General features: G+C 39.6%; 2 protein-coding genes across 7 annotated transcripts; one reads left to right on the top strand and one right to left on the bottom strand.

Annotated features, from left to right (window-relative positions):
* Positions 1-43,461: 43,461 nt before the first annotated feature.
* THAP5 (THAP domain containing 5) lies at positions 43,462-51,499 on the bottom strand. 5 transcript variants are annotated; one of them, XM_055590388.1, is made up of 4 exons: positions 51,212-51,456; positions 47,725-47,926; positions 46,519-47,226; positions 43,462-45,700 (listed from the first exon to the last, which is right to left on the bottom strand). In XM_055590388.1, exons 1-4 carry the CDS (start codon positions 51,289-51,291, stop codon positions 45,692-45,694), a joined length of 999 nt encoding a protein of 332 aa, XP_055446363.1. In that variant the 5' UTR covers positions 51,292-51,456; the 3' UTR covers positions 43,462-45,691. The 5 variants fall into 5 exon arrangements, with proteins under 5 accessions (XP_055446363.1, XP_055446364.1, XP_055446362.1 ...); XM_055590389.1 differs by having other exon boundaries at positions 43,462-43,663; positions 51,212-51,455; XM_055590387.1 differs by having other exon boundaries at positions 43,462-47,226; positions 51,352-51,499.
* Positions 51,500-51,613: 114 nt separating this feature from the next.
* On the top strand, positions 51,614-56,306 carry DNAJB9 (DnaJ heat shock protein family (Hsp40) member B9). 2 transcript variants are annotated; one of them, XM_055590391.1, is made up of 3 exons: positions 51,614-51,808; positions 53,649-53,875; positions 54,802-56,306. In XM_055590391.1, the coding sequence occupies exons 2-3, from the start codon at positions 53,659-53,661 to the stop codon at positions 55,254-55,256; spliced, it is 672 nt and encodes a 223-aa protein (XP_055446366.1). In that variant the 5' UTR covers positions 51,614-51,808; positions 53,649-53,658; the 3' UTR covers positions 55,257-56,306. The 2 variants fall into 2 exon arrangements, with proteins under 2 accessions (XP_055446366.1, XP_055446365.1); XM_055590390.1 differs by having other exon boundaries at positions 51,615-51,772.
* Positions 56,307-72,089: the final 15,783 nt, after the last annotated feature.

Below are 72,089 nucleotides of genomic sequence, written 5' to 3'. Positions count from 1 at the left end.
CCCATGAAACGCAGCAGGCCGGGCCTTCCTGTCCATCACCAACTCCCGGAGTTCACTCAGACTCATGTCCATCAAGTCAGTGATGCCATCCAGCCATCTCATCCTCTGTCGTCCCCTTCTCCTCCTGTCCCCAATCCCTCCCAGCATCAGGGTCTTTTCCAATGTGTCAACTCTTCACATCAGGTGGCCAAAGTATTGGAGTTTCAGCTTCAACATCAGTCCTTCCAATGAACACCCAGGACTGATCTCTTTAGGATGGACTGGTTGGACCTCCTTACAGTCCAAGGGACTCTCAAGAGTCTTCACCAACACCACAATTCAAAAGCATCCATTCTTTGGCGCTCAGCTTTCTTCACAGTCCAACTCTCACATCCATTCATGACCACTGGAAAAACCATAGCCTTGACTAGACGGACCTTTGTCGGCAAAGTAATATCTCTGCTTTTGAATATGCTGTCTAGGTTGGTCATAACTTTCCTTCCAAGGAGTAAGCGTCTTTTAATTTCATGTCTGCAATCACCATCTGCAGTGATTTTGGAGCCCAGAAAAATAAAGTCTGACACTGTTTCCACTGTTTCCCCATCTATTTGCCATGAAGTGATGGGATCTTCATTTTCTGAATGTTGAGCTTTAAGCCAACTTTTTCACTCTCCTCTTTCACTTTTATCAAGAGGCTTTTTAGTTCCTCTTCACTTTCTGCCATAAGGGTGGAGTCATCTGCATATCTGAGGTTATTGCTATTTCTCCCAGGTAAAACCTCTTCAGTCAGCAGCTCTTGAGTGTGAGGTCAATGAGGTGAACATTTGTGAAACTGCCATTTCTTAGATTTGGTAGATTTTACCCACTTAACCTCTAACGAAATAAAGCATAGACCAAGGACTCTCATACCTACTGGGGCTGACGGGAACAAGGAAACTCTGTTTGGAATGAAAAGTGAAAGTGAAAGTTGCTCAGTCGTGTCCCACTCTTCGAGACCCTATGGATTATATGGACTATTCTCCAGGCCAGAATACTGGAATGGGTAGCCTTTTCCTTCTCCAGGTGATCTTCCCAAACCAGGGACTAAACCCAAGTCTCCTGCATTGCAAGCAGGTTCTTTACTAGCTGAGCCACAAGGGAAGCTCAAGAATACTGGGGTGGTTTGCCTATTCCTTCTCCAGCATATCTTCCTGACCCAGGAATCAAACTGGGATCTCCTACATTGCTGTCAGATACTTTTCCAGTTGAGCTATGAGGGAAGCCCCCTGCTTGGAATAGTATCGACTAAAGCACTTTGAAAACAGTTAGCAAGGAAAACCTTACGTTAAAGGGGCATGGCAATGATGGATTCACTTGAATAAAGCTGCAAGATCTCAGAAGGCCAAAGAGCATCTATAGATACCAGAAACCAGGCCTTGGCCAGGGAACCTGAGAAGGATTTTGGTCTTGGTCATGGCTGATCATTGTTCCATTTCTGTGATAGAACCAGAATGCCAGGCATTACCAAAATAAAACTCAGAAAAATGAGCAAGTTCTATTTCCTGAAGGGATATACATGTCAAATGGAACTTCCAGAGATAGTTGGGCCCCAATGTCAAACTGTATCTGATGGAGGCTTCAACATGAGACACATTGGAAAAGAAATAGCAATCAAAAAGTATGCCCTCTGTAATAAGGATGTAAAAACAGACACATAGATCAGTGGAAGAGAATAAAGAGCCCCCATTAAACCAGTGCATATATAGTCAATTACTTTATGACAAGGTGCCAAGAATATATGATGGAGAAAGAATAGTCTCCTCAATAAGTGTTATTGGGAAAACTGAAAAAACCACATGCAAAAGAATGAAATGGGACGCCTATATTGTACCATATTCAAAAATAAACTCAAAATGAATTAAAGACAGATTCAAGATCTGAAACTGTAAAACTTCTAGAAGGAAACATAAGGAACAAGATGCTTGACAGAGGTCTTGGCAAAGATTTTTTTGGATTTGTCACCAAAGGCAAAGGCAATAAAAGCAAAAATAAACAAATGGGACTTCATCGAAACCAGAAAGCTTCTGTTCTGAGAAAAAAACCAGCAATAAGATGAAAACTTTCAGGATAAAGAAAATATTTGCATATATTTTTATATATATATAATAAGGGGTTAATATACAAAATCTACAAAGTACTCACACAGCTCAATAGCAAAAACTCAAACAATTCAATTAAAAAATGCACAGAAGAAATGAATGGACATTTTTCCAAAGGAGACATACAAATGACCAACAGGTATATGAAAAATTCTCAACATCACTAATTATCAGGGAAATGCAACCAAAACCATAATTAAATATTGCCTCACATTGTTAGAATGGCTTTCATAAAAAAAGAATAATAAATGTTAATGATGTCGAGAAAAAAAGAACTCTTGTGCATTGTTGAAGGGAATGTAAATTGATATATCTACTATGGAAAATAGAATGCAGTTTCTTCAAAAATAAAAATGGAACTATTGGATGCAGCAATCTAATTACTGATTTTTAATATCTAAAGAAACTGAAAACAAGATCTTAAAGAGGCATTTGTACTCCCATGCTCATTGCAGCATTATTCAGTGACAGCCAAGATATAAAACAACCTGTGTCCATCAACATATGAATGGATAAAGATGTATCATATATATATATATATATATATGTATATGTGTGTACATTTACACGGAGAAGGCGATGGCACCCCACTCCAGTACTCTTGCTTGGAAAATTCCACGGATGGAGGAGCCTGGTAGGCTGCAGTCCATGGGGTCGCTAAGAGTCGGATACGACTGAGCGACTTCACTTTCACTTTTCACTTTCATGCATTGGAGAAGGAAATGGCAACCCACTCCAGTGTTCTTGCCTAGAGAATCCCAGGGATGGAGGAGCCTGGTGGGCTGCCATCTATGGGGTCGCACAGAGTCGGACATGACTGAAGCGACTTAGCAGCAACAGCAGCAGCACATTTACAGGGACTAGGATGGTGGGGAAAATAGAAATGTTGGTCAGAGGGTACATATTTGCAGTTATGTGAGTATGAATAAGTTTAGAGATCCAAGGTACAGGTATGATGACTATACTTAATACTGGATTAAACAGTGGAAATATGCTGAGTATACATTTCAGTTGTACTTGTCACACACAAACATAACTATGCTATTAATACTAGCTTGATTACCGTAATCATTTCACTATGTATATGTATATCAAATTGTATGTTATATACCTTAAATATATTTAACTTTATTTTTAAAATATTTTAATTATAGTATTAGCTTTTAACTTCTGTCATTTTGAAAATACTTTCAATACAAAATTTTTCAAAAGGAAAAGACAAACATGTTCTTTATTTTAACACTAGATGGCAGCCAAAAGTAACAACTTGTATCTGCTTTTCAAAGCTTTGTTACTTGAGTTTGAAGCTTAATTTATTTTTAAAAAGGGGGTGGGGTGGAGAAAAAAAAGAAAATGAAATAATAACAGTTTTATATGGCTTTTGAAACTGTGCTTCATTCTCAGGGTTTTTTTTTTTTTATTAAAAGGGATATTTCAGAGTAACTCATGGGGGAAGTCGACTGAGAAGATATTATTAAAATATAACTCTTTAGCTATAAGAGCAAAAATTATACTGAAAGCAAATATTTTGGCTTAGATGACAGAGATTTTCGTGCTTTATTTCAATAACAGTTGTTGTTCAGTTGCCCAGTCGTGTCCGACTCTGCGACACCATGGACTTCAGCACACCAGGCCTCCGGGTCCCTCACTATCTCCCAGAGTTTGCCCAAGTTCATGCTCATTGCATTGGTGATGCTGTCCAGCCCTCTCATCCTCTGATGCCCTCTTCTCCTTCTGCCCTCAATCTTTCCCAGAATCAGGGACTTTTCCAATGAGTTGTCTGTTTGTATCAGATAACCAAAATACTGGAGCTTCAGCTTCAGCATTGGAGAAGGCAATGGCACCCGACTCCAGTACTCTTGCTTGGAAAATCCCATGGATGGAGGAGCCTGGTGGGCTGCAGTCCATGGGGTCGCTAAGAGCCGGACACGACTGAGCGACTTCACTCTCACTTTTCACTTTCATGCATTGGAGAAGGAAATGGCAACCCACTCCAGTGTTCTTGCCTAGAGAATCCCAGGGATGGAGGAGCCTGGTGGGCTGCCATCTATGGGGTCACACAGAGTTGGACACGACTGAAGTGACTTAGCAGCAGCTTCAGCATCAGTCCTTCCAGTGAATAATCAGGGTTGATCTCCTTTAAGACTGACTGGTTTGCAAGTTGTACAGTTAGTTAGGAAAGATTTTGTGGAGGCATTTTGAGATCTTCAAAGAAATGAAGAGGTTGAATTATGCTAATAAAAGCTAATGCTTAATGAACAAAACAAAACAAAAAAAAGATTGACTGGTTTGATCTCCTTGCTGTCCAAGGGACTTTCAGGACTCTCCTCCATCATCACAGTTCAAAGGCATCAATTCTTTGGTGTTCTGCCTTCTTTATGGTCCAGCTCTCACAACCATACAGTAGCTGCAACTAATTTTTGAACACAAATTATGTTGATTCTTGCAAATACTTTGTAGAATACACAGTTGTTTTTTTAGAGGATTGAGATTTAGGTGACCTATTATTATTTTTTAATCACTGCAATTTGCATAGTATTTGAATGTCTTTAACACAAGATTTCAGGAAAATTCCTTACATCTTAAATCCTGAAAAGGCTGGAGCATATGAGGAAAAGTATCTTACTGACCTTCCCTTTCAATGACAGCCTTTGATTAGCTCAGGGAAACTTTTATTCTTCTGACTTGTAAATAGTGTGATGGAGTATTTCTCCAAATTCTATGCTATATGATTTATAATGGCTGAAACTTATATCAACCAAAAATAAAAAATCTAGGAAAGAGAGAGCATATTAATTTTATCCTCTCTGGCCCAAGGTTGAATGTGTGGTGTCCATTGGGTGCCAAGGAAAGAGAAGTGCTCATGAGGATTACTGATGTGAAAACTTATTTTGTGTTGTTTTAATAATTTCAAGCATTCTCAAAAGATAAAAATAGAACACAAATAGCTTCTTTTTCTGAACTATTTCAGGATAAGCTGCTGACCTGATGCCCCAATCTTCCTAATATTTTAGTGTGAATTTCCCACAAGTAAGACTTTTGTCTCCTATAAGTCATTATACAACCTTAATACAAAATCAGGAAATTAATGTTGATTCATTCATCACAATCTAATCCACAGATCACATTTAATTATCATATTTCCTCAGTCTCTTTCACTCTGGAGCAGTTCTTTAGTCTTTCCTTGCCTTCCATGAACTTGGCACAAACAAGAATTTTTTTGTAGTTTGCCCCTCAGTTTGCGTTTGTCTCATTATTTAGTTCAGTTCAGTCTCTCAGTTGTGTCCGACTCTTGTGACCCCATGGACTGCAGCATGCCAAGCTTTCCTGTTCATCACCAACTCCCGCCCAGAATTTACTCAAACTCATATCCATCAAGTCGGTGATGCCATTCAATCATCTCATCCCTGTTGTCCCCTTCTCCTCCTGCCTTCAATCTTCCCAGATTCAGGGTCTTTTCCAATGAGTCAGTTCTTCACATCAGGTGGCCAAAGTAATGGAGTTTCAGCTTCAACATTAGTCCCTCCAATGAATATTCAGGACTGATTTCCTTTAGGATGGACTGGTTGGATCTCCTTGCAGTCCAAGGGACTCTTAAGAGTCTTCTCTAACACCAGAGTTCAAAAGCATCATTTTTTTGGTGCTCAGCTTTCTTTATAGTCCAACTCTCACATCCATACATGACTACTGGAAAAACTATAGGTTTGACTAGACAGACCTTTGTTGGCAAAGTAATGTCTCTGTTTTTTAATAAGCTGTCTACATTGGTCACAACTTTTCTTCCAAGGAGCAAGCGTCTTTTAATTTCATGGCTGCAGTCACCATCTGCAGTGATTTTAGAGCCCCGCCCAAATAAAGTCTGCCACTGTTTGCAGTTTCCCCATCTATTTGCCATGAAGTGATGGGACTGGATGCCATGATCTTAGTTGGCTGAATGTTGATCTTTAAGCCAACTTTTTCACTCTCCTCTTTCACTTTCCTCAGGAAGCTCTTTAGTTCTTCACTTTCTGCCATAAGGGTGGTGTCATCTGCATATCTGAGGTTATTGATATTTCTCCCAGAAATCTTGATTCCAGCTTGTGCTTTATCCAGCCCAGCGTTTCTCATGATGTATTCTTCATATAAGTTAAATAAGCAGGGTGACAATATACAGCCTTGATGTACTCCTTTTCCTATTTGGAACCACTCTGTTGTTCCATGTCCAATTCTGACTATTGCTTCTTGACCTGCATACAGGTTTCTCAGGAGGCAGGTCAGGTGATCTGGTATTCAAATCTCTTGAAGAATGTTCCACAGTTTATTTTGATCCACACAGTCAAAGGCTTTGGCATAGTTGATAAAGCAGAAATAGATGTTTTCCTGGAACTCTCTTGCTTTTTCGATGATCCAGTGGAATTTGGCAATTTGTTTTCTCATTCCTCTGCCTTTTCTAAATCCAGCTTGAATATCTGGAAGTTCACAGTTTACATACTGTTGAATCCTGACTTGGAGAATTTTGAGCATTACTTTGCTAGCATGTGAGATGAGTGCAATTGTGTGGTAGTTTGAGCATTCTTTGGCATTGCCTTTCTTTAGGATTGGAATGAAAACTGATCTTTTCCAGTCCTGTGGCCACTGCTGAGTTTTCCAAATTTGCTGGCATATTGAGTGCAGCACCTTCACAGCAGCATCTTTTAGGATTTGAAGATGATGACTAGATTAGATTCAGATTACCTATCTTTGGTAGTAATATCACAGAAGTGATGCTGTTTTCTCATTATATCTCATGAGGTGGTCCTTAATATTAATTTGTCCCATTTCTGATAATATTCACTTTGATCACTTAATGAAGGCGGTGTCAGATTTCCTAATTGTGAAGTTCTTTTTTCTTTGTTATAAGTATTTTGTGGGAAAGTATTTTGAACCTATGGGTCATCCTATTCCTCATCAAACACTGGCCAACTATCATGAAAATATGTTCACTATCACTGTTGCACAGAAGTCAATTCTGACTCTATGTTGAAACTGTTTCTTTGACTTGGTTTTCATTGCTTTTGTTATTATGTAGTGAAAGTCACTCAGTCGTATCTGACTCATGCGACCCCATGGACTGTAGCCTGCAAGGTTCTTCTGTCCATGGAATTCTCTAGGCAAGAATACTGGAGTGGGTTGCCATTTCCTTCTCCAAAGCTGATCAGCTTAAATCAGGTTTAAATCCTTTATGAGTTTACCGATGGCATTTTGTTGATGCTGATCACCACAATTCTTTCTCTGAACTACCATACTACAATGCTCTATAATTTTTTTTTTAAAGGAGGCAGGTGTTTAAAAATGGACTCATTTGTTGGTTTCTTAAGACAATTCTACATAATGTTACTTATGGGCTAATGATGGAATTCAGCTTGCCACCCCCCCACCACCCCCCACCCCAGGCCACTCTTCAAAGCAAGCTGCTTTATAGAACTTTCCCAACTGTGTGAGAATTTTGGAGTTAACTAGCAACAAGCCTGAAAATTTGGTTATGTACGTAAGTACAAAGCTGGTCCATCAAACCCCTGTTCTGGCCTTCAACCCAGTGCATTTCAACTAAGGCGTCATCTACCTCCTTCTTAACGTTTATCAGACACTTGAAAAAGTAATGTCCAGCCACTCCTTGGAGATGGTTCCCTTTTCCAGACACTGGGCTGCTGAAGGGCTCAGGAACTTTGTGGTCCTGGGCTCCATTACTAGAGCCTTTACAACCTTCCAGAACCTCCATGTCCCCCTTTTCCTCACTCCTTTCATCCTCTGTGGGTTCTGGGTTTTCCTCCGGGAAAGCGAGTCCTGGCTGGGGCCATGGCCCCACAGTGGCAGACTCGCCTTCCAGTGGAGCAGGGACCCCCAGGGCACTCTCCTGGGGGCCTTGGGCAACATCCTGGCTACTGCCAGACTCTTTGGGGGGAGACTTATTCTCTTCCAAGGCTTTGATCACATTCTTTGGAGCTAGGGGCACTTCTCTCAGTTGTCTCACTCAGTCTCCTTTCTCCCTCCTTAAGTGAATCCAGGAGTTTTCTATGGCTGTTAGGAAAAGGCAGATTTCCTCCTTTCCACAGGGAACTCATTTATGCTGGACCTTTAGATCAGTGAGGAGTTTTTCAATCCATGTTGTCACAACCACGATGCCTTCCACTGTCTCAGGGCCCAGAGATGATGCTTTGAGGGCTAGTTCTTTCATCACAGACCCCAGGACTACAAACGTAATATTATAACCACACGTAACAGCCTGCCTCAGAGGACCCTGCCTCTCAGTGTGACTGTAAACACACGTGCCTTTGTTCAGCTCATGGAGAGATAATCTGACTCTCTCCACCTGTGAATAGCTACAACAGAAAGAAGAGATTAACAAACTACTTCCAACCCTGGAGATGTTTTGGAAAACGGAAGACTCTTTCACTTTACCTCCCCACTCCCTCTCCCTCTGTAGGCTACCCTTTGACTTTAGTTCCTCATATCTTCTCTCTCTCTCTGACTCTATAGAAGAATCTGGCATCCAGACACCGACAAGATGTTTACTCTGAGACATAAGTCTGCCATCTTCTTCTTTAGCCAGCTTTAGGAATAAAGTCATATTCCTTGCCCCAACATCTCAGTCTCTCGGATTCATTGGCCTGTAGTGGAGCACGCAGAGAAAGCTTGGACTTGGTAACACCACTAGCATTCAAGTAAAAGCAAATAAGATAAAAGTTTTTATCATAAGATTTTTTTGAAGTTTGATAAAAGTCTCTTGATGATGAAAGTGAAAGTCAACATAGTTAGAAGGCTTAATCATGCTGCTTTTTGGAGTGCAATTTGGAAATAATAAAATAAGTTTTAAAGGTATACATTTCTTGGTATAGTAATTCTATTATATGTTGGTCCTTTTAAAAAATGTGCCTGTCAATGCAGGAAATCTATGACTTAACTGAAAACAAACAGAAGTATATATTTTAACTTAGAAGAAGACCTCCGTATTACTAAGTAGGGGAAAAAAAGTTGGATCTTTTCTCCATATCTCATGCTGTGTGCAAACATCTAGTCTTTCAGTGGATCCTGTGAAAATATATCCTGAATTCAACTACTTCTTATCATCCTCACTATTCAGTTCAGTTCAGTTCAGTCACTCAGTCGTGTCTGACTCTTTGCGACCCCATGGACTGCAGCATGCCAGGCTACCCTGTCCATCACCAACTCCCAGAGCTTGCTCAAACTCAAGTCCATTGAGTTGGTGATGCCTTCTGTTGGGGGAATGTTGGTTCTGTCTCACTAAAGCAAAAATTTGAAGTGAGGGAGGAATCCCTGTTAAGTTCAGTTTTATTAGGAAAAACAAAGGATAGTACACTCGAGGAGAGAGGGCAGGTCAACCCAAAAGAAAAGGGAAGAGAGGCTTCAATCCTTCTAGGCTTCCTTTTTTTATACATTTGTCTCCTCCCCCTTGAGCCTGCCCTATGTAAATTGGGCTAGCCAGGAGGGCTGTTTGTTTTACCTGAGATACTCACTCCTGTCCTTAGATCTTCCCTTGTTCTATTTTCGCTGGTTTTTCCCTTCTTTGTTTTTTAGCCACCACCATTTTGGACTCCTTTTTCCTATTATAACTACCTCATCAGATCAGATCAGATCAGTCGCTCAGTCGTGTCCGACTCTTTGCGACCCCGTGAATCGCCGCACGCCAGGCTTCCCTGTCCATTACCAACTCCCGGAGATCACTCAGACTCACGTCCATCGAGTCAGTGATGCCATCCAGCCATCTCATCCTCTGTCGTCCCCTTCTCCTCCTGCCCCCAATCCCTCCAGCATCAGAGTCTTTTCCAGTGAGTCAACTCTTCACATGAGGTGGCCAAAGTACTGGAGTTTCAGCTTTAGCATCATTCCTTCCAAAGAAATCCCAGGGCTGATCTCCTTCAGAATGGACTGGTTGGATCTCCTTGCAGTCCAAGGGACTCTCAAGAGTCTTCTCCAACACCACAGTTCAAAAGCATCAATTCTTTGGCGCTCAGCCTTCTTCACAGTCCAACTCTCACATCCATACATGATCACAGGAAAAACCATAGCCTTGACTAGACGAACCTTTGTTGGCAAAGTAATGTCTCTGCTTTTGAATATGTTATCTAGGTTGGTCATAACTTTCCTTCCAAGGAGTAAGCGTCTTTTAATTTCATGGCTGCAGTCACCATCTGTAGTGATTTTGGAGCCCAGAAAAATAAAGTCTGACACTGTTTCCACTGTTTCCCCATCTGTTTCCCATGAAGTGGTGGGACCGGATGCCATGATCTTCATTTTCTGAATGTTGAGCTTTAAGCCAACATTTTCACTCTCCACTTTCACTTTCATCAAGAGGCTCTTCAGTTCCTCTTCACTTTCTGCCATAAGGGTGGTGTCATCTGCATATCTGAGGTTATTGATATTTCTCCCGGCAATCTTGATTCCAGCTTGTGTTTCTTCCAGTCCAGCCTTTCTCATGATGTACTCTGCATAGAAGTTAAATAAGCAGGGTGACAATATACAGCCCTTGATGTATTCCTTTTCCTATTTGGAACCAGTCTGTTGTTCCATGTCCAGTTCTAACTGTTGCTTCCTGACCTGCATACAAATTTCTCAAGAGGCTGATCAGGTGGTCTGGTATTCCCATCTCTTTCAGAATGTTCCACGGTTTATTGTGATCCACACAGTCAAAGGCTTTGGCATAATCAATAAAGCAGAAATAGATGCTTTTCTGGAACTCTCTTGCTTTTTCCATGATCCAGCGGATGTTGGCAATTTGATTTCTGGTTCCTCTGCCTTTTCTAAAACCAGCTTGAACATCAGGAAGTTCACGGTTCATGTATTGCTGAAGCCTGGCTTGGAGAATTTTGAGCATTACTTTACTAGCGTGTGAGATGAGTGCAATTGTGCGGTAGTTTGAGCATTCTTTGGCATTGCCTTCCTTTGGGATTGGAATGAAAACTGACCTTTTCCAGTCCTGTGGCCACTGCTGAGTTGTCCAAATTTGCTGGCATATTGAGTGCAGCACTTTCATAGCATCATCTTTCAGGATTTGGAATAGCTCAACTGGAATTCCATCACCTCCACTAGCTTTGTTTGTAGTGATGCTTTCTAAGGCCCACTTGACTTCACATTCCAGGATGTCTGGCTCTAGGTCAGTGATCACACCATCATGATTATCTGGGTCGTGAAGATCTTTTTTGTACAGTTCTTCTGTGTATTCTTGCCATCTCTTCTTAATATCTTCTGCTTCTGTTAGGTCCATACCATTTCTGTCCTTTATCAAGCTCATCTTTGCATGAAATACATCCAACCGTCTCATCCTCTTTCATCCCCTTTTCCTCCTGCCTTCAGTCTTTCCCAGCTTCAGGGTCTTTTCTAATGAATCAGTTCTTCCCATCAGGTGGTGAAAGTATTAGAGTTTCATCTTTAGTATCAGTTCTTCCAATGAATCTTCAGGATTGATTTCCTTTAGGATTGACTGCTTTGATCCCCTTGCAGTCAAAGGGACTCTCAAGAGTCTTCTCCAACACCCCAGTTTAAAATCCTTACTATTATCCTGTGCCATTGAAGGCCCAGCAAGATATACGTGGCTCCTTAAAATCAGGTAATTTGAGGAGTATATTTTGAAAAGACTGTTTAAAGATATGAGTAGAATTTAGGAAACTCCACAAGGGTTAGTATAAAATCTTGGGATTAGCAGCAGTGCAGAAGGCGGCGATGGCACCCCACTCCAGTACCCTTGCCTGGAAAATCCCATGGACGGAGGAGCCTGGTAGGCTCCAGTCCATGGGGTCGCGAAGAGTCGGACATGACTGAGCGACTGCACTTTCATTTTTCACTTTCATGCATTGGAGAAGGAAATGGCAACCCACTCCAGTGTTGTTGCTTGGAGAATCCCAGGGACGGGGGAGCCTGGTGGGCTGCCATCTATGGGGTCGCACAGAGTCAGACATGACTGAAGCGACTTAGCAGCAGCAGCAGAACACTATCACTATAGTCTCAAGGGGCGATTGATGGGAGATGTTATAGAACTGGGAGAGAGCAGATATTTGGATAAGGCTGCCCGGGAAGAGCTATGGTATAAAAACAGCCCAACTCCTCTGACCTTGAGGGAGTGAATCTGGAGAATAAGAACCCTACTGACTCTCCTCCTGCTCTCCAGTTTCCGCCAGTGTCTTCTACTGACTGAATCAAATCAGTCTTCTGGGCACAAAACACCCATGAAGGATTGAAAGGCAATGGAGATGCAAACAGAAAACACATCCTAATCCAAGGCATAGCCTTCTAACTGCTCTTAATTGTTCTCAGGGCTTTCTTACTTGCCCCTATGGCCATTTAAGTGAAGTGAAGTGAAGTGAAGTCGCTCAGTTGTGTCCGACTCTTTGTGACCCCATGGACTGTAGCCTACCAGGCTCCTCTGTCCATGGGATTTTCCAGGCAATAGTCCTGGAGTGGATTGCCATTTCCTTCTCCAAGGGATCTTCCCAACCCAGGGATCGAATCCGGGTCTACTTCGTTGTAGACAGACGCTTTACCATCTGAGCCACCAGGGAAGTCCATTGTCATTTAAGGAGTAGATAAAGGAAACTTCTTTTTTTTTTTTTTTGCCAAAGAATACTCAAACTGCCGCACAATTGCACTCATCTCATACGCTAGCAAAGTAATGCTCAAAATTCTCCAAGTCAGACTTCAACAATATGTGAACCATGAACTTCCAGATATTCAAGTTTGTTTTAGAAAAGGCAGAGGAACCAGAGATCAAATTGCCAACATCCACTGGATCATCAAAAAAGCAAGAGAGTTCCAGAAAAGCATCTATTTCTGCCTTATTGATATGCCAAAGCCTTTGACTGTGTGGATCACAATAAACTGTGGAAAATTTTGAAAAGGATGGGAATACCAGACCACCTGACCTGCCTCTTGAGAAATATGTATGCAGGTCAGGATGCAACAGTTAGAACTGGACATGGAACAACAGACTGGTTCCAAATAGGAAAAGGAGTACGTCAAGGCTGTATTTAACTTGCTTATTTAACTTATATGCAGAGTACATCATGAGAAAATCTGGGCTGGATGAGCACAAGCTAGAATCAAGATTGCCAGAAGAGATATCAATAACCTCAGATATGCAGATGACACCACCCTTATGGCAGAAATCGAAGAAGAACTAAAGAGCCTTTTGATGAAAGTGAAAGAGGAGAGTGAAAAAGTTGGCTTAAAGATCAACATTCAGCAAACTAAGATCATGGCATCTGGTTCCATCACTTCATGGCAAATAGATGGGGAAACTGGAAACAGTGGCAGACTTTATTTTTGGGGGTTCTAAAATCACTGCAGATGTTGACTGCAGCCATGAAATTAAAAGACGCTTGCTCCTTGGAAGAAAAGTTATGACCAACCTAGATAGCATATTAAAAAGCAGAGACATTACTTTGCCAACAAAGGTCCATCTAGTCAAGGCTATGGTTTTTCCAGTAGTCATGTATAGATGTGAGAGTTGGACTATAAAGAAAGCTGAGCAACAAAGAATTGATGCTTTTGAACTGTGGTGTTGGAGAAGATTCTTGAGAGTCCCTTGGCCTGCAAGGACATCCAACCACTCCATCCTAAAGGAGATGAGTCCTGAGTGTTCATTGGAAGAACTGATGCTGAAGCTGAAACTCCAATACTTTGGCCACCCGATGGGAAGAACTGACTCATTTGAAAAGACCCTGATGCTGGGAAAGATTGAAGGCAGGAGGAGAAGGGGACGACAGAGGATGAGATGGTTGGATGTCATCACTGACTCAATGAACAATGAACATGAGTTTGAGTAAACTCTGGGAGTTGGTGATGGACAGGGAGGCCTGGCATGCTGCAGTCCATGGGGTTGCAAAGAGTCAGACACAACTGAGCGACAGAACTGTACTGAAAGGAATCCTTTATTTCTCTGCTCAATTTTTTTTTAAAGGCGTCTCATCACAGAATAAAATCCAAAGGTATCGGCCATCTCTCCAACGTCATTTCCAACCATTCTTCTCAAGGTCAATTTCACTGATCTTCTGCTATTCCTTGAATTTACCTATCAAGTTCCAGCCTCAGGATTTGTTGTTCCTGCCTATAATATTCTCTCTCCAGATATTTCCATGGTTTTTGAAAGTTTTTTAAATTAAAAAGATATTCTACTTATAAACGTTTTTAAATTTTTACATAATTTTCAAGATTTCTTTCTATTTGCAGTTATTACAAAATGTTGGCTATATTCACTGTTTTGTTCAATACATCCTTGAGCTTGTCTTAACATACAATAGTTTGCCATTCTCCCAAATCTCCCCACCCTCTCCCTCTCCCACAGTCCAGGTTCGATGCACGACACTGGATGCTTGGGGCTGGTGCACTGGGATGACCCAGAGGGAGGGTATGGGGAGGGAGGAGGGAAGAGGGTTCAGGATGGGGAACACAGGTATACCTGTGGAGGATTCATTTAGATATTTGGCAAAACTAATACAATATTGTAAAGCTTAAAAATAAAATAAAATTAAAGAAAAAAAAAAAAAACGTCCAATAGTTTGTACCTCCCACTCCTTTCCCCCTGCCCAGCTCCCCACTGATAACCACTAGTTCTTCTCTCTTCAGATTGAATGTAAGCTTTAAAAGGGGAGGAATTGTTTTTCTGGTTTGTTTACTGTTGCAAACCCAGAATACAGGATAGTTCTCAGCAATACATGCTCATCAAATATCTATTAATAAAGAAATGGATGAATTAATGAATCCTCCAGAGCACAGGTCCAAGCAAGAGTTTTTACAATGAATACAAATAATCGACAATATACTTTTTGATATATACCTAAATAACTAAAAATAATAGCTTTTAAATTAAAGTTTTTATTGAATTACAATGTAATTATGTCAGAAAACAATTTGGTTTGTTCAATGGGTAAAATATTTTTATATCTTAGTAGCCTCAAGGGATAAAATAGCTTTTCTATCATTTTTCCAACAATGGTTGCTAAATACAAACCACTCTACTACTGACATGGGACTTTGTGTATCCAGAGAAATCAACACTTTTTAAAATGGGCATTATTATTAACTGATTTATGAATGTATATAGATTTCGAGCTTTGGGATAGATATAATTTGTTTATAAGCCATTTTCTTTAAAAAGTCTGCTCTGTAGCCAATGACTTTTGTTAAAACCATAGTAAAGATTTTAAAAATTGACCTTCTGAGCTAATAAGAGGCTGGAAGTTTAACTCATGCAACTCAGTTTCCTTTCAGTGGGCATATAAGCACCATTTTATTTTCTTCATTAATCTGAGCAATTTTGATAGTACCACTGTAAAGCTAAATGAAAAGAGCTCACTTTTTAGAAGCATGGCATCCATATGAGGCTCAGAGTGATTTTTAATACGCCCCAAGGAGATGATCCTTTAATGGCAACTATTTCTCTACACTATTTTTGTTTAATGAGAATGATCTTGCTTGAGCAAGAAAGGGAATCAATGACTTTAGATATTGACTGTGTTTTCTGTCGCTATACAATTATTCTTCATTAAAGAATCAAAAGGAAGATTAAAATCTCACAATAAACATATTCAATTACTTTACATACAGTTTTCAATTAAGTTCTCAACAAGCCAAATTAGGTATTAGGCTTTTACTAAAAGTACTTTATGATCCAGGATGTTCTTTTCAAAGCACTAGAGATTTGATTAAATATAGCACTCATTTTTATTTGTATTTTCATCTTTATTGCATTATGATCCTCTCGGCTAAATCAGTTTGCAAAGCTCAGAATAACTTTTAAGTTGCAGAGGGCTCCACATGTATCCAACATAAACCTTTTAAACTGGAAAAGGTCATTCATTCCAATCCCAAAGAAGGGCAGTGCCAAAGAATGTTCAAACTACCAAAAAATTGGGCTCATTTTGCATGCTAAAGTAAGGTTATGCTCAACATCCTTCCAGCTAGGCTTCAGCAGTATGTGAACCAAGAACTTCTAGATGTACAAGCTGGATTTAGAAAGGCAGAGGAACCAGAGATCATATTGCCAACATTTGTTGGATTATAGAGAAAGTAAGGGAATGCCAGAAAAACACATTCTTCTGCTTCACTGACTACATGAAAGACTTTGACTGCATGGATCACAACAAACTTTGGAAAGTTCTTTAAGATATAGGAATACCAGACCATCTTAACTGTCTCCTGAGAAACCTGTATTCAGGTTAAGAAGCAAAGTTTAGAACCTCACATGGAACAACAGACTGGTTCAAAATTGGGAAAGGAGTATGAAAAGGCTGGATACTGTCATCCTGTTTATTTAACTTAATATTCAGAGTGCATCATGTGAAATGATTAATCACAATCTGGAATCAAGATTACTGGGAGAAATATCAACAACCTCAGATATGCAGATGATACCACCCTAAAGACAGATAGTGAAGAGGAACTAAAAGCCTCTTGATGAAGGTGAAAGAGGAGAATGAAAAAGTTGGCTTGAAACTCATCATTCAAAAAACTAAGATCATGGCATCTGGTCCCATCACTTCATGGCAAATAGAAGGGGAAAAAGTGGAAACAGTGACAGGTTTTCTTTTCTTGGGCTCCAAAATCACTGTGGATGGTGACTGCAGCCATGAAATTAAAAGACTCTTGCTCCTTGGAAGAAAAGTTATGACCAACCTAGATAGCATATCAAAAAGCAAAGTCATCACTTTGTCAACATAGGCCCGCATAGTCAAAGCTATGGTTTTTCAGTAGTCACGTATGGATGTGAGAGTTGAACCATAAAGAAGGCTGACTGCTAAAGAATTGATGCTTTTGAATTGTGGTTCTGGAGAAGACTCTCGAGAGTCCCTTTGACAGTAAAGAGACCAAACCACTCAATCCTGAAGGAAATTAACCCTGATCATTGAAAGGATTGATGTTGAGGCTAAAGCGCCAATTCTTTGGCCACCTGATGCAAAGAGCTGACTCATTGGAAGACACTGACAACGAGATAGTTAGATAGCCATCACTCACTTAATGGATATGAATCTGAGCAAACTCCAGGAGATAGTGAACGACAGAGAAGCCTGGAGTGCTCTAGTCCATGGGATTGCAAACAGTTGGACACGACTTAGCAACTAAACAACAGCAAGAGAGATTCTTTCAGAAGCAAATGCCCTATCACAGATTCATTCAATCACAAGATATGGTACAAAGCATTCTAAAATCTGAGCTAGCTTAGTACATTTACCAGCCATAACCTTACGGCTCAACCCTTGCATTGCTACTCAAACATTTCCTTATACATGAAGATGTTTTTATTTTCTCTTCGAGATAATACTGAATAATCTAACCTGTTCATTATAGCACCTTGAACGTAAAAATGTCAGAATTAATTGAAGACCAGAAAGTGTCCATCACCTTAAACTCAAATAGCTGTGTTGGCAAGAACTTTTATAATTTTTAGAAATTATAGTCTCATTCTTGCACTGTGGAGAGGAACAAACTTTCTTAGGATATACTACTTAATATGGCAGATTTGCTGGTGGCATTTTTCCAGATTTTTTCTCACCTAATCTGAAATATTACAGCCATATTTATGAGGCCAGATAATAGAGATGTTTGCCTGTATTTATACAAGTCATTTTTCTGGTTATCTTCTTCTGTGTCACAATCCCAAACTTAGTGGTTTAAAACAACAAATATTTTATGTACTTCACAATTTCATTGGTCAGGTATTCAGGTATGACTTAACTTCTGTTCCAATGTCACTGACTTAAGCCACTTAGTAGTGAATTCAGCTGGTGGATAGGCTGGTCTAGAGGGTTCAAGATGGCTTCACTTCATGTCTGGTGCCTTGGTAGGTATGGCTACAATGGAGGCTCAGATTATTGGCTGGAGCATCTTCACATAGCTTCTAGAGCATAATAAGCTCAGAGAAATCTTCCTTCTTACATAGTAATTTGTTTCCCCAAGAATGAGTGTTGCAAGAGGCCCAGATAGAAGAAACACTTTTTATAATCTACCTTTGAACATTCCTGAACATCACTTCTATCACATTTTATTCATCAAGCAAGTCATTAAAGCTAGCCCAAAATCAAAGAAGAAAAGGAATGGGCTCTTTCCTCTATCTCTTGATGGGAGTATGGCATGCTTGTATAGGGAGAGAAGAAATTGATGGCAGCCCTCTACCATCATGACGGTACTGGAATCATGATGACTATGGACCAACACCAAGCAGCTCATCACCAAATGACTGCTTTACCAAAAAAAAAAAAAGAAAATATCTTTAAAATACTGCAATCTGTAGCAGCCAGGATCTATAACTTTCAGTTCTAGGCCTGAACTATCTGCTAATATTTTTGATAATAAATTATTCCAGACAAGGATATCCAAGACATATATGATCTGGATTTTCATTACTAGCATTTTTTCACCCCAGTGATAGTTTTAGCCTTTGTAAATAAAACTTTATAAGATATTCCAGGTAAACATACACATAGGAAAGCACAATACATTGCAAACCAGAGTTAACAGTAAATCATGACACTTGAGCCAGCGTGTGATATACTTCATTACTGGGTCTTATTTTCCTACATGAAAAGAATACTAAAGATGGTCCTTGACTCAAGTGTTGCTTAATAACGAATAAAAGAGGGATAGATATCATTACAGGTCCTATAGACATTAAAAAGGTAATTTTGTGAATACCTATATGCCAATAAATTTGACAACTTAAATGAAATGAAGTCTTTGAAAAACATAATTTACCAAAACTAGTACAAGATCAAAAGAAAACCTGAATACCTTGTTTCTATTAAAAAAATTGAATTTGTTTTCAAAAACTTTTCCACAAAGGAAACTTCAGGTCCAGGTTATTTTGCTGGTAAAGTCTATCAAGTATTTACGGAAGAAAATGAGACAATCCATCATCAAAATGAACAATCTTCTAAATAAAGGACATTGAAACAATGGGTAAAAACAAAGTAAAATAAAAAGTGTTTAAAAATAAGTGTGAAACAAATTTTCCATAGGTTCTCTATAAATCCCACATTGGAAATGAGGTAAAACAAGTTTAGGAGGAAAAGATAATCAAAACAAACTTGCTAGAGACATATTTCAGAAAAAACAGTTCCAACATGTATTTTGTTTCATTTTGTCTTACTTAAAAAATATAAACTGCCAGAGTTTATGTGGAATTTGATGCTACATTTAAAACAACAACAGACATATTGCTAAGAAAGACAAAGCAGTTGAATTGAATTACTCCATAAAATGAATTGATATAAAATTTAGGAATCAGTAAATGAAGTGTGGTGGTGTTACTCATGTTATGATGTGACATTAAGAAAATCCATATTGAACCTAGAACTTGTTATACAGATTGAAGTAAGTCAGAAAGAGAAAAACAAAAATAGTGTATTAACGCACATATATATATGGAATATAGAAAAATGGTATTGATGAAGCTATTTGCAGGGAAGGAATGGAGATGCAAATGCAGAGAACAGACTTGTGGACACAGTGAGGGAAGGAGAGAGTGGAGCAGATGGAGAAAATGGCATCGGCATATTTGTATCACCATACGTAAAACTGATAGCTGGTGAGAAGTTGCTATATAACACAGGGAACCCAGCTGGTGCTCTGTGATGATCTCAAGGGGTGGGGTTGGGGGAGGAGAGGGAGGCTCAATGGGGAGGGGATATATGTATAATTATGGCGGATTTGTGTTGTGGTAAGGGAGAAACCAATACAACATTGTAAACCAATTTTCCTCGAATTACAAAATAAATGAAAAAAAAAAAAAAAAAAAGAAAATCCATATTGCATTAAAGTGTAGTGAAAACCACTTTTCATGTCTTAGTAGATGAGTATGGTTCCCAAAACAATCATAAACAGTAAATATGTGTTGCCTCGAGGGAGTTAGCAGCAAACATCCTATGGCAATAAGATCAAAGGTCAGTTTCTAAGTCTCAAAGTATACTTATTTCGCTCCCTGTTCAATCATGAAAATTGTGACTAATTAAAATATTTATAAATACTTCTAGAAATAATATATCTGTGAAGGTACAGAATAAAATGCAGCTGGAGCTTAAACTTTATAAAATAAAATCCAAATCAAGAGAGAAATCATTCAGAAAGAAGATAACTGTCTAAAAAAATATGAAAGGCTTGCCTTAAAAATTTCCATTTAGTGAGTTCCTTGGTTGCCCAGCGGTTAGGACTTGGTGCTTTCACTGCCATGGCCCATGTTCAATCCCTGGTCAGAGAAGTTAGATCCTGCAAGCTTCTCAGTGTGGCCAAAAATAAAGTTTTATTCTTCAATTAGAATTTAGATAAGTCCAACATAAGGAAGATTTAGGAGTAGCCAATAAGTCGCCTGTAGTATCATTGGGTTTTAGACTTTCAAATTTTACTTATTTTTTAAACATTATATATAATGCCTTTGAAAGCAGAAGTCTTGGAGTAAATATTTTGTGGTTTTCTGAGTGATGCCTCAAATTTTTCAGTTTCAAGTGATAGTTATATTTCTAAACTATCTTAAACATATTTCAGATCAGATCAGAACAGATCAGTCGATCAGCCGTGTCCGACTCTTTGCGACCCCATGAATTGCAGCATGCCAGGCCTCCCTGTCCATCACCAACTCCCAGAGTTCACTCAGACACACATTCATCGAGTCAGTGATGCCATCCAGCCATCTCATCCTCTGTCGTCCCCTTCTCCTCTTGCCCCCAATCCCTCCCAACATCAGAGTCTTTTCCAATGAGTCAACTCTTCGCATGAGGTGGCCAAAGTACTGGAGTTTCAGCTTTAGCATCATTCCTTCCAAAGAAATCCCAGGGCTGATCTCCTTCAGAATGGACTGGTTGGATCTCCTTGCAGTCCAAGGGACTCTCAAGAGTCTTCTCCAACACCACAGTTCAAAAGCATCAATTCTTCGGCGCTCAGTCTTCTTCACAGTTCAACTCTCACATCCATACATGACCACAGGAAAAACCATAGCCTTGACCACCTTTGCCTTTGTTGGCAAAGTAATGTCTCTGCTTTTGAATATGCTACCTAGCTTGGTCATAACTTTCCTTCCAAGGAGTAAGTGTCTTTTAATTTCATGGCTGCAATCACCATCTGCAGTGATTTTGGAGCCCTGAAAAATAAAGTCTGACACTGTTTCCACTGTTTCCCCATCTATTTCCCATGAAGTGATGGGACCGGATGCCATGATCTTCGTTTTCTGAATGTTGAGCTTTAAGCCAATTTTTTCACTCTCCACTTTCACTTTCATCAAGAGGCTTTTGAGTTCCTCTTCACTTTCTGCCATAAGTGTGGTGTCATCTGCATATATGAGATGATATTTCTCCCGGCAATCTTGATTCCAGTGTGTTTCTTCCAGTTCAGCGTTTCTCATGATGTACTCTGCATATAAGTTAAATAAACAGGGTGACAATATACAGCCTTGACGAACTCCTTTTCCTATTTGGAACCAGTCTGTTGTCCCATGTCCAGTTCTAACTATTGCTTCCTGACCTGCATATAGGTTTCTCAAGAGGCAGGTCAGGTGGTCTGGTATTCCCATCTCTTTCAGAATTTTCCACAGTTTATTGTGATCCACATAGTCAAAGGCTTTGGCATAGTCAATAAAGCAGAAATAGATGCTTTTCTGGAACTCTCTTGCTTTTTCCATGATCCAGCGGATGTTGGCAATTTGATCTCTGGTTCCTCTGCCTTTTCTAAAACCAGCCTGAACATCAGGAGGTTCATGGTTCACATATTGCTGAAGCCTGGCTTGGAGAATTTTAAGCATTACTTTACTAGCATGTGAGATGAGTGCAATCATGCGGTAGTTTGAGCATTCTTTGGCATTGCCTTTCTTTGGGATTGGAATGAAAACTGACCTTTTCCAGTCCTGTGGCCACTGCTGAGTTTTCCAAATTTGCTGGCATATTGAGTGCAGCACTTTCATAGCATCATCTTTCAGGATTTGGAATAGCTCAACTGGAATTCCATCACCTCCACTAGCTTTGTTCGTAGTGATGCTTTCTAAAGCCCACTTGACTTCACACTCCAGGATGTCTGGCTCTAGGTCAGTGATCACACCATCATGATTATCTGGATCGTGAAGATTTTTTTTGCACAGTTCTTCTGTGTATTCTTGCCATCTCTTCTTAATATCGTTTGCCTCTGTTAGGTCCATACCATTTTTGCCCTTTATCGAGCCCATCTCTGCATGAAATATTCCTTTGGTATCTCTGATTTTCTTGAAGAGATCTCTAGTCTTTTCCATTCTGTTGTTTTCCTCTATTTCTTTGCATTGATCACCGAGGAAGGCTTTCTTATCTCTTCTTGCTATTCTTTGGCACTCTGCATTCAGATGTTTGTATCTTTCCTTTTCTCCTTTGCTTTTCGCTTCTCTTCTTTCCACAGCTATTTGTAAGGCCTCCCCAGACAGCCATTTTGCTTTTTTGCATTTCTTTTCTATGGGAATGGTCTTGATCCCTGTCTCCTGTACAATGTCACGAACCTCCATCCATAGTTCATCAGGCACTCTGCCTATCAGATCCAGTCCCTTAAATCTATTTATCACTTCCACTATATAATCATAAGGGATTTGATTTAGGTCATACCTGAATGGTCTAGTGGTTTTCCCTACTTTCTTCAATTTAAGTCTGAATTTGGCAATAAGGAGTACATGATCTGAGCCACAGTCAGCTCCTGGTCTTGTTTTTGCTGACTGTATAGAGCTTCTCCAATATTGCACAGGAACCTGGAATGTTAGGTCCATGAATCAAGGCAAATTGGAAGTGGTCAAACAGGAGATGGCAAGAGTGAACGTCAACATTCTAGGAATCAACAAGCTAAAATGGACTGGAAAGGGTGAATTTAACTCAGATGACCATTATATCTACTACTGTGTGCAAGAATCCCTTAGAGGAAATGGAATAGCCATCATAGTCAACAAAAGAGTCCTAAATGCAGTACTTGGATGCAATCTCAAAAATGACAGATGATATCTGTTCGTTTCCAAGGCAAACCATTCAATATCATGGTAATCCACTATGCCCCATTAATCCTAGTAATGCTGAAGAAGCTGAAGTTGAACGGTTCTATGAAGACTTACAAGATCTTTTAGAACTAACACCCAAAAGGGATGTCCTTTTCATTATAGGGGACTGGAATGCAAAAGGAGGAAGTCAAGAAGCACCTGGAGTAACAGGCAAATTTGGCCTTGGAATACGGAATGAAGCATGGCAAAGGCTAATAGAGTTTTGCCAAGAGAACACACTGGTCATAGCAAACACCCTTTTCCAATAACAAAAGAGAAGACTCTACACATGGACATCACCAGATGGTCAACACCGAAATCAGATTGATTATATTCTTTGCAGCCAAAGTGGAGAAGCTCTATACAGTCAGCAAAAACAAGACCATGAGCTGACTGTGGCTCAGATCATGAACTCCTTATTGCCAAATTCAGACTTAAATTGAAGAAAGTAGGGAAAACCACTAGACCATTCAGGTATGACCTAAATCAAATCCCTTACGATTATACAGTGGAAGTGAGAAATAGATTTAAGGGACTAGATCTGATAGACAGAGTGCTTGATGAACTATGGATGGAGGTTTGTGACATTGTACAGGAGACAGGGATCAAGACCATCCCCATGGAAAAGAAATGCAAAAAAAGCAAAATGGCTGTCTGGGGAGGCCTTACAAATAGCTGTGAAAGGAAGGGAAGCAAAAAGCAAAGGAGAAAAGGAAAGATATAAGCATCTGAATGCAGAGTTACAAAGAAAAGCAAGGAGAGATAAGAAAGCCTTCCTCAGTGATCAATGCAAAGAAATAGAGGAAAACAACAGAATGGGAAAGACTAGAGATCTCTTCAAGAAAATTAGAGATACCAAAGGAACATTTCATACTAAGATGGGCTTGATAAAGAACAGAAATGGTATGGACTTAACAGAAGCAGAAGATATTAAGAAGAGATGGCAAGAATACACAGAAGAACTGTGCAAAAAAGATCTTCACAATCCAGATAATCATGATGGTGTGATCACTGACCTAGAGCCAGACATCCTGGAATGTGAAGTCAAGTAGGCCTTGGGAAGCATCACTACAAACAAAGTAGTGGAGGGGATAGAATTCCAGTGGAGCTACTTCAAATCCTAAAAGATGATGCTGTGAAAGCACTGCACTCAATATGCCAGCAAATTTGGAAAACTCAGCAGTGGCCACAGGACTGGAAAAATTCAGTTTTCATTCCAATCCCAAAGAAAGGCAATGCCAAAGAATGCTCAAACTACCGCACAATTGCACTCCTCTCACAAGCTAGTAAAGTAATGCTTAAAATTCTCCAAGCCAGGCTTCAGCAATAGGTGAACTGTGAACTTCCAGATGTTCAAGTTGGTTTTAGAAAAGGCAGAGGAACAGAGATCAAATTGCCAACATCTGATGGATCATCAACAAAGCAAGAGAGTTCCAGAAAAGCATCTATTTCTGCTTTATTGACTATGCCAAAGCCTTTGACTATGTGGATCACAATAAACTGTGGGAAATTTTTTCAAGAAATGTGAATACCAGACCACCTGACCTGCATCTTGAGAAACCTATATGCAGGTCAGGAAGCAACAGCTACAACTGGACCTGGAACAACAGACTGGTTCCAAATAGGAAAAGGAGTATGTCAAGGCTGTATATTGTCACTCTGCTTATTTAACTTATATGCAGAGTACATAATGAGAAATGCTGGGCTGGAGGAAGCACAAGCTGGAATCAAGATTGCCGGGAGAACTACCAATAACCTCAGATATGCAAATGACAGCACCCTTATGGCAGAAAGTTAAGAGGAACTGAAGAGCCTCTTGATGAAAGTGAAAGAGGAGAGTGGAAAAGTTGGCTTAAAGCTCAACATTCAGAAAACGAAGATCATGGTATCTGGTCCCATCACTTCATGGAAATAGATGGAGAAACAGTAGAAACAGTGTCAGATTTTATTTTTTTGGGCTCCAAAATTACTGCAGATGGTGATTGCAGCCATGAAATTAAAAGATGCTTACTCCTTGGAAGGAAAATTATGACCATCCTAGACAGCATGTTCAAAAGCAGAGACATTACTTTGTCAACAAAGGTCCATCTAGTCAAGGCTATGGTTTTTCCAGTGGTCATGTATGGATGTGAGAGTTGGACTGAAGAAAGCTGAGTGCCAAAGAATTGATGCTTTTGAACTGTGGTCTTGGAGAGGACTCTTGAGAGTCCCTTGGACTGCAAGGAGGTCCAACCAGTCCATCCTAAAGGAGATGAGTCCTTTGGAAGATTCATTGGAAGGACTGATGCTGAAGCTGAAACTCCAATACTTTGGCCACCTCATGCAAAGAGTTGAATCATTGGAAAAGACCCTGATGCTGGGAGGGATTAGGGGCAGGAGGAGAATGGGATGACAGAGGATGAGATGGCTGGATGGCATCATCGATTCGATGGACATGAGTTTGGGTAAACTCTGGGAGTTGGTGATGGACAGGAAGGCCTGGCGTTGTGCGATTCATGGGGTGGCAAAGAGTGAGACACGACTGAGCGACTGAACTGAACTGAACTGAACTGATTTTCTCTTAGAAGAGGTGACTTTTTTTTTTTTTTTTAATTGGGGTATAGCCGGTTAAAAATGTTGTGATAGTTTCAGGTGAAGAGTGAAGGTACTGGGCCATACATAAAGTATCCATTCTCCCTTAAACTCCCCTCCCATTCAGGATGTCACATAACATTGAGCAGAGTTCTGTGTGCTATACAGTAGGTCCTTGTTGGTTATCCATTTTAAATATAGCAGTGTGTACTTGTCTGCCCCCAACTCACTAACTAACACTTTCCCCCGTTGCTTCCCCCTCAATCATAAGTTAGTTCTTTAAGTCTGGTAGTCTGTTTCTGTTTTGTAAATAAGTTCATTTGTATCATTTTTAAGATTCCACATATAAGGGATGCCATAAGATATATCTCCTTCTCTGTTTGACTTTCTTCACCAACATGACACTCTTTAGGTCTATCCATGTTGCTGCAAATGGCATTATTTCATTCTTTTAATGCCTGTTTAATATTCCATTGTATATATATATATATATATATATATATATATATATATATATATATACCATATCTGTCCACAGACAGAGGAGTGGATCAAAGTCGTCTAGCCAAAGCTATGGTTTTTCAGTACTCATGTATGGATGTGAGAGCTGGACTACAAAGAAAGCTGAGCACTGAAGAATTGGTGCTTTTGAACTGAGGTGTTGGAGAAGACGCTTGATAGTCCCTTGGACTGCAAGGTGATCAAACCAGTCAATCCTTAGGAAATCAGTCCTGAATATTGATTGGAAGGACTGATGCTGAAGCTGAAACTCCAGTACTTTGGCCACCTGATGTGAAGAACTGACTGATTGGAAAAAAACCCTGATGCTGGGAAAAATTGAAGGCAGGAGGAGAAGGGGACGACAGAGGATGAGATGGTTGGATGACATCACTGACTCAATGGACACAAGTTTGAGTAAACTCCAGGAGCTGGTGATGGACAGGGAGGCTTGGCATGCTGCAGTCCATGGGGTCGCAAAGAGTTGGATACGACTGAGTGACTGAACTGAACTGTCGATGGACATTTAGGTTGCTTCTATGTCTTGGCTATTGTAAACAGTGCTGCAATGAACAGTGGGGTGGATGCGTACTTTCGGGTCATGTTTTTCTCTGGGTATATGCCCAGGAGTGGGATTGCAGGGTCATATGGTAGGTCTATTTTCAGTTTTTCAAGGAACCTCTGTAATGTTCTCCATAGTGGCTGCACCAGTTTACAGTCCCTTCAACAGTATAGGAGTGTTCCTCTCTCTCCACACCCTCTCCAGCATTTATTGTTTGTGAATTTTTTGATGATAGCCATTCTGACTATTGTGAGGAGATATCCCATTGTAGTTTTGACTTGCATTTAAAAGTTGACATTTAAACATGTTCTTCAGTGATACATAGGGCCAACCAAACTCCTTCCCCCCACCAGGAAGTTCTGGTTCAATTCTTTCCAGATTAACAAAAAGAAGACAAAAGACAGATTGTAACAGGAGGGAAATGGGCAGGGCACAACTTTTGAAAGAATGACATAGCCCAAGGACACAACATAAACCGATTAGAATCAAATGAGTCCTGAGATGGCTGGCAAGTGACAACTTAGATTAGACCTTGATCCTCAATCAGCAAGCTAAATGACACACCCAGAGGTGCCAGGCTTTCCTCCTAGCTAAGTAGGTAAAGAATCTGCCTGCAATGCAGGAGACCTGGGTTCCATTCCTGGGTTGGGAAGTTCCCCTGGAGAAGGAAATGGCAACCCACTCCAGTATTCTTGCCTGGAGAATTCCACAGACTGAGGAGACCAGCAGGCTACAGCCATGGAGTCACAAGAGTCAGACATGACTTAGTTACTAAACCACCAAAGGTTCCATGACAGTTCCAAGGCACTGTCAAAAGACCAAGCAGTGGGCAGTAGCCCAATTCCTAGAAATCTCTACCCTTTCCCCAAAATAGTTGGAATAATCCTCCCACTAATTAGCATATGAAATTACCCAGCCTATAAAAAGTAACAACCACATTCCACTGCCACCTGACTTACCCTCTGTGATGGCCCACACTTTGTCTGCTTTGAATCTGAACAAATCCACTTCTTACCTATCACTTTGTCTCTCATTGAATTCTTTCTGTGATGAGACATCAAGAACCTGAGCTCATTAGGTCCTGAAACCAGATATCAAGTGTTTTGGCTGGGTTAGAGTCCCAGCCAGGTGGGTTCAAGTCCCAAGCAGGCTTTTGGCCAGGTTCAAGTCCCAGCACATCTGTTCAAGTCCCAATCTGAGGTAAATGGTTTCAACATCAAATTATTTCCCTTTGCTTTTTATCATTTCCTGAATTAATGATACTAAACAGGTGAACTGAAAGTTGATATGTTGCAGGATATTTCAAACCTCCATAGCACCAAATTTTAACAAGGAAAAATAAATATATCTTTAACTTATAGAACACCAGAACTTACACAGGACTGGGGAAACAGACTCTGGGAGGGCACAAACAGAACTTTGTGCACATCAGGACCCAGGAGACAGGAGCGGTGATGCCACAAGAGACTGACCCAGACTTACCCTTGAGAGTCTAGGAGTCTCTGGCAGAGGTGTGGGTCAGTGGTGGCCTGCTGCAGGGTTGGGGGCACTGAGTGTAGCAGTGCCTGCATGGGATCTTCATTACCTCTACCATAATTTGGCTCCAGGTAAATAACAGGGAGGGAACACAGCTCCAAAAAAAATTGGATTAAAGATTTACTGAACATGTCCCTGCCCATCAGAACAAGGCCCAGTTTCCCCCTTAGTCAGTCTCTCCCATCAGGAAGCTTCCATAGGCTCTTATCCTTCTCCATTAGAGGGCAGACAGACTTAAAATCACAATCATAGAAAACTAACCAGTCTAATCACATGGACCACAGCCTTGTCTAACTCAATGAAACTATGAGCTATGCCATGTAGGGCCACCCAAGATGGATGGGTCATGATGGAGAGTTCTGACAAAACATGGTCCACTGGAGAAGGGAATGGCAAACCACTTCAGTATTCTTTTCTTGAGAATCCCATGAACAGTATGAAAAAGCAATAAGATAGGACACTAAAAGATGAACTCCCCAGGTCAGTAGGTGCCCAATATGCTACTGGAGACCAGTGGAGAAATAACTCCAGAAAGAATAAAGAGACAGAGCCAAAACAAAACAACAACCAGTTGTCCATGTGACTGTGATGGAGAAAAGTCCAATGCTGTAAAGAGCAATATTGCATTGGAACCTGGAATATGTTAGGTCCATGAATCAAGGCAAATTGGAAGTGGTCAAACAAGAGATGGCAAGAGTCAATGTTGACATTTTAGGAATCAGCAAACTAAAATGGACTGGAATGGGTGAATTTAACTCAGATGACCATTATATCTACTACTGTGGGCAAGAATCCCTTAGAAGAAATGGAGTGGCCACCATACTCAACAAGAGTCCAAAATACAGTACTTGGGTGCAATCTCAAAAATGACAGAATGATCTCGGTTCATTTCCAAGGCAAGCCATTCAATATCACAGTAATCCAAGTAATTCAGCCAGCAACGCTGAAGAAGCTGAAGTTGAATGGTTCTATGAAGACCTACAAGACCTTATAGAACTAACACCCAAAAAAGATGTCCTTTTCATTATAGAGGACTGGAATGCAAAAGGAAGAAATCAAGAAGTACCTGGAGTAATGAGCAAATTTGGCCTTGGAGTACAGAATGAAACAGGGCAAAGGCTAACAGACTTTTGCCAAGAGAATACACTGGTCATAGCAAACACCTTCTTCCAACAATACAAGAGAAGACTCTATACATGGCCATCACCAGGTGATCAATACCGATTGATTATATTCTTTGCAGCCAGAGATGGAGGAGCTCCATACAGTCAGCAAAAACAAGACTGGGAGCTGACTGTGGCTCAGAACAGGAACTCCTTATTGGCAAATTCAGACTTAAATTGAAGAAAGTAGGGAAAAACCACTAGACCATTCAGGTATGAAAAGAAAGAAAGAAAAAAAGTGAAGTCGCTCAGTCGTGTCTGACTCTTTGCGACCCCATGGACTGTAGTCTATCAGTTTCCTTCGCTCATGGGATTTTCCAGGCAATAATACTGGAGTGGGGTTGCCATTTCCTTCTCCAGGAGATCTTCCCAACCCAGGGATGAACCCGGGTCTCCCGCATTGTAGGAAGATGCTTTACCATCAGAGACACGTGGACCTAAATAAAATCCCTTAAGACAATACAGTGGAAGTGACAAATAGACTCAAGGGATTAGATCTGATAGAGTGCCTGAAGAACTATGGACAGAGGTTCATGACATTGTACAGGAGGCAGTGATCAAGACTATCCCCAAGAAAAAGAAATGCAAGAAGGAAAAATAGTTGTCTGAGGAGACCTTACAAATAGCTATGAAAAGAAGAGAAGTGAAAGGCAAAGGAGAAAAGGAAAGATATACCCATTTGAATGCAGAGTTCCAAAGAATAGCAAGGAGAGATAAGAAAGCCTTCCTCAGTGATCAGTGCAAAGAAATAGAGGAAAACAACAGAATGGGAAAGACTAGAGATCTCCTCAAGAAAATTAGAGATACCAAGGGAAAGATGCACAATAAAGGACAGGAATTGTATGGACCTAATAGAAGCCAAACATATTAAGAAGAGGTGGCAAGAATACACAGAACTATACAAAAAAGATCTTCACAACCCAGATAATCACAATGGTGTGATCACTCACCTAGGGCCAGACATCCTGGAATGTGAAGTCAAGTGGGCCTTAGGAAGCATCACTATGAACAAAGCTAGTGGAGATGATAGAATTCCAGTTGAGCTATTTCAAATCCTAAAAGATGATGCTGTGAAAGTGCTGCACTCAATATGCCAGCAAATTTGGACAACTCAGCAGTGGCCACAGGACTGGAAAAGGTCAGTTTTCATTCCAAGAAAGGCAATGCCAAATAATGCTCAAGCTACTGCACAACTGCACTCACCTCACATGCTAGTAAGTTCAGTTCAGTTCGGTCGCTCCAAGTCAGGATTCAACAGTTCATGAACTGTGAACTTCCAGATATTCTAGCTGGTTTTAGAAAAGGCAGAGGAATCAGAGATCAAATTGCCAACATCTGCTGGATCATCAAAAAAGCAAGAGAGTTCCGGAAAAACATCTATTTCTGCTTTATTGACTATGCCAAAGCCTTTGACTATGCGCATCACAATAAACTGTGGAAAATTCTGAGAGATGGAAATACCAGACCACCAGACCTGCCTCTTGAGAAACCTGTATGTAGGTCAGGAAGCAACAGTTAGAACTGACATGGAACAACAGACTGGTTCCAAACAGGAAAAGGAGTTCGTCAAGGCTGTATATTGTCACCCTGCTTATTTAACTTATATGCATAATACATCATGAGAAATGCTGGGCTGGATGAAGGGCAAGCTGGAATCAAGATTGCCGGGAGAAATATCAATAGCCTCAGATATGCAGATGACACCACCCTTATGTCAGAAAGTGAAGGAGAACTAAAGAGCCTCCTGATGAAAGTGAAAGAGGAGAACGAAAAAGTTGGCTTAAAACTCAGCATTCAGAAAACTAAGATTATGTCATCTGGTCCCATTCAGTTCAGTTCAATCACTCAATCGTGTCCGACTCTTTGCAATCCCATGAATTTCAGCATGTTAGGCCTCCCTGTCCGTTACCAACTCCTGGAGTTCACTCAAACTCATGTCCATCAAGTCGGTAATGCCATCCAGCCATCTCATCCTCTGTCATCCCCTTCTCCTCCTGCCCCCAATCCCTCCCAGCATCAGAGTCTTTTCCAATGCGTCAACTCTTTGCATGAGGTAGCCAAAGTACTGGAGTTTCAGCTTTAGCATCATTCCTTCCAAAGAACACCCAGGACTGATCTCCTTTAGAATGGACTGGTTGGATCTCCTTGCAGTCCAAGGGACTCTCAAGAGTCTTCTCCAATACCACAGTTCAAAAGCATCAATTCTTCGGAGCTCAGCTTTCTTCACAGTCCAACTCTCATATCCACACATGACCACTGGAAAAACCATAGCCTTGACTAGATGGACTTTTGGTGACAAAGTAATGTTTTTGTTTTTAATATGCTATCTAGTTTGGTCATAACTTTCCTTCCAAGGAGTAAGCGTCTTTTAATTTCATGGCTGCAGTCACCATCTGCAGTGATTTTGGAGCCCAAAAAATAAAGTCTGACACTGTTTCCACTGTTTCCCCATCTATTTCCCATGAAGTGATGGGACCAGATGCCATGATCTTCATTTTCTGAATGTTGAGCTTTAAGCCAACGTTTTCACTCTCTTTTTTCACTTTCATCAAGAGGCTTTTTAGTTCCTCTTTACTTTCTGCCATGAGGGTGGTGTCATTGCATATCTGAGGTTATTGATAATTCTCCTGGCAATCTTGATTCCAGCTTGTGCTTCCTGAAGCCCAGTGTTACTTCATGGCAAATAGATGGAGAATCAGTGGAAACAGTGACAGACTTTATTTTTGTGTGTGCCCCAAATCACTGCAGATGGTGACTGCAGCCATGAAATTAAAAGATGCTTGCTCCTTGGAAGAAAAGTTATGACCAACCTAGACAGCTTATTAAAAAGCGAGACATTGCTTTGCGAGCAAAGGTCTGTCTAGTCAAAGCTATGGTTTTTCCAGTAGTCATGTATGGATGTGAGAGCTGGACTATAAAGAAAGCTGAGCACCGAAAAAATGATGCCTTTAAACTGTGGTGTTGGAAAAGACTGTTGAGAGTCTCTTGGACTATAAAGAGATCCAACCAGTCCATCCTAAAGGAAATCAGTCCTAAATATTCATTGGAAGGACTGATGCTGAAGCCAAAGCTTCAATACTTTGGCCACCTGATGCGAAGAACTGACTCATTGGAAAAGACCCTGATGCTGGGAAAGATTAAAGGCAGGAGAAGGGGACAACAGAGGATGAAATGGTTGCATGTCATTACCAACTCAATGGACATGAGTTTGAATAAACTCTGGGAGTTGGTGATGGACAGGGAGGCCTGGCATGCTGCACTCCATGGGGTAGCAAAGAGTGGGACAGGACTGAGAAACAGAACTGAAATGAATTAACATATTACTTGATGTTCCAAAAAGGAATAGATGAATGCTTTCTTATTAATGACTTTCTGGGGATTATTTGAATAATTGGAATGCTGTCTTTTGCCCTTCCCTCTTTACTTCCCCGCAAATTTCTTCTTATAGTTTAATATCACATCACTGAATTGACTGATTTATTTTTCTGTGGTTTAGATATGTTCTAGTCTCATATCAGTGACTGTATTTTTACCTAGACTAAGCAAGGTTGAACGCCCAATAAAATTAATGCCATTTCACATTTATGATATTCCAGTCCACTGTGCATATTTAAAAACCATGTTTTTTTATTAATGAAATTCATGAAGCATGGACTGAAAAAAAATAAAGACTAGGCTTACTCTGAAATTGGCTCCTGCTCTATTGCTTCTCATTTTGAATTATATTTCAGTAATCAAGAAACAAACAAATTGAACGTACACAGTATTTTATAACAATAAAAAGTAATACTTATTTAATATTTAATTTATCTGACATTCTATATAGCATTGTTCTACTTGAACATTAAAATTTATATTTCATAAAATATGAAATAACACTGGCCTAAAACTCATAATAATTCTCTGTAGAATTTACACAGCCTGCTTTTGGATATGGGTAAATTTTTCTTTCAATTCGAGTTCTATTCCTGATTAATTAAAATCACAAACCTGAATTGGTGTTTTTTGTATACTCAAGTCTAGAATAGTAACTTTCCCATCTCTATGTTTCAAGATTTTTAGAAAACAAAATATGTAGAGAGTCCTATACCTTTCTAAAAAAAAAATGGCACAATGTAAAATGTAAGGCATGCTGCCCTGAGCAATGCCATTTAAATTTCTGAAATCATTCTCTCCTTCCTAATTTAACAGGAATTATGGGTTCTCTTTCTAGAAAAATGCCTGCACACAAAATTTTGCATTCAATTTTAGGGTATTCTCTAGTGACTTTCCTAGGGGCTTCCCAAAGACCTCCAAGTTACAAAACACTAGTCTGGAAGGACTGTTACTTTGCCTTTACAAGGTACTGTTTATAGCATGCTATAAAAGATTTAAAGTAGTTTATTTACCTTACAATTCACGTTAATAATTTAACAGAGCCTGTTTGAATAGTGGAGTAATAATACAGTCATGGAGCTACAAATTAGTTAATTTATTTGGTAGTTGTCTCACTGTGGAGCTAGAATTAGACCTGGCAAATAGCTCCTGAAATATGGTTTTAGCAGGTGCTGTTATTCACTTCACAAATATTTATGAGGCTTCTACTATGTACTAGGAATTGTGCTAGGCAATGAAGTAAAAAAACTTGTAAACACACACACACACTTTAAGGGTATGAAAACTTACATTGGGGTTAGAAGACAAGAGCAATAATGATACTAGATGATAGGTATTATCATAGGGTAAGTAAAGATGTCTAATAAAGTAAATAAGAAGGGCATCTGGAAGAGCAAATGAAGGCTTTCCAAATAAAATAAGGAACAGGTCAGTTCTGAAGGATGAATAGGAGTGAACCCATACCTCTGACACATGTGCTTAAAAAGTCAGCTTTCTATGAAACCTATTACAAAAACGGCTGTCCTTCATTTTCTGCTCCCTGGAGTTAATATCTTCCAGTCATACACACAGACTCTGTGTATTTATCTATATATCTCAAAATTAACACATTTAATTTGCATTTCAAAGAGTCTGAATTTAGGTATTATCTTTTGATATCCTACTGATGAAGATTTTGCTCTCTTTAATCACCTTATCTTCAAATCCCTTGCTCCTGGCCTTAGTACAAACCTATGCACATGTAAACACATCCTCCCATGCCATACCTCATCTTCCCATTTTGTCAGTATTTATATTATGCTTACATTATTTTGACCATGTAAATACAGTTATGTTGAGGGAGGAAAGGAATTTTCAGGAGTCAGGCAGAGCTGACTCCATCTTGAAAAAGAAGAAAACTTTTTGCACTTTCAGTGAGCTTTGGACTATGTGCCTAGTAGCATGGGGATAACATACCTACGGCTAAACTGGCCTCCCGTACTGATAAACACCAGATTCCATACCAAGATTTTCCATCCCCCAGAAAAATGTAATAATCCCCTATGTAGTCAATCACCTTTGTAATCTTTATGGCACCCATTTGTGTAGGCTACAATATATAATCAGCTGACCCTTCTGATTATGAATCATGGCTGTAACCTGATTGTATCTCCCTTTAACACTTTCCAGGCTAGGTTTAAGGAATTTGGGGATGTGGGCTTGAGCAGTACACTTAAGGTATAAAAGGTTTTCACGAAAGTCAGCTGGGGTCCTTGCCGAAGAGGAGACTCTGCCTTGGGCTCGCCGGTGTAATAAACTGCACTTCACTATCCATTGCGAACTTCCAGATGTTCAAGCTGGTTTTAGAAAAGGCAGAGGAACCAGAGATCAAATTGCCAACATCCATTGGATCATCAACAAAGCAAGAGAGTTCCGGAAAAACATCTATTTCTGCTTTATTGACTATGCCAAAGCCTTTGACTGTGCGCATCACAATAAACTGTGGGAAATTCTGAAAGAGATGGGAATACCAGACCACCTAACCTGCATCTTGATAAACCTGTATGTAGGTCAGGAAGCAACAGTTAGAACTGACATGGAAAAACAGTGGTTCCAAATAGGAAAAGGAGTATGTCAAGGCTGTATATTGTCACCCTGCTTATTTAACTTATATGCAGAGTACATCATGAGAAACGCTGGGCTGGAGGAAGCACAAGCTGGAATCAAGATTGCCAGGAGAAATATCAATAACCTCTGATATGCAGATGACACCACCCTTATGGCAGAAAGTGAAGAAGAACTAAAAACCTCTTGATGAAAGTGAAAGAGGAGAGAGAAAAAGTTTGCTTAAAGCTCAACATTCAGAAACTAAGATCATGTCATCTGGTTCCGTCACTTCAGTTCAGTTCAGTGGCTCAGTTGTGTCCGACTCTTTGTGACCCCATGAACTGCAGCATACCAGGCTTTCCTGTCCATCACCAACTCCCGGAGTTCACCCAAACTCATGTCCATCGAGTCGGTATGCCATCCAGCCATCTCATCCTCTGTCGTCCCCTTCTCCTCCTGCCCCCAATCCCTCTCAGCATCAGAGTCTTTTCCAATGAGTCATCACTTCATGGCAAATAGATGGGGAAACAGTGGCTGGCTTTATTTTTCTGGGCTCCAAAATCACTGCAGATGGTGACTGCAGACATGAAATTAAAAAACGCTTACTCCTTGGAAGGAAAGTATGACCAACCTAGATAGCATATTAAAAAGCAGAGACATTACTTTGCCAACAAAGGCCCATCTAATCAAGGCTATGCTTTTTCCAGTGGTCATGTATGGATGTGAGAGTTGGACTATAAAGAAAGCTGAGCTCTTAAGAATTGATGCTTTTGAACTGTGGTGTTGAAGAAGACTCTTAAGACTCCCTTAGACTGCAAGGAGATCCAACGAGTCCATCTTAAAGGAGATCAGTTCTGGGTGTTCATTGGAAGGACTGATGTTGAAGCTGAAACTCGAATACTTTGGCCACCTGATGCGAAGAGCTGACTCATTTGAAAAGACCCTGATGCTGGGAAAGACTGAGGGCAAGAGGAGAGGGGACGACAGAGGGTGAGATGGTTGGATGGCATCACCGACTCGATGGACATGGGTTTGGGTGGACCCGGGAGTTGGTGATGGACAGGAGGCCTGGCGTCCTGCAGTTCATGGGGTTGCAAAGAGTCGGACACAACTGATTGACTGAACTGAACTGAACTGATCTGCATTGTCCTTTTGAGTGAGTTTGTTTCCCGGAACGTGTGGCTAGAGCAATGTGCCAAGATACAATGGCCTAATCTTTGCTATACATTTTGCATCAATATTTGTCTGATTTGTATGTAGTTTTCCCTGTACTTAGTATTTTGTCACCTCTAAATGCTACCTTAGATATGTAAGTTTCCTCTGATGTTCAACACATTATTCTATCAAATTTCATCTCTGTCTTTCAGCTATCTGACCTATTCCAGTTTGGATGGGTGGCTCTCTAGGTCTGTAGTCCAGTTGTCACGTTGGAACTGCCCTTCACCAACAACTTGGGATTTCAGTTGAATGAAAAATTGTCATCTAGGAAACCATTCTAGATTTGATTTTCTTTTATGGCCTAATTTCCCTAGGATACATTTTCCAATGTCTTCCTTGGAAAGAGTACAGAGGAGGCAATATTTTGAGATTTTTGATATAAAATTGAGAGGGTAACAGGCAGGAAGGCCAGAGGTCTCCAAACAGAGGAAATAGGCTGCAAGTGTCAGACATTTTTTATCTCTCTCTTTAGCAGCAGGAGGAAACAAACAAATGTTAAAGAGTTTTTCCCCTTCTCTATACAAATTTAAAAAGAGGTTTCCCTTAAAATTCTGCGTTGCCATGATGACACCTGGCTCCACCAGAACTTAACTTTTCTCAAACCTTGAGCTAACCAATGCGTTTTTCTTATGGAAAAGTTTGTCTTAAGCCATGTTAATGAACTGTGTATTTGCCCTAGACTGTGTCTTCAAGTCAGTTCCACCTAAGATTCAGAACTAACTTGACAAACCAGTATGTTTTACTCATACATTGTTCTCCTAATCTATGTTAATGAAACTCTATATTTACTTGGAAATCTGCCTTTCTTCAAGATTCATGTCAACTGCTTTATGGCCTGGGATAACTCACCTGGTGCTAATGTTATCTCAAAATGCATGTTGTGGGTGAGGGGCCTGGTGCCACTCAGTTTTGAGTTTTGAGACATCTCCTTTCTATAATTAACAGCTTGCTAGTAGCTATGTAACATTCGGCTAAAGACTAGCAGGGAGGCACTCTCTCTGCCCCCTTCTGATGTCTATGTCAGAAGCTTTCTCTATCTCTTTTATACTTTAAAGAAAAAATTATTATACAAAAGCTTTGAGCCATCAAGCCTCATCTCTGGCTCCAGATTGAATTCTTCTCCTCTGGAGGCCAAGAATACCAGCATCTTCGTGGTTTAGCAATGACCTTTCATCTTGGGGGATCATCTGGGATTCTTCAGGACAAGGTAAGGATGCTTGGAGCTCTAGTTCTTTGTTTTCCTAGCAAACACGTTTTCTGCTGTACTTTACTAACTTTACTAGCCAGGCTTCAGCAATATGTGAACCGTGAACTTCCAGATGTTCAAGCTGGTTTTAGAAAAGGCAGAGGAACCAGAGATCAAATTGCCAAAATCCATTGGATCATGGAAAAAGCAAGAGAGTTCCAGAAAAACATCTATTTCTGCTTTATTGACTATGCCAAAGCCTTTGACTATGTGGATCACAATAAACTGTGGAAAATTCTGAGAGATGGGAATACCAGACCACCTGACCTGCCTCTTGAGAAACCTATATGCAGGTCAGGAAGCAACAGTTAGAACTGGACATGGAACAACAGACTGGTTCCAAATAGGAAAAGGAGTACTTTAAGGCTGTATATTGACACCCTGCTTATTTAACTTATATGCAGAGTACATCATGAGAAACGCTGGTCTGGAAGAAGCACAAGCTGGAATCAAGATGGTGGGGAGAAATAGCAACAACCTCAGATATGCAGATGACACCACCCTTATGGCAGAAAGTGAAGAGGAACTAAAAAGCCTCTTGATGAAAGTGAAAGAGGAGAGTGAAAAAGTTGGCTTAAAGCTCAACATTCAGAAAACGAAGATCATGGCATCTGGTCCCATCACTTCATGGGAAATAGATGGGGAAACAGTGGAGAGTGTCAGACTTTATGTTTTTGGGCTCCAAAATCACTGCAGATGGTGGCTGCAGCCATGAAATTAAAAGATGCTTACTCATTGGAAGGAAAGTTATGACCAACCTAGATAGCATATTCAAAAGCAGAGACATTACTTTGCTGACAAAGTCTGTCTAGTCAGGGCTATGGTTTTTCCAGTAGTCATATATGGATGTGAGAGTTGGACTATAAAGAAAGCTGAACACTGAAGAATTGATGCTTTTGAACTGTGGTGTTGGAGAAGACTCTTGAGAGTCCCTTGGACTGCAAGGAGATCCAACCAGTCCATTCTAAAGGAGATCAGCCCTAGGTGTTCTTTGGAAGGAATGATGCTGAAGCTGAAACTCCAGTACTTTGGCCACCTCATGCGAAGAGTTGACGCATTGGAAAAGACTCTGATGCTGGGAGGGATTGGGGGCAGGAGGAAAAGGGGAGGACAGAGGATGAGATGGCTGGATGGCATCACTGACTCAATGGACATGAGTTTGAGTGAACTCTGGGAGACGGTGATGGACAGGGAGGCCTGGCGTGCTGCGATTCATGGGGTCACAAAGAGTGGGACATGACTGAGCAACTAAACTGAACTGAACTGAACTGAGTGACTGAACTGACTAACTCTAAGGTGTGCTAGTGTGAATGAATGACACGTCCTGGGCGAGGCAAGTGAGGAGCCCTGCTCTGCTGTTTTGAATGAGATGCCTCGTAATTACTGAAGGCAGCTTCAAAAAGGGGCGCCTCATTGGGGGTTTATACCGACCTGCCAATGCCAAGGACATCCAACCTCCCTGTGAGGGGAGCAACCAGAAATGGACAAAGCATGTGGACCAATTGTCTCTCTGACAATTTCAAAACTTCTTGGGAATTAGAACTACTAACCTCATCTGTCAGATCACAGATTTTCAAGGGAGTTGCTGTCCATGATGTTACTGTGTACTGTCACTTATGTCCCAAACTTGGATTGGTAGTCAGGAAGAGCCCAGCCTTGCTAAGAATCCAAAGTTCAGAAGCTAGATGGAGCTCAAGCTCCAAGAGCGTCTCTCAGGTTAAAGGTTACTCAGATAGGAAGTACAGCAGGCTTCTTCCTTTGGTAACACTAGCTTTTAGTGGGACCAGAGGAGGCTCTCCAGTAACTTTTGTCCCAACTACTCAAATATTCTTTCTGTGGAATCTGTGGGAATGAACTGAAGGACTGGGCCTAATAACTCAAGGAAAAATATCACTTTTTCCTCACTGGCCAGCCCTTCACCATCTCTTTGGCTATCACTTATACTCATGTGGTGACGCTTGGAAGTAACATTGTGGTTTTATATCAGACTTATTGTGATCAGGAATATACTCAGGGTCATACACTGGCACTCAGGTGACGAATGTTTTCCCCAGTGATCTTAGCTTGGGAAGCATTCTGGAAGGTTACTTTGATTGCACCCTGCGTGACATGAGAGGCAAGCAAGTTTTTAATGGTGAGAAACTGGACACTGGTCTGGGACGCCATCAGGTCTACCCCTGGTGCATCTCCACCCCATCTTGATCGTAGAGCCGGGAATTTCTCTGGGAATAGAGAAGTGGGCCAGTCTGTTATTACAGCTCAAGGAGAGACATGAAACTGGAATGTGCTAGCAAGTGGGAAAATGATATGCAAAAATGTCATCCTCATTTGGCTCTTATTTTACTGCTGCAGAGAACTAAAGAAGTTTGTGACCTGCTCCCCTCTACCCCATTCCACCCCACTTTAGCCACTTACTAAAAAGGGAAATTGCCCCTTTTCAGACAGTTAGTGAGGAGGGGCTATTCTTCTGCCTAGCACAGAGCCTAACTTCAAATCCAAGTTTGCATGCTCAGTCACTTCAGTTGTGTATGACTCTTCGTGACACCATGGACTGTAGTTCCCCAGGCTGGTCAGTTCATGAGATTCTCTAGGCAAGAATACTGGAGTGGGTTATCATTTCCTTCTTTAGTTACTTTAATAAGCCTAACAGTATTCTGTCATTTCAACTAAAATATGTAACTTTAAATTCTGAAACATTTTAAAAAATAGTAGACCTGTACCTATTATTTGTCAGTAACAAAATTTGTCATCTTTATTCAGCTCCTCACTTTTCTCTTTTAAAGGAATAACACATAAGCTCTCTCCACCATCACCCCTTCTTGCCTCCTGAGAAGTAATCATTATCCTGAAGTTGGTGTGTTTCTTTTATGCAGGAATGTAAACATAAGCAGCATGCTATTGTTTTGTGTATTTTAAAAATTTAATTAAGTAGTAGACTGTTCCCTGGGTTGGGAAGATCCCCTGGAGGAGGACATGGCAACCCATTCCAGTATTCTTGCCTGGAGAAGTCCTATGGACAGAGAAGCCTGGTGGGGTAGTCCACCAGGTCGCATGATCTGGAGACAACTGAGAGACTAAGCACAGCACAGCACAGCACAGCACACAGTAGACTGTTGCCAGACGTTTTGCAATTTACCTTTTTCACATAATTTGGGTATTTAGTCATGTTGGTACATGTACATGTAGTTCATTCAACTACTACTGTATTAACAGTCTATTTTGGTTTATAGAGGTGTTTCGGATTTTTTTCTTTTTCAGAGAAGCATGAGATGAGATCCTCACCTTGGGAGAGTAGGAAGGGGTAGTAGGATGGGAAGGGAGCAGTGTGAGGAAGAATCAGACTGGACATATGAACTCACTTGAGAAATACAATAATGCTGCTGGGTCCAATTGGGGTTTCTGGATATGAATGTGGAATTAAGCCTGTCCATTGGTATGATATTCTCCAGCTAAGTCTAACTACTATGAAGTAGAAAAAGGCAGACAGGTATTTGAGTTCAACGAGATGGAGTTTAGGCAAGTGAGAACAGTAGACAGGGGATCAATATTGTTTAAGGTTTTACTGGAGAGCAGTTATGATGGTTCACAGCATCAGAGTAAGGATGGAGGTGAATACAGAAGGGGGATAGTGTTGGTTATCTATTGCTACCTGTAACAGTTAATATGTCAACTTGGCTGGGCCAAAGTGCCCAGATATTTGGTTAGATGTTATTCTGGGTCTATCTGTGAGTGTTTCTGAATGAGATTAACATTTGAATGAGTGGACCGAGTAAAGTAGATTGCCCTCCCTAATATAGGTAGGCCTCATCCCCTGGTGGTTCAGATGGTAAAGAATCTGCCTGCAATGTGGGAGACCTGGGTTCAATCCTTTGGTTGGAAGATCCCCTGGAGAAGGGCATGGCAACCCACTCTGGTATTCTTCCCTGGAGAATCCAGGGGACAGAGGAGCCTGGTGGGCTACAGTCCATACGGTTGCAAAGTCAGACATGACTGAGCAACTAAGAACAGCACAGAAGAGTAAGGCAGAATTTACTCTTACCCTGCCTTTGAATTGGGACATTGACTATCCTTCCTTCAAACTCAAACCCAGACTAGAACTTATACAATCAGGTCTCCCAGTTCTTAGGCCTTCAGATTTGAACTAGAACTACACCTTGGGCTCTTCTGAGTCTTCAGCTCACCAGCTGCAGATCTGGGAAATTGTTTCTCTGGAAAACACATCCTAAAACACTTCCTAACAATCCACCCCAAAAGGAATTTAGGAAGAGCTCAGCTAAGAGATTGTCTCTGCTGCATTTGAAGCCTGGAGTGATGGGCTTGAGAATCAATTTCAAGGTGGCTTCTTCACTCCATGTCTGGTATCTCACTTTCCAGTTTTTCCATGTGACTTTGGTTTTTCCAGCATGATCTCAGGGTAATCACACATCTTACATGGCACCTGGTATTCTAAGAGGAAGCAAAAGCTCCAAAGAGGAAATGAAAGCTGTTAGGTCCATTACAGGCTGAGTTTGGAATTAGCAGTCACTTTTACTGTACTCTTATCAATCAAAGCAGCCACACTCTTCCAGAAAAAGGTAGAGAAATAAACTCTACCTCTTGATAATGGAGTGGCAAGGTCACACTGTGGAGAATATAGGATGAGAGATCTTTTGCAGCCATATTTGGAAAATATAATCTACTGCAGGGATGATGGGCCATGGAAAAGGGTTGGTTACAATGTAAGCTGTTCCAATAACTATGCTAAAGAACAGAAGCTGGTGGTCAGAATGAAGAGCTTGAAGCGGACAATTTTCAAAGCAGATGCAAGTACTGGAAATGACAAAGGTCTACCACTTACCATGAAAATGAGGTGGCTGAGAAGGAATGGAGAAAAAGTTCACTGGAGATGAGGTGGTCAAGCAACCAAAAAATCAGAGGGTGGTGAATAGGTTAAAAATGATAATTCAAACAGGCCATTCCTTGAAGAAAATTTCTCTAACACAGATGCATCTTGGTCAATATCTCTACCCTCACCCTTCTCTACAGCTTTTTCCCTGACAGCTGTGTTTTAACCCACTCACTCATCCACAGAAAAACAGTGTAATCTAAAAAAGAAGAAAGCATGTACTTGAACACGAAATTAGTTGACAGAACTGTTCAATTTAGCTAGTAATAGAAAAATTCATCTGCACATCAATATTCCAACTCTCAATGCATGACTCATTTTTTTCAAGATCAAAAGTATGCAGAAAAATTTCCTGCTTGATGTTTAGATCAATGCCATGTATTATTTATGATGAAATCTTTTTAAATGACTTACCAATCTCCCTGAAGTGTAGGCATAAAGATACACAGCTTCCTTAGACTTAATATCCTTTCTAATTATCTGGGATAGAAAGGAGGAAATAGTTTGTGGTGGGGATAGCCTTCTACAACAAAAATCAATTAATAGGTGGCATAGCACATAACTGGTAAATTGTACTGTACACTGGAAACACAGAATGTTTCAAAGACTATATGAAGATCAATATCCTTCCCTAAACATTCTCAAGGTATGAAGGACATATTTGTTAAAAAGGTTCTTTATTTTAAATAATAAGAAATTCTAAGTAGGCAAATTCAGAATATTCATCCAAACCTTTATTGAGTGAATATTACATTGTCAATGAAACAAAAGTGAAGATGAGCCCTGGCTATGAAGCCAGGGATGCTCTCTCTTGTCTGCTTTTACTTCTTACTTCATCACATTACCTTCCCCCATCCCATGTTAACACGTCTCTTTGATCCTTAAAAGCTGTCCTTTCATTTATTCAATTAACACTAGAATTAAAAAAAAAGCATAGTCAAGTCGAACAGAAAGCCATATCATGATATAAAAAAAGGATAAACAAAAGTAACTATACTCCAATAAAAATTAATTTAAAAAACGTGTAAGTACTGCTACAGTGTTATAATACAAACCCTGTAGAAACAAAGAAAAAACCATTTTGATTGGTAAAAGGGATGATATTCCCACAAAGTTGGAATGTAATTTTAACTGGTTGAATTTAAAGAATAAAATAAACAGAAAGACAAAGTCAGCATGTTTGAGAAATGCTAAGAATTCGAGTATGGCTAGAACACAGGATGAACAGAATCACAGAGGATAATATACATGATGGAAACAAGTTGTGCTTTATTCTGTAGGTATTAAAGGGTGATTACTGATTTCTGAGCTAGGAAAGTTAAGTGGTACACAAGTGATACAGCTAGATGTATAGTTCAGGTAAAAAACTTAACAGTAGACTCCAGGAAGATACAAAAGCAGGAGATCCAAAATATAGGTACTATTAGTTAAGAAGTTCCTATAATAATCCAAGTAAGAAATAAAATTGGTCAAAACCCCCAAATAAAATTTAACAGTTAACTGAGTTAGGTTGGAACATTCTGAACTGAATATACAAGTCAAGAGTATCTTAGATACTTGTAATATAGTAGTTTAAAGAAATACAACTAGTTTAAATTATTCCTGCTGCTGCTGCTAAGTCGCTTCAGTTGTGTCTGATATCTGTGCGACCCCATAGATGGTAGCCACCAGGCTCCCCCATCCCTGGGATTCTCCAGGCAAGAACACTGGAATGAGTTGCCATTTCCTTCTTCAATGCATGAAAGTGAAAAGTGAAAGTGAAGTTGCTCAGTTGTGTCAGACTCTTAATGACCCCATGGACTGGAGCCCACCAGGCTCCTCCGTCCATGGGATTTTCCAGGCAAGAGTACTGGAGTGGGGTACCACTGCCTTCTCCGAAATTATTCCTGAGTAAACTATAAATAGAAAATAACTATAATGTACACTTTATAATGACTTAAAAGGGCTATTTACATTTAGAGTATGTATTTTAAATATTATCAAAATGGAACTTAATATATCAACTTTATTAATTATATGTACATAATTTATACAAAAATGTTAAGGATTTTTTCCCCCATGGTTATAAGGACACCTCTGATTAACTTTTTTATAATTAGCTAATACACATTCATATAATGCTAATTAATCTTATTAGCCTAAAAAACTAAGTGAAATATAACCCCAAATAATCACCATCCATTTAGAAAAACAGCAACTCCATGGGCTGTAGCCTCTCAGGCTACTCTGCCCAAGGAATTTTTTAGGCAAGAATACTGGAGTGGGTTGCCATTTCTTACTTCAGGGGACCCTTCCAACCCAGGGATCAACCTGCATCTCCTGCATTGGCAGGCAGATTCTTTATCATTGCACCACTTGGAAAGCCATGGTCATCACCACCTATCTATAATTTATTTTAATAAAATACATGTAAGTGGGAAGGTATAATAAGAAGTATTATTCTATTCTGGAATTTTAAAATGAGACATGCACACGTTTAAAGGTTATACATTTTAAATAGATACAAACTGTTAATTCTTAAAAAATATTTAAAAAATTAACCTCATTGAAATTTTTGGTTTATAAAAATAACTTTAATTGCAGGGTGTCAATTCAAATAACTGTGTATTATGATGGTCAGCTACATATAAGATACATATTCTTTCAAGTTTAAAGTACCTCTCCTAAGAACTAGGCTAATGGTTGATTCCTTATTTTAGTTCAACTGGAATAAAACCTAACAAGAGTATTTTCTGGTAAAATACAAAAAATATTAGTTGCTTAGTCATGTCCAACTCTTTGTGACCCCATGGACTGCAGACCTCCAGGCTCTTCTGTTCATGGGATTCTCCAGGCAAGAATACTGGAGTGGGTTGCCATTCCCTTCTCCAGGGGATCTTCCCGACCCAGGTATCAAACCTGGCTCTCCTGCATTGCAGGTGGATTCTTTACTGCTCGAGCCATCAGGGAAGCTGTATAATACAAAAAATTATAGCCCAAAGGTCAAGCAATACAGAATTTAATACATATTGAGAAGAACCTAACAGGTAATAGTAGAAAATTCTAGCCAGCATCTACTTTTGTGTAAGATTATCATACAGAAAACTTGTTCTATTACAAGTATTTTCTAGAAAGGGAAGAAACTAAAAAGAAACAACTATGTAAGAGATCTAGTTCAGTGCCCTTCTTCTACAAATAAAGAGACTGGGACTCAATCTTAAGTAACTTGTCCAAGACACATCTCAATGGTAGAATCAGGACTGATTCTGGAACCTGACTTCTATTCTGGGCTCTTGCTTACCATATCTGTGTTCTTTCATTTTATGACTGAATCATATTACTTATTCACTAAGTTTTTACTTTAAATTTGGAAAATTAACAAGCATTGAAATGTCATCTACTCAACAACTCTCGAGTTGTTTTTCAAAAAATGAGCATAATAAGAGTAGGATGCAGTTCATAACATTAGAGCACTTGCTTGGCTTAAGGTTAAGAACTTTACACAGGAAAAAGTTCACTTCACACAGAATTTGGTTTGGCTAACAGAAACCTTACATTAAAGTCACAAACTTGGAAACCTCTTAATCTATATCATAGTAACTTCATATGTTGTAAAATGGTTTTCTATAATCTTGACATTTTCTTCAGATAGCCAGTTTTCCTGTTTTAGCTGCCTTATAAGAGCTTCCAAAGACTTCAATCTCCCTAGAGTTTGTTGTTCCTGTAACTCAAGGAGAGTTATCTTTGAATGTAGTTTAGACACTTTCTGCCAAAGATGTTCCTTACTTACATCTTGTCTGCAGTAAGAATGCTCAATCTGTAAAACTTCTGTCTCATAGTCTACATCCTTATATGAGTCTTCAATGTCTATATCTTCCATTTCCACTGTTTCTTTGGGGGCAGGTATAAAAGAATTAATTGTAGGTTTGGAATTTTCTGTAGGTACAAAAATGGCAATAACGGATTCTTTATCTGTGTTTAATTCTTCAACTGTTTGAGTAACTGTGCTGAGTATGAATGGATTTTCCTGTGCTGACTTAATTTCCACAGAATTATTTGTAAAGTGTGGGTTAGCAAGATGATTAGTAGTTATTTCAATCACTTCTTGGGTTTCTAAAGGCTGCTGAATGCCCTCTGAACTTGCAGTTGTCAAAGTAATAGTTGTAGAACTTAGATTCTCAAATGATGTGTGAAAACCACCTATTCCCATGTCTTGGTTAACTGATGTTTCCAATGTAGATTCTGGTTTTCTGGTACCTTGTTTAACTAGACTAAGAGTTAATATGTTATTTTGCACACTTTCTGCTTTTGGATCTGGTGGTTTTACCAAGGCAGATGATTCAAGTAATTCTGTATGTTCAGGGAGGAGATCTGTATTAACTGGATGCTTCTTTGGCTCATTTGATGCAAAGGATTCTTCTGACTTGGCTTTTAGGCATACTTCTTTCTCACTTTTCAATTTTTTCTTCTGAGATTTTTTTTTGGAAGGATCTTTCTCCTATAAAATAACATTTTCAAATTCTAAAAAAGATGTCCTTACTAGGCTTTATCCTCTTATTAGTTAGTGCTGACCATTTCCATACAACTTTGAGTAGTATACTGACCAAACAAATTTATTCAGTTAAAAAATGTTTTCAGTATGTAACAGCTCAAAATAAATGTGAAAGCATTTTTAAAAAAAATTATGCATAATCAATATATAAAGAAAAATCTCAGATCATTCACAAGACTAGTAAAAAAATCTTAGATCATTAATTTACATTAAAAACTTAACCTGATAATTTATGTATGTGTTATCTTTGGCTCCTCTTAAGCTATGCTTCAAAATGGTTTATTAAAAAATTATCACTTTCAGTAAAAGTACACATTAGTTTTCCTTTCTCAAGTATGTGTTTTCCCAACAGTTATTTTACACTCTCCTCCCCCTTCCTGACTACCTGCCACCCTGCAATCTGCCACCATACTCAGCATTAGCCCCTTCTCCCCTACTCCCTACCTCCAATACCTGATTGTCTTCAGGCAAAGAAAATATTGTTGGAATTGCAGTTTGTTTCAAATAGCGAATACCCCATCTGATGTCAAGAGAGTCAGGAGTAAAATGGTCACTACACAGGAACTGGTATTTACTTGGAACCCATGAATCTCGTTTCATATTCTTTAACCATTTTTCAAGTCTTTCTTTGTCATGTAGAGGAAACCTGAAATTAAAAAAAGGAAAACTTTGCTATATTTTAACAATAATGCCAGACTCCGGGCCTGTATATACAGGTAACCCAAGGGCCACAAAGACAAGACAACCGTTCCTACCATACAACAGCATCTTCATGACAACCACTGCCGTATCACCTCTGCAGCAAAGAAAGCTAAGATATGAGGTGTGCAGCCAAAGCTTTTGTCTGAGAAGTATAACTCAGGGTCCCTTCAAGTAAAACATATATGTTACTACAAAGGATAAAATCTATTCATATTTTCTATGGATTATGTTTCTTTTTCATTCTGTTGTATAGTCTGTAGAACTAGTGAAGAGTTTTGTTAACTAAAAAGTTCTATTCAAATATTCTTCATAGTAATATAACAAATCAAACCATTTCCTGTCTATAAGAAGCATTAAACCTAAGGCTTTTATATTAATATTTTAAAAATAAGGAGATGTTAATTCAAAAAATGGTTTAGCTAACATAAAAGGAATACTATATCTTATAAAACTACTAATATTCCATTCTCTTTACTGGAATCAGCCTCAATTCCAACCATCTATAATGTAGTCCAACATTTCTAGTCTTCTTTAGCTAGTGGTTTGGGAACTCTAAAATTCAAGTATTCAAGTTCTGAAAGAGAACTAAACATGTTAAGAGGGCAGACTCATATTTTATAATAGGAAACACATCGAAAAGACAAAGAAAGGCAAGAGAGTTCTTTATATATGTTGTTCCTGTACCAAATAGCCTGGATATTCAGAGTTGGCTCTAACACACTACATGTTTTAGGGTAAAATTTGGACTTGCTGCAGAATTTGACAGAAAACTTTATTCTACCAGTGTAAACAGGTCTGTATTAAACAACAGTGATTTATACTTCTTTTGAAGACTTTATAGGAACACAGTCCAAGACACATACTATATAATAATCTCCTATTTTTAAAAAGGAGTAACATAAAAGGTTCTCATACAAGAAGCAGCTGTTATACATTTCTCTCAATCACAACCATTTATGCTTTGTAGTAATAAGATCTTATAAAAAAATAAATATTGATAACATAGTAAGATGCTAGATGAAAAGAATCTGGGTGCTTTGTAGGAAATAATTTTTAACCCTGATATCGTTCCACAGAAAAATCATATTATCTGCTTTTGGAAGTTTTTTTTACCATTGATACAATATTCATACACAGTTTGAAAAGTTTTTAACCTTACATATATCAGTAACTTCTATTATAAATATGATAAACGTAATGAGAAAAGGCATTTAGTGGCAAAAAGAATTTTACTTTCAGAGGACTTAGAATAATCACTGGTATAAACTGAGCACTATATTCATTGAATTTCCTAATTAATATAAATTTATTTTGCAGCACGTGACAGTGTTAGTAAGAAAATTCTTCAAGTTGGATGCTATTAGGGGACTGAACACATGAAATTTTAAAAAGTCAATAAAAAGTTCCATTTCCAGTAAATTCACATTTTGAGGAATAAAAATCTATAATTGACTTTCTCTGGCCTTATTATTTTTCTCTCCTTAAAAATAGTAACTATGCAGTCTACAAGACTAAAGACGTCCTAGTCTGAGGTTATGAGCCCCCCAAATCCAAGGCCAAATAAATATGGGAAATATGGTATTAAGTTCAACATGATTCTTTGCTACAAACCTCCTCAGAGCCAGTGACATTCATATACCAGAGTATGTTTATCCCCGTAAAATATCTCTGCAACCTGTGGAAGGGCTTCAAGGAAGATAACTGTAGAAATATGGCACATAGTGCAAATCATTTGGAGTTATCAGTTTTTTGTTTTTGTTTTTTTCCATTAGGTAAGATAACGGAAAGCAGCTGAGTCATTACTGAACAATGAGCTTTAGGTCTAAAATCAAAAAAGCTTCACAAAATAGCTAGTGAAACTTCAAATTAACTTAAAGACACTCACATTAGAGCTAAATTATTTAGAATTCCATGGACAGACGAGCCTGGTGGGCTACAGTCCACGGGTCACAAAGAGTTGGACACGACTGAGCAACAAACACTTTCACATAAGAAATAAAGGAAATTATAGAATAGTCTAAACACGTTGATTTTTCACAAACACGAAGCATGTTATGAATGCCAAGTGCTATTTTACGTTTTTAGACGTTACGTGTGAATTCGGTACTATTAACGTGTCCACTTTACAGATGGAAGGTCTTAGGTAGCAGGGTTAAATAATTAACAAGTCGTTCAGCTACAAAGTGATGGAGCCAGGATTTGAACCTAAATCTGGCTTTGGAGCCGGGTCTCTTACTAATAAGTAGTACACAATACTTTTTCCCTATTGTTCCAAGTAAAAATGAGTACTTTTGGGGTTCCTCAAAAAAATATTTCGTGGCTATAGTTATTTGGAATACATACAGTAATTTGGAATAAAGTGGAATATTCCCTACTTTTCCAGAGTTCGCTTTCTGCCACTTCACTTTTAGGAAAGTTAGGTCTAACAGGTATTAGGGCCCAAACAAATTTTTCGCTTTTACAAAATAAAAGCAATTGCTTCCTCGCTTAGAAAAGGCTTCCTAGGAACGCTCTACGTTGGGAGAGCGGGGAAAACCTGTTAGCCCTTACTTACCTGCTCCCTGTTCCAATGAAGAATTATCTAGAGCCCTGAGCAGGTGACAGATTATAATTCCGCCTCTGCCACAAAGCTTTCAAGGTATGTTACCTGATCTTTTCTGAAAAGCCTGTTTTCTCAGGAGAAAATGGAATAACATCTACGCGACCTAACTCACAGGAGGTGTAAGATAAACTTGGAGGGCACCATCCCATTCGGCACGTTTGATGCACCTGAAGTGATTCAGTTCAGTTCAGTCGCTCAGTCGTGTCCGACTCTTTGCGACCCCATGAATTGCAGCACGCCAGGCCTCCCTGTCCACTACCAACTCCCGGAGTTCACTCAAACTCACGTCCATTAGCGTTGTTCAGTGAAATGAGGTCAAGGGAGGTGGGGAAACACTCTGAAAACCAGAAGTATCGCTCAAATTTTACCGCTTAAAATGCCCTATTAACACCCCCAACAGACCCCTATGCCTCGCCACACGCCCAGCGTCCTCCCTAGAAATGTCAGAACATTTCCAGGTAGACTCAACTCGCGCCTTCGCGCCCTCCTCCTGCGCAGAAATCAAACACTCCCGGAGAACCCAGGACAAATTTACAGAGCAGACAGGAGACGCCAAACTCTAACCCCAAACGCCACAGGACAGTGACCCAAAGGCAAGCTGAAGCTTCCGCGTTAGGGGCAACTTACGGGTAAAAACTAAGCTTCCGCTCTTTATTATTTCGTCCCCGGCGGTTCTTACAGCAAATCGCTGCGCAATAGCGGGGCATCCCTGCAGCGCTGCCACACAAGACCCCAGCCGCCAAGGGGCACAGGCGGGACTTCCTCACCGAGGCGGGGCTGGAGATCCTGGCTGCCCGAGGTATCGCGCCTGCGCCAGGCGGGGTGGAGTGGAAAGACTCGGCAACTCTGAACTCACTTCCGTTTCCGCCGGCTTCGGTTCGGCCCTTTCGGGGGTTGGAGCCGGAAGTGACGCATGGGCTGATCAGCAACAACAGTTTTCCACGTGCGCGTAGGGCGCCAGGGTCAGGTGGGGAGGCGGGAGCCAATAGAAAAGCGTTTCGTGTAGGTCTTCTCCTGAGGTGTAGGCGCCCGCAGCTACCGGCCAGCCAGTGGGGAGCGGGCTGTGCGGGAAGGCGGCTGCGATAGGCGTGTGAGGTCGGCGGACAGGAGGCAGTGGGCCCGTATCGGCTCACGGAAGCTGCTGAGGCCGGGGTGAAGGCCGAGCCGAGCGGCCGTGTGGAGTCGCTGGTTAGTGTCGCCGGTTAGGAGCAGCAGCAGCCGGAGGTTGTGGACGAGAGACGAGGCCGAGGTCTCGGGGAGGGGGGTTAGGCCTCGGTAACCGCTACGATCGCCGCTAGGGCTTCGGGCTGCCCGGTGTTCTTGAGGAAAATAATAGGGGAAAGGTGATGGCAGAAACACAGCGTAGTGCGGTTTGTCGTGGGGTTGTGCCGCTGGCTTTCTCGGGCGTCGGGCAGCTCCTCTCAGGGCCGGACCCCGGGTGGGACCCCGAGCCCTTCAACCCAACGGCTGCATCTGGTCTGCTAGGGCGAGTACGGGTGAGGGCTGACGGTCTAGTCCAAGCAGTCACCGGTTCTGAGGAGAGAGACCCCCGGGACTGTCCGCCGGGTCCCTCTTAGGAATGAGGAGTCAGAATAAGGCAGTCAGTCTTCTAGGAAAGTATGGGATATTCACCTTGAAACTGAAATGAAGTTTATTAAACCAGGAAGGTACCTTTCTGCCAGTGTTAGACCCGCCCTTTGGCAACGGCCGCAGTACATGCTCGGTTTGTGTTCGTTTAACCAGGAGTTTGTACTTGATTCTTGGTACCCGTGACTGTGACTAACTTTCTGGAAAGAAGTGATCTGTCTACTAATTACGCTCCAAACGGGCCACAGGAGAGGAAGGCAGGCAGTTTCCACAAACCAGAGTGTCTTTTGTCAGACGTGTTATGCCATCTTAGGTTTATAAGCACTCCTATATTCAAAAAACAGGATCAATTCTTTTTGAATCGCGAATCATTTAATCTGTAGTCTCGAGAATTCCAAGTTGTATTCTAGGTGGACTTCTTTGAGGTTAGAGAAATACTTTAATGACTCCTGAGAAGTTTGAAAGTAAATTTACCTTATCTGTAGTACAAACAATGAAAGTTTTTTTTTTTTTGGCAACCTTAGCAGAAATCCTAAATTTTGTTAATTACGAGTTTTTAACAAAACATATATCCATGCTTTTGTATTAAATATTTGAGATCTTAGTTTTTTTTTTTTTTTTTAAGAGATTACGTTCTGTTGTGTTGAGTTGTCAATATTATTGTGATATTGAGATTCTCTTAAGTGCAAGCCTTGGCTCCTTTTGCCGAAATGAAAACTGAAAATTTCTTTGTTGCTGTTGAGTCATTAAGTTGTGTCTGACTCTTCTGCAACTCCGTGGACTGTTGCCTGCTAGGCTTCTCTCTGCGCATAGGATTTTCCAGGCAAGAATTGTGGTGCGGGTTGCCATTTCCTCCGGGGATCTTCCCGACCCAGGAATTGAACCTGAGTTTTCTACTTGGCAGGCTGATTCTTTACCACTGAGCCATCTGGGAAGCCTGTTTCTTAGGGAGGGAAGGTTACTGCTAATTTAGACATATGGGGCTATTTACCTTGGTAATGAACTTTTTTCCAGTTAAATTTTTTTAAACCCCTTTAGAATATACATCGGAGAAGGCAATGGCAACCCACTCCAGTACGCTTGCCTGGAAAATCCCATGGGCGGAGGAGCTTGGTAGGCTGCAGTCTATGGGCTCGCGAAGAGTCGGACTCGACTGAGCGACTTCACTTTCATGCATTGGAGAAGGAAATGGCAACCCACTCCAGTGTTCTTGCCTGGAGAATCCCAGGGACGGGGGAGCCTGGTGAGCTGCCATCTGTAGGGTCGCAGAGTCGGACACGACTGAAATGACTTAGCAGCAGCAGCAGCAGCAGAATATACATTCTTGAAGATTAGGATTCTTTCAAAAAGTATTTTGATTTTCCACCCTTTTTGCATTACTGCATTAGTGTACTTTAAATCCTAAAAGCTCACTAAGTTCCTTTTAAAAGAAAAATCTAAAGATTAATTCCATAATTTTTTTTCTTTTCTTTTTTAGAATATTAGAAATGGCTACTCCCCAATCAGTTTTCATCTTTGCAATCTGCATTTTAATGATAACTGAATTAATTTTGGCTTCCAAAAGTTACTATGATATCTTAGGTGTGCCAAAGTCGGCCTCAGAGCGCCAAGTCAAGAAGGCCTTTCACAAGTTGGCCATGAAATACCATCCTGATAAAAATAAAAGCCCTGATGCTGAAGCAAAATTCAGAGAGATTGCAGAAGGTATGTAAATGACTATCTCCAAGGTCTCAAAGGTATTAAGTAGTAAAGGAGAATGATAGGTAAGAAGTTTGTATGTATTTGAAGGTTTTGTGGGCGATGAGAGGTAAAGTGGGATGTATATGTAAATGTAATGAAAGTCTCAAGGCTGTTTTCTTATAACATTTTGATCCTGGATGTATGGAAGTATATACTTTCTTGGGCATTCAGATCTAAAAATGTTGAAAATGTATTATTTCATTCTTTTATTATTTATAACATTGCTTATTGTTTCTATGTTAGAAGGAATTTTAGATACCTCAAATTTAAAGTTTTTATGAAGTATGGAGATTAAATATAAAACTATTGAGCATAAAAAAATTAAATAGATTTTAAATGCCGGTTTTTTTTTCTTCCTCACTTAGTCTACATCTCAAAGCCACATTTGTCTTTAAAGAAAAAGTTTTAAACAAGTTTTGACTTAATACTAATTCTGAAACAGATTGCATGTCCTGAGCATTCAGTAGTTAATGTTGGGTGGTGGTAACTGGGAGTTGGAGTTAAACATTTATTTCAGCTAGTAAGGAGGTGAAAAATCTGAATTCCTTTTAATTTGCTCATTAAATTCTTTAATGCAAGCAGTGATTTTTACACAAATAGTATGAAGAATAACTCTGAAATTGTTGCCCATATAATTATTTTTAGTAATGGTAGCATTTATTTAATATTTCTTGTATAGATACTAGAGGCAGGTATTGTGCTAACTGCTGATAGCATACAGTGGGTAAGACAAAAAATCTCTACCTTTTGTGACTCTTTACTCTTATGCTTGTAAGCTTTGGTTTTATTTGTGCTGTGAAATCTTTTCATAAAATAGATAAATTTAAAAGGTTTGGATATATGTAATTTTGTATCTCTTCAGTTACTGAAGTATTTTTATTTCTTTTCAGCATATGAAACTCTCTCAGATGCTAATAGGCGGAAAGAATATGATACACTTGGACATAATGCTTTTACTAATGGTAAAGGACAAAGAGCTAGTGGAAGTCCTTTTGAGCATTCATTTAACTTCAATTTTGATGACTTATTTAAGGACTTTGATTTTTTTGGTCAAAAACAAAATACTCGGTCCAAGAAGCATTTTGAAAATCACTTCCAGACACGCCAAGATGGTTCCAGTAGACAAAGGCACCATTTCCAGGAGTTTTCTTTTGGAGGTGGTTTGTTTGATGACATGTTTGAAGATATGGAGAAAATGTTTTCTTTTAGTGGTTTTGACACCACCAACAATCGACATACAGTACAGACTGAAAATAGATTCCATGGATCTAGCAAGCACTGTAGGACTGTCACTCAACGAAGAGGAAATATGGTTACTACATACACTGACTGTTCAGGACAGTAGTTGGTTGTTTTTCTGTTCTCATTAAACCCAATTAGGTGACTCCTCTTCAATATCTTTGATGCAGAAAGAATTTTTTTGTGAACTATTTTGACAAGTGCATGATTTCACTTAACTTAATATAGCTGTTAAATATATTTAAATTGTTTTTGACAATTCAGCAACATTTAATTAGGAGAACAATAGCTAATTAATTTCCCTGATTAGACAAGGTTCTTTAAAAAAAGATACTATAATTCTGCCTGGTCTTTTTTTCTCTACTTGTCCTTGGGCGTATTAACATGACCAGTTTAAGGAAAGAATTGACTTTGCCTGATAAATATTTAAAAGATTAAACTTTAAAAGATATTCTAGATTTAAATTATGTGAACATGAATGATTTTTTTTGAGTGAAACCTTTGCTAATTTAAAATTGCATGCTCTGTAGCATCTCTGACTTAGGTTGCAAAATGTATGTGAAACTGTATAATTCAGTTCAGCAAAGGATGGCAAGCAGTATCTTGTTTAATTTCCACTGAAAGCTTGAGAAAAGTATGGTTTAATATTTACCACAGAACCATGCAGAAGAATTGGAGTAAAGGAAATGATTGTGTTTCTCATAGTTTTTAAGACCAAAAGAAAGTTGAAAACTTAAATATTGCCAAGAGATTGTTACCTGTTTGATCCCTGGCTAATGATTTTGTAGTGTTAAAGTCATAGCTGTTTTACACATCTTTTCACATTTCTTTCTTTCTTGTTGGCCCTCTAGGTCTTAGTGTGAATTTATGTATTTTTTTGTGTGTGTGGTTTTTCTTCTTTGCACTCATCTTTAGAGATTGACTAATACCTCATTCTGTTTATAAAAACAGCCAGTAATTTCTGTGCAACCTTATTATGTGCAATATTTTTAAATCCTAAGAAATGTGTGCTTTTGTTTTCAGATGGACTTATTTCTTTAGTTCTGCACTTGTTCCATGTTGTACTCCATATGAGTACTAATCCTATGGATACATATTAAAACTAGTAAATATCTCATACAGCTTTGTGAGTGAGAGAAATATAATATTTACAATATGATCTCTGTTGTCATTTTATTCTTAAAAGTCTATTCTGCAGTTCTGGAGGGTATATAAGCAATTGAGCTGCTAATACTGACCATAGACTATTCTAGAAGTTTGAAGATTTTGTTAATTATAATTTTGGTATATTTGCTTGCTAGGAGCAAGTATTCTTGCCACTGGTTCTTTCCTCTTCAGGCCTTGTTGGGAAAAAGCAGACTGCATGAACCTATATTTGTTAGTAATCATCTTTAATTTGAAATCTGTGAAGAAAATGAATGTATTTATGCATCTTTATTAGTTCCTAAAAGTTATACATACTACTTTCATTTGATAATAAGAAAATCGCCTGCCTTGAATTTTGGTCTAAAAATTCTCTGTGGCCTATTAAACAGAAAAAGTAAGGCAAAAAAAATAAGCAAAAAAAAAAAAAAATTCAAATCACAAACATGAAGGATGATTTTATCTAGTTTTAAACATTTGTTTGACCCACCCCCCCCCACCCCCCCCGCCTTTTTTTAACCTCCCATTTGGCTCTTTGGCATACTTCTTGCAAGGGAAAATGTACCATGAGTCATACACACTTAGGATACAAGCTAAATATAAAGAAAGATGCTTAGATAATCTAGGTATGTGTGTGAGTAATTAGCTGTGTAAGCAACTAGAAATTAGACCAGTAATCAGTATAACAATTTGCTCCATAGTTTAGAATTTTTTTTTTTAATAGTTTGTATAGGTTGAATGTACAAAGAGAATGGTGAACTCCTGTAGTTATGCAATGACCAATATGATAGCTTAATCTATACTCCCTATATAAGTCAACACAAAATCTGTCACCTTTTTTTCTTCTATATAAAATAGTAACATAACATGACTATGTTTTTCTTGAACTAACATGTAATTCTTCAAGTTTTGGGGATTGAGTATGTCTTGCATTGGGTACTGTAGTGCATGTGGTAAATTTGAAGTTCTTTTGGTGCTGTAGATTGGTAGGCAGTTTTGTGCTCTAAATTTCAGATGCAATTCTGAGATCAGTTCCATGAAAATTTAGGTTGCCTAGTGGCTCAGAGGTTAAAGCATCTGCTTCCAATGCGGGAGACCCGGGTTCGATCCCTGGGTCAGGAAGATCCCCTGGAGAAGGAAATAGTAACCCACTCCAGTATTCTTGCCTGGAGAATCCCATGGATGGAGAAGCCTGGTAGGCTACAGTCCACGGGGTCGCAAAGAGTCAGACATGACTGGGCAACTTCACTTCACTTCAAGGTCAGTTAAGAATTTATGCATTCATGAAGTAGTTATTTTAATTTTTCTAAATAAAACCACACTAGGGGAAATGGTGCAGTGGCACCCCACTCCAGTTCTCTTTCCTGGAAAATCCCATGGACGGAGGAGCCTAGTGGGCTGCAGTCCATGGGGTTGCGAAGAGTCGGACACGACTGAGCGACTTCACTTTCACGCATTGGAGAAGCAAATGGCAACCCACTCCAGTGTTCTTGCCTGGAGAATCCCAGGGACAGGGGAGCCTGGTGGGCTGCCGTCTATGGGGTCGCACAGAGTTGGACACGGCTGAAGCGACTTAGCAGCAGCAGCAGCAGGGGAAAATGAGACCACTGTTGAACAGAATACAGAAATTTGTATCAGGAGTAGGTCTCTATATTGTTCATGTTAATGCTGGCACCTTTAGTTCCATGTGACATACTGTATAAAGTCAGTCATGGTGGTTTCCTGCCTGGTTCCAATGACAGAATACAATGAAGCCATGGTTCAGTCGCTCAGTCGTGTCCGACTCTGCGGCACCATGACTGCAGCATGCCAGGCTTCTGGGTCCATCACCAACTCCCAGAGCTTGCTCGAACTCACGTCCATCGAGTTGTTGATGCCATCAAACTATCTCATCCTCTGTCGTCCCTTTCTTCTGCCTTCAATCTTTCCCAGCATCAGGGTCTTTTCAAATGAGTCAGTTCTTTGCATCAGGTGGCCAAAGTACTGGAGTTTCAGCATCTGTCCTTCCAATGAATATTAAGGACTGATTTAATTTAGGATGGACTGGTTGGATCTCCTTGTGGTCCAAGGGACTCTCAAAGAGTTTTTTCCAATACCACAGTTCAAAATTATCAATTCTTCTGTGCTCAGCTTTCTTTATAGTCCAACTCTCACATCCATACATGACTACTGGAAAAACCAAGCTTTAACTAGACGAACCTTTATTGGCAAAGTAATGTCTCTGCTTTTCAATATGCTGTTTATGTTGGTTATAGCTTTTCTTCCAAAGAGTGTCTTAATTTCAAGGCTGCAGTCACCATCTGCAGTGATTTTAGAGCTCCCCAAAATAGTCTCTGTTTCCATTGTTTCCCCATCTGTTTGCATGAAGTGATGGGACCAGATGCCATGAACTTCGTTTTCTGAATGTTGAGTTGTAAGCCAACTTTTTCACTCTCTTTCATGTTCATCAAGAGGCTCTTGAGTTCTTTGCTTTCTGCCATAAGAGTGGTGTCATCTGCATATCTGAGGTTACTGATATTTCTCCCAGCAATCTTTATTCCAGCTTGTGTTTCACCCAGCCTGGCATTTTGCATGATGTACTCTATATATAAGGTAAATAAGCAGGTAACAATATACAGCCTTTCCCGATTTGGAACCAGTCTGTTGTCCATGTCCAGTTCTGTTACTTCTTGACCTGCATACAGATTTCTCAGGAGGCATGTAAGGTGGTCTGGCTTTCCCATCTCATTAAGAGTTTTCCACAGTTTATTGTGATCCACAGAGTCAAAGGCTTTGGTGTAGTCAATAAAGCAGAAGTAGGTATTTTCTGGAAGTCTCTTGCTTTTTCAGTGATTCAACTGATGTTGGCAATTTGATCTCTGGTTCCTCTGCCTTTTCTAAATCCAGCTTGAATATCGAAGTTCATGGTTCACATACTGTTGAATCCTGGCTTGGAGAATTTTGAGCATTACTTTGCTAGTGTGTGAGATGAGTGCAGTTGTGCAGTAGTTTGAGCATTCTTTGGCATTGCCTTTCTTTGGGATTGGAATGAAAACTGACCTTTTCCCATCCTGTGGCCACTGCTGAGTCTTCCAAATTTGCTGGCATATTGAGTGCAGCACTTTCACAGCATCATCTTTTAGGATTTAAAATAGCACAATTGGAATTCTATCACCTCCACTAGCTTTGTTCATAGTGATGCTTCCTACGGCCCACTTGACTTTGCATTTCAGGATGTCTGGTTCTAGGTGAGGGATCACACCATCGTGGTTATCTGGGTCATGAAGATCTTTTTTGTACAGTTCTGTGTATTCTTGCCAGCCCTTAATATCTTCTGCTTCTGTTAGGTCCATACCGTTTCTGTCCTTTATTGAGCCCATCTTTGCATGAAATGTTCCCTTGGTATCTCTAATTTTCTTGAAGAGAACTCTAGCCTTTCCCATTCTTTTGTTTTCCTCTATTTCTTTGCATTGATCACTGAGGAAGGCTTTCTTATCTCTCCTTGCTATTCTTTGGAACTCTGCACTCAAATGGGTATATTTTTCATTTTCTCCTTTGCCTTTAGTTTCCCTTCTTTTCTCAGCTATTTATAAGGACTCCTCAGACAACCATTTTGCCTTATGCATTTTTTTTCTTGAGAATGGTCACTGCCTCCTGTACAATGTCACAAACCTCAGTCCATAGTTCTTCAGGCACTCTCTCTATCAGATCTAATCTAAACGAAGCCATGAACATGCTTATAACATAAAATAACATCCAGGAGTTTTGAGGTATGATATAAAAGGGTATAAAGCAAAGAACTTGAATTGAGAGGTAAATCCGAGAACCATAGTTAAGGTGTTGGAGAAGCTTTTAAGTCTCAGATTTTTAGTGAAGAAATGGGCCTGAGCTCAATTATGTTAATTCATTGAAGAACTTCATTGGGAACTCTAGCTCTTTTGCTTTCAGGTAAACTGTTGACAGCTTTTTCTTAAGGTCAGAGACTCAGTGTAAGTCTTCAAAGAAAAAGATTCTTTCTGGGCAGGCACCCCAGTTGTGGGCATTGAGATGACATGATAGGTTGAGGTGAATTTTCACTTGGTGGTGGAGAGGGTGGTGTTGAATAATATTAACACTCCAGTCCCAGAGTAAATAAAACCATATTTTGACATGTAGGGAGCAATAATTTCTGCATCCTGATTACATACTTACCTGCAGTTGCCTGCAGGTTGAAATACCCTGACAACTTACAAGAAACCATAGCTCCTATTGAAAAAGGAGCTGTAATGCAGGCATACATTACTTTTTTTTTTTTTAATTTAATTTTATTTTTTAAACTTTACATAATTGTATTAGTTTTGCCAAATATCAAAATGAATCTGCCACAGGTATACATGTGTTCCCCATCCTGAACCCTCCTCCCTCCTCCCTCCCCATTTCATCCCTCTGGGTGGTCCCAGTGCACCAGCCCCAAGCATCCAGTATCGTGCATCGAACCTGGACTGGCAACTCGTTTCATACATGATATTTTACATGTTTCAATGCCATTCTCCCAAATCTTCCCACCCTCTCCCTCTCTCTCAGAGTCCATAAGACTGTTCTATACATCAGTGTCTCTTTTGCTGTCTCGTACACAGGGTTGTTGTTACCATCTTTCTAAATTCCATATATATGCGTTAGTATACTGTATTGGTGTTTTTCTTTCTGGCTTACTTCACTCTGTATAATAGGCATACATTACTGTTGAAGAAACTGTTTTTCTCATCTGTGGCAAATTGAATTCCTTCATAAACACATACATATACTGAAGGAATTCAGACATTTAAGGAAAACCAACAGTAGGGAATAGAAGCCTGGACATCAAACCCCGTATTTACTGGTTGTCTATGTAGGCGTCCTTGAGAAGGTGAATATACAGACTTGAGTTATATGTATGAAAGATGGAAATGTGTAACAAGTCCTAGGAAAAGTGAAGAAGCCAGTATAGCTGGAGGTCACTGATAAGGCGGAGTAGTTGGAGATGAGTCTATAAAGATAGTGAGGTAGGTGGGCAGGACAGATCCTGTAGGGCTTTGTCAGCTTTTGTAAAGATTTGACATTGGAATGTGATAGCTTAGTTTTGAGCAAATAAATGACTATCTTTCATAGATTTTAGAAGGATCATACAGGCTGCTGTGTTGCTAGTAGACTATAGAGGGGCAATGGTGGACTAGAGAGATCAGTTAGACTATTTTCATATTCCTGGATGAGAGATTAATGCAGCTCACACACTGCACCAGTGGGAATGGTTGCAAGTAGTTGCCAGTATTATTTGCTTAACAATTGGATATAGGCGGGAAAGAGGATAAAAAGATTATTCCAAGCTTAGTGTTTAGAGAACCAGAAGGACAGTTGTTGTTAACTTAAGATGGGGAAAGCTCCAAGAAGACGTTTAAGGGGAAAGATGGGAAGTTCAGTTGGACATACAATTTGAAATAATGTATATACAGGGTTAGAGATAGGCCTGGAATTTGGAGAGAGCTGAGCTGAAGATGTGTATTTCTGAATTGTCAAAATATAGGGAATATTTTAAACCACAAGTCTAAATCACCAAGGGAATATTTATAGATATAAAAAGAAACAATCCAAGAACTAAGCCCTCAAGTGCTCTAAAATTAAAGGCGAAACAGCCCCTTCCCTCCCCCCAAAAAAAGCATGAGGAGAAAATGAGGAATACACAAAGATATCTCAGAAGAGGCAGCCAGTGTGTTATGAGTTTTGTGTCTTGGGAGAAAGTGAAAAAAAGTTTATCAAGAAGTAGAAAGTGGGGCTTCCCTAGTAGCTCATAGGTGAAGAATCTGTCGCCAATGCAGGAGACAGGTTTGATCCCTGATCTAGGAAGATCCTGCATGCCACAGAGCAACAAAGCGCTTGTGCCACAACTATTGAGCCTGTGCTCTAGAGCCTGAGAGTCACATGCCAGTTTCAGTGTTGCAGTGCCCAGGCTCTAGGGCACACAGTCTCAGTAGTTGTGGCTTGAGGGCCCTAGAGCTCATGGGCTCCAGGAGTTGTGGCACTTGGGCTTAGTTGCTCCATATCGAATCCATGTCCCCCGCATGGGCAAGTGGATTCTTAACCACTGGACTACCAAGGAAGCCCCACCATTAGAGATTTTTAAAGAAGACTGGGCTTTTCTCTTTGTACCCTGAACTGATAGCTGAATTTTTCAGTTAGGAATCAACCTCATCTTAAATGTTACAGAATCTTGGCATTGGTAGGTTTAATGTTTGTGGTTTCAACTATTTGGGACAGACTGCAAATTTCTATAATATAAGAATTTGTGATTTTTTGAGGTATAAAATGGAATTCCATGCCATACTAGTGTATTACTAGGTAGTAAGTAGACCTAGCCACCTATCCAATATCTACAAATCAAAGTATCTTTGAGTACCTCGTATTTATCATTGTGTAGGCATTTAAAGAAGGAAATCATATGCTAATGGTGTTGACTAAATTAGAGATATAAGTCTCCTTCTTCAAAGTTGAGGCTATTGTATTCTTTTTCATGTGAAGATTGGTTGCTACCATGATCCATTAAACGGATCACATCTTTTGCTTTGATGCACTGCTTTCTATTCTGCCTCTGTCAAACCTCAATTTCCCTCATTTATTTGAATACCTGTTTTGAATTTTAACTACTGGCCTGGAGGGAGTCAAATCTACACCTGTTTTCAAATCTACATTGTTTTCACCTTCCCTCCACCAATCTATGCTGCTGACATCTCAAAGATGCTTCATGGTAGTCTTTTTTGGGTTATGACACATTATATAATTATCACTCACTAAATTAGCAGCTTAAAATAAAAAACTTTCCACTATTTAATTTTTTAAGCTTAATTTCTTATTATTCAAATATAATTTCAAGTAATAATGATCACTTGAAAAATTACATGAGTGATTACACATATTAGGGAAAAGTCATTAAAATCATTTGCTGGTATTTTACAGTTTACTTTTAGTGACAATGAAATGTATTAACATGTTGGTATTATTAAAAGAGCAATAACATTTTCTTGTTTTAAATGAATTTTACTATTTTCTACATTATGTTTCATAATTAGAAATGGAATGAGTTGATGTTTTCTAATGCATAATTATTTGGTTATTTGTATTCATTCTTATCATTTAGATAATACTGATTCTCATTCCCTGACACACATCAGGAATATAGACCCACATGCATTAGAGATGTAAGATACAGAGAAAAACATTTTCTTTCCTTTTCAGAGAGCGTTTTTGTTCCTTCACTCCGTTTCTTTCCCTGTTGTAGGTAGAGGTGCTATGTTAGTTGGAATAGGCTAATCTACTCTGTAATAATATATCAGTCACATTCATTTTCTTAAATATTGGAATAATATCAAAATAAATATGCCTAATGACTGTATTACTTAATGCTGTATTTAAAAAAAAGAATAGCTGTAAACTGTTATTTGTGTGTTGAATGAAAATAACTATGGGAAACACTAGTTTTCTTTATTCCCCTGAAGTGAAAGTGAAGTCGCTCAGCCATGTCCGACTCTTTGTGCCCCATGGACTGTAGCCCACCAGGCTCCTCCATCCATGGGATTCTCCAGGCAAGAATACTGGAGTGGGTTGCCATTTCCTTCTCCAGGGGATCTTCCCGACCCAGGGATCGAACCCAGGTCTCCCACATTGCAGGCAGACCCTTTAACCTCTGAGCCACCAGGGAATCCTGTATTCCCCTAAGACTTCTCAATTTTTTTTTTTTACATGCATAGCTCCAAGGAGCAAATATAGTTTGAGGCATTTCTAAAATCTATGATCAAAAAACTCTTTTTCTAGGAGCATCTCTCTGGACCAATTAAGTAAAAGAATTCCATGTAACACTCTGGAAACTCTGGACTACCAATACCTTTAAATCTAATTAAAGAACACACTTTTGTGGAAAAGACAAACTTTAAAACACTTTTAAAGTTTTCCATAAATAAGTGTTAGGATTAATGTCCCTTATAGCACTACTATGGGCAGTAGAGAAAATTAATTAGAAGAGTGATTTGAAGAGACAGCCATGTCATTGAAAGTGTAAAGCACATGTATATAGTATTACTTTGCTTTTCTTTGTTATAAACATTGCAAAGGATTAACATTGCTCTGGATTAATGTTAGATTTTGGTCATCAAGATAGAATACATATGCTTAAGAGATACATTATACATAGTAATGCACCTTAAGGGATCCAAGCCTAAAAGTCCTCTTTTTCTTATTCTCAGAATGCCCACTGATGTCTCTGTGTTGTTTTGCCACATTTAAAATGACATAAAAAATATGCATATAATAAACTAGTATTGGAGAAATCAGAAAATTCACCTGGATGGAAAAAAAAAAAGCGCAAAGATAAATGCATCCATGCTCATTCATAGCTGGCAATTTTCTTTCTTCATTGAGAAAATGGAAGAATTCTGAAAAGAACTCTCCAAGTTTCCCATCATCTTCTATAGAGGCTGCTCCACTTCCTCTGCCTTTCTATGAGCCCACTACCATCAGTAAACTCCTTATGTTCCCTCCTAGAGCCAACCCCTCCACCATAGACTGGATCACGTCTCTCAGAACATTCAAAAATATTCTTCAGAAATTCTTCCCTCTTGTTCCTGTTATCAGTTTTTTTGCTTTCCATTTAATAATTCCTACCAGGAAACAAACCTATTGTTAGTTCTATGTTAAAAAAATTTTTTTTCTCTTGACTCTACTTTTCCAACCAGTTGCTGTCTCATTTCTTTGCTCATCTTTGTAGTGAGACTTCTTCAAAGAGTTTCCATTCCCACCAGAACTCTCTACCAGAACTACTCTCATCAGGGTCGCTGATGAGCTCCACATTGCATATCAATGTCAAATAACAAATAAATTGGCCACTTTTCAGTCCTCATCTTTACACACAGTTCAACATTCTCCTCCTTAGTATATATCTTGGCTGAGCTCCCAGAACACCAAACTCTTGGTTTTTCTTGTCTCTCATTGATTGCTTCTTAGTTTTCTTTGCTGATTCTTTCTTCTCTTCTTTGTGTCTTCTCAGTCTTGGTTCTTCCCTCTTCTCTTTCTTCTTCCTCTTTCTTTCCTTCCTTTTTCTTCTTCCCTTCCCCTTTCATATGTTACCTCTCTTCTCTTCCTCTTTTTGTGATTTTAAAGTCACCAGTATAACTGCCACTTACAAATTTCTGTCTCTAGGACAACTCTTTCTCCTAAACTCCGACTCATATATTCAACTATCTAAAGCTCTCTTTAGCATATCTAAAATAGAATTCAAGATATTCCAACTCAAGTCTGCTTCATCTCAGCTGATTGTCAATCCATCCTGCCAGGTGCTCAGGTTGATTCTTGGTTTCGCTCTTGCTCTTGCAATCCCACCGCATAGCCAATTCTACTGGCCATACCTTCAGAATATTTTCAGAATCTCACAACTTCTTATCACCCTAATATTAATAACACCATCATCTCTCACATGGATTAGTGGGGTCAAAGTGTTGACTAAAAAAGATGTACAGCTTGTGAGTTGCAAGTTAAGTTTTAGTTGGGGCAAAATGAGGACTGCAGGCTGGGAAGCAGCATCTCAGATAGCTCTGAGAGAATGCTCCAAAGCAGCAGTGGGTGAAGGTCAATATATAAGGTTTTGGTGAAGAGGGAGTTCAATACCATGAAGCCCTCATTTTACAAAAGACTTTTTGTTGTTGTTAGTCATGAGGATCTGATGTAACCATGAAGGGATTTAGTGCTTCTCTAGATATGAGGAGATGGAAGGATTGAGATAATAAAATCTGTTCCTAAAAACATCCAACTACCCAAAGACTTTTCCCACTAGGGATCCAATCAGTCAATCCTAAAGGAAATCAGTCCTGAATATTCATTGGAAGGACTGATGCTGAGGCTGAAACTCCAATACTTTGGCCACCTGATGTGAAGAACTAACTCATTGGAAAAGCCCCTGATGCTGGGAAAGATTGAAGGTGGTAGGAGAAGGGGATGACAGAGGATGAGATGGTTGGATGGCATCACTGACTCAATGGACATGAGTTTGATCAAGCTCCAAGAGTTGGTGATGGACAGGGAAGCCTGGTGTGCTGCAGTCCATGGGGTCACAAAGAGTCAGACATGACTGAGCGACTGAACTGTCCCACTAGATTCCCTGGAGCACAGAGTGCCTTACTCCACCCTGAAATCCCTCAGGGATTGTTGAAGGTCAACAGCCATAGCAGCCCTGGGTTCAATCTTCATAGAGGCTTATGGCAAAGGTCTTTGTTGTTCAGTCATTAGCAATGCTCTTGGTAAGTGCCAATTTGTAGTTGAAAAAGGTATATTTTCATGCTTTTTTCCTTATAATGTGTCATTAAATCAGCAACTAAGATTATCCTTTTAAAAGGTAAGTCTGAATTTGACATTTCTCTACCTAAAGTTTTCTATTTACTCCATTCTCATTCACAGTAGAAGCTAGTTGTTGTTGTTTAGTGGCTCAGTCATGTCCTACTCTTTGTGACCCTATGGACTGTAGCCTGCCAGGGTCCTCTGTCCATGGAATTTCCCAGGCGAGAATACTGGAGAGGGTTGCCCTTGCCTTCTCCAACAGTAGAAGCTAAATCCTTTATAACTGGCCACAAGGTCATGCACAATCAGCCCATCCTCCTCCTTAACTCACTAATTTTATCTTCTACTCCTTTTCCCCTTGTTCACTCTGTTCCTGCCAGGCTGGGCTTCTTAATCTTTCAGGAACGTGCCAGGCACACTTCCTTCTTAGGACTTTTGCACTAGCCCTTTCCTCTCTTTGGACCACTCTTTGACCATATGGCCGACCCTTTCACCTCCTTTCATTCTTGGCTCAAATGTCACCATTTCATTAGAACCTCCTGGGTCATCCTATTTAATACTATGAAGTGTCCCTCCTCTACCTTCCCCATTCCTTTCATCTCTTTTTTTTTTTCATTTTTTTAAAATGCCCTCTTATTTGCTTACTTATCATGTTGTCATTTTTCTTCTTGATAGAATATAAGTTCCATGAGGATAGGAATCTTTGTTTTGTTCACTCATGTGTCTTATGTACCTAGGTCTGTGGTGGGCATAGAGTGGATACTCAATATTTACTGAATGAATGAATTAGACATCTCAATAAGATGGCATATCACAGCAATTTGATTTTTGGAAACATTGCAGTATCTTCCATTTATCTCTTAGAAAGGGGTTAATCTGAATAGGGACATTTTGATTATACCAGATAAATGACATCTGTTCATAAAAACATTGAGAATCTAATGTAGTCATCCAGCGGATTTTTTTTGCCAAATGATAACATCTCTTTTGCTATTAGTTTTTTCTCATTATTTTTCTTTCAGACATTATAGTGTTAGAAAGTAATATTCTGTTCATATACTATAGTCTCAGCTGTCAGAGATAATATCTCATAAGAAATTATTTTTGAAAGGAGACAAAATTAGTTTATATATTGATACTAGTGGATCTTTAGATACTCAGAAAACTAGGACATGGCTCCTCACTTATAAGAAGATCAAAGAGGAACTTTAAAAGAACTTTTACTGAGCTAAGAAGTTAAAATCAGCTGTTAACTCTTTTTATATAGACACTCATTACTGAAAGGGGATATGTGAGCTTTTCTTTCAAAAACTTTGAAAATGATAAATCTTCCTTCTTGAAACCCCTTTGAGCTGTGTGCACAGGGACATAAATGTGCAATTTAAATTTTACTTTAAAGCTATAATAATGGTGTACTGAAAATATCTCCTACTTGGTAATTAGAAATAAACAAAAGAATTCTATCTTTTTCAGTGCTTCTGGAAAATTTTAAAATTGATCATAAAATAAGTCAAAGGAAATCTCAATGAATTCGTGTTTGGAAAATGTATAGGATGTGCTTCCAGCTGAGACTGTTAACAGGAAAAATGATGTCAACCTCATGCTGCCAAGGGCTACATTATGGAAACAGAGAAAGGGCTTCCATGGAGGAAGTTTAGATAAACAGATCCAGAGTCATTTATCCCTGGATCCAGCTATGCCTAAAGCCAATACTTCCCCTGGGGTCTTCGTTATGTGAAAAAAACAACAAAAAAAGTCTTTTTATATTAGTTAGACTGAGGTAGTTGAGGTCTAGCAGCTGTCACACAAATCCTTCATTGAGTGTCAGGAGCAGTGAGGAACCACATTGGGTTGTCCCAGAGAAGGAAAGGGGAGGACAGGAAGACAAAGAAAGCTTGTGTGTGTGTGAAAGTCGCTCAGTCGTGTCCGACTCTTATGCTTAGATATGTGTGCTGGCCTCATGGAGAGAGGGATCCTCTGAGACTGGAAGGTAGCATGTGTGGCAGGTTAAAGATGGCAGAACTTCCCCTCCCACTTAGTTGTCCTGGAAGACTTCATGGAGACAGCACATGCAGGTCTGTGGTTTGATCTCCTTAATAATGTTGTTAAGTCTCAGTCTCAATGGCATTATTGTAAGCCCCGTGACCAGTCCTGCAGTCAATGTAGACTGCTTCCCCAAAATTGTGCTGAGGCATGACAGGGTTAACCAGTTGCCCCAGTATGCTATCAAATATTTTCATTTTCACTGAGTTTCATGATGTAAAAAAGACGTTTGAAAGCACTAGAGAGGATTACATTGTGGGACTTCTCTCATAGTGTTTGTAGTAGAGTAATGGTCTTCTCAAAATGTTCATGTTAATTCCCAGAACCTATGAATATGCTCAGGTAGGTGACAAGGGAGGATTAAGGTTGAAGATTGAATTACAGTTGTTAATCATCTTACTTTTACCTAAGGATGTTTCCTGGATTATCGAGGAGGGCCTGACATAATCACAAGGGTCTTTGAATGGGTCAGAGGGAAGCAGAAGAATAAGAATCTGAGACTATGGTGTTCTGAAAAAGATTTGTCATTGCTGGAGCAAAGGGATACTCATCAAGGAATGAAGGCAGTTTCTACAAGGTTTGAAAAAGGCCAGAAAATAGATTCTCCCCTAGAGCCTCCAGACTGGAACACAGGCCTGCCAACTCCTTGATTTTAGCCCAGTAAAGCCCATTTTGGACTTCTAACCTCTGGGACTATGAGATAATAGATTTGTGTTTTTAAAATACTAAATTTGTGGTAATATGTTCCAGCTACAGTAGGAAAATAATACAGGGTCCCGTAGAGGACAGAGGCTCAGTGCTTGATGGAAAAATAAAGCGGCAGAAGGTGGATGATGAAGACAGATGTGACTAAGGGCCAGGCCTGCCCCATTTTGCTGTCACCATCTGAGCCCTGGGATTCTCATACATTTCTCAGAGGATGGCAAGGTGCACCAATAATGGTATTTACCATCCCATCAGCAGGTAGGTAGGAAATCCAAACCAGATTTAATTTTATTTGGAAAATGATGTACTGGTATCAGAAAATCATGGAACAATGAAAATGTTGTTTATCAATTGTATAACATCAATTTTGAATTTTGTTCATTTATACTCTTTTGAAGTCACTTTTTGAACTAATTACTAGTGTCAAGTCTTTACAACTGTGTCTATAAAACCCCTAATTGTGCTTTTCCTGGAGGATTTCTACTGTATGAAGTTCATGCATTTCTCCCTTTTGACATTATTTTCACCAGCAGTAGCATGGAAAATCCCATGGATGGAGGAGCCTGGAAGGCTGCAGTCCATGGGGTCCCTGAGGGTCGGACACGACCGAGCGACTTCACTTTCACTTTTCACTTTCATGCATTGGAGAAGGAAATGGCAACCCACTCCAGTGTTCTTGCCTGGAGAATCCCAGGGATGGGGGAGCCTGGTGGGCTGCCGTCTATGGGGTCGCACAGAGTTGGACACGACTGAAGCAATTTAGCAGCAGCAGCAGCACTATTCCATCTTTGTTGATAATCATAGCCAAACTTTTATGAGTTCGTTTTTTCCCTGGTGGCTCAGATGGTGAAGAGTCAGCCTGCAATGCAAGACACCCAGATTCGATACCTGGGTCAGGAAGATCCCCTGGAGAAGGAAATGGCAACCCACTCCAGTACTCTTGCCTGGAAAATCCCATGGATGGAGGAGCCTGGCAGGCTATAGTCCGTGGGGTTGCAAAAATCAGACATAACTGAGTGAATTCATTTTCCTTCTTTTCCTTTTTCAACTTGCATCCACTTTGAGCAGTAGCCTACTAGTTACAAATCTCATCTCTTCTATTTTTTTTTTTTTTCGCCTTGAGGCATTTGGGTTATTAGTTCCCCACCCAGGGATCCAACCCTCACCCCATGCAGTAGATGTGCTAGGTCTTAACCAGCAGCAGGGTGGACCAGCAGGGAATTCCCTCATTTCTTCTATTCTTGGCCTGTCTCTCCCACCTCAGTGAATGCTCTTAGGCCCAAACCCTCCCTCTTCCATCCTCATTTCTGAAGACATCCTGCTGTTATCTTAAAAGGCACTAATCATCATGAAAGATCATGAATTTATCCTCTCTTAGGATTCTAACTAGTCTTCATATTCTTTAAAGCCCACCCATTCTCTGACCTTTACTTAATTTTCTTCTGTTAAGCGACCAAGCATGTATGCATCATTTGTCTATCAGTTTCTCAAATTTTTAAATCGATTTGAAACAGCTTCTGCAGTTTCTGTTATATAATTAAAATGCAAAAGCAATTCAATGTCATTTCAAATGGAAACATATTACCAATTGGGTTGATAAGCTCATATATTGATGATACCAGGTCACATCTTTTTTCTTTTCCCAAATACTTTGAGTAATGATAGGAACTCTCAGACATTTAATTTTACTTATTGACTGTGTCTTGAGTGATCAGGTGCTATTTTTCATATATTTTAAAGTATTCAATATTTTCCACATTAAACTGTAACATATAGAGTAACTGCAGTCTTTATTCTTGCTATTATTTCTTATAAAAAGCAATTTAAATATATTGATTGAATTGTAGTTTAAAATGTAGTCTTCATTTTAATTAGATGGATTAAAAAATATATTTCATCCAAAGGTGAAAAGACTTTCTTCAAAATGATTGTATGTTTCATTTTTTCCCACTATTATTAGAAAAGAGGAAAAAATTACCTTTTTTCTACTTAACCTACTGCCTGAAGGACAGATTTTTTTTCATTTATTTTCACTGATGCATTAGTATTTGTGATACAGCAGAAACTGGAACATTACAAATGTTTGTAATTGTTTGCTTTGCTGTAGGGAATATAATGTTGTTAATATCTATTACTGGACTAAATGAATGAATTAAGTAGCCAGAAACAAATATGATTGTCAAGCATGATTTAGTTGGCATATAGCTTTAACAGCTGCCAAATTTAATATGGAGGGTGGAGGAGGGTTTCATAACATTTGCACATAACATTTGCAATGTCAGACACCTCCACTTTTCCACTAGATGGAGGCCTTGCTTTGCTTTAAAGCCATGGACCGCCTGGGTGCTGCAGTGTGTTGTAAAAATGAATAACATCCTACGGGTTTTTCTTTTTCCTTCTGTGTTCCATTGCTCTATTTTAATTGTTAGCTATCATCTGTGCCTTGTGCAAGCTTTTAGCCTTTGGAGTGGGCCATAAAAGAATGAGAGGATTAAGTCAGAAGTGGGGAGAGTAGGAAAATCAGAGGTTAAAACTGGTTCTACCACAAGTTGCACTGTGAGGAAGCTGAGGTATTCCTTTATTTCCTCCCATTTTGCTCATCAGTATCTACTACCCTGCTTTTGGACACACAGGATACACGAGGCCTCACTTCCTTTGGCATTCCTGATATATTTATCAAGACACCTTTTCAGTGTCTTGTTTCTTCATAAGGATTTTGATTCATATTTTGGTTCTT

Source organism: Bubalus kerabau, chromosome 8 (genome assembly GCF_029407905.1).
Source record: "Bubalus kerabau isolate K-KA32 ecotype Philippines breed swamp buffalo chromosome 8, PCC_UOA_SB_1v2, whole genome shotgun sequence".
NCBI lineage: Eukaryota > Metazoa > Chordata > Mammalia > Artiodactyla > Bovidae > Bubalus > Bubalus kerabau.
This window is presented reverse-complemented; position numbering and strand designations above follow the sequence as displayed.

Coding starts and splice junctions, on each gene's coding strand:
- DNAJB9 (XM_055590391.1), top strand. CDS start 53,659: ATGGCTACTCCCCAATCAGTTTTCATCTTTGCAATCTGCATTTTAATG. Junction 53,876..54,801: donor ATTCAGAGAGATTGCAGAAG/GTATGTAAATGA, acceptor ATTTCTTTTCAG/CATATGAAACTCTCTCAGAT.
- THAP5 (XM_055590385.1), bottom strand. CDS start 51,291: ATGCCCCGCTATTGCGCAGCGATTTGCTGTAAGAACCGCCGGGGACGA. Junction 47,927..51,211: donor CGGAAGCTTAGTTTTTACCC/GTAAGTTGCCCC, acceptor TTTTAATTTCAG/GTTTCCTCTACATGACAAAG. Junction 47,227..47,724: donor AAGACAATCAGGTATTGGAG/GTAGGGAGTAGG, acceptor GTTATTTTATAG/GAGAAAGATCCTTCCAAAAA.